This window comes from Salmo salar, chromosome 05 (genome assembly GCF_965601325.2).
Source record: "Salmo salar chromosome 05, fSalSal1, whole genome shotgun sequence".
In the NCBI taxonomy this organism is placed as follows: Eukaryota; Metazoa; Chordata; class Actinopteri; order Salmoniformes; family Salmonidae; genus Salmo; species Salmo salar.
In genome coordinates this window covers 49,879,576-49,935,276 of record NC_138295.1, presented here as the reverse complement: position 1 = coordinate 49,935,276, position 55,701 = coordinate 49,879,576, and the positions used below count along the sequence as shown (strand labels likewise).

Genomic DNA, 55,701 nt, shown 5'->3' with positions numbered 1-55,701 from the left:
CTATTCAAATGCTTTACAGTAGTCATAAAACCATAAAGCCAGTGTGTGACATGCCAGATATCAAACCACATCACTAATAAAACACACAACCCCTGTCTGTCTGTGTGTGTGTATATATATGTATATATACACACATTATATACACACATTATATATATATATATATATATACATATATACAGACAGACAGACAGACAGACAGACAGACAGACAGACAGACAGACAGACAGACAGACAGACAGACAGACAGACAGACAGACAGACAGACTGCATTCGAAAGTATTCAGACCCCTCCCCTTTTCCACATTTTAGAATATGCCTTATTGTAAAATGTATTAAATATTTATTTTTTTCCTCATCAATCTACAAACTTTACCCCATAATGACAAAGCAAAAACAGGTTTTTAGAATGTCAAATGTATTCAAAATGGCGCAGTGGTCTAAGGCACTGCATCTCAGTGTCATTACAGACATTACAGACACCCCGGTTTGATTCCAGGCTGTAGCACAACAGGTCGTGATTGGGAGTCCTATAGGGCGTCCGGGTTTGGCAAGTGTAGGCCGTCATTGTAAATAAGAATTTGTTCTTAACTGAATTGCCTAGTTAAATAAAAGGTGAAATAAAAAAGTATTCAGACCGTTTGCTATGAGACTTGAAATTACGGTGTGGGTCATGTTTCCATTGTTCATCCTTGAGATGTTGCTACAACTTGGAGTCCACCTGTGGTAAGGTCAATTGATTGGACATGATTTGGAAAAGCACACAAGTTTGGAACCAACAAGACTCTTCCTAGAGTTGGCCGGCCGGCCGGCCAAACTGAGCAAAAGGGAGAGAAGGGCCTTGGTCAGAGAGGTGGCCAAGAACCCGATGGTCACTCTGACAGAGCTCCAGAGTTCCTCTGTGGAGATGGGAGAACCTTCCAGAAGGACAACCATCTCTGCAGCACTCCACCAATCAGGCCTTTATGGTAGAGTGGCCAGACGGAAGGCACCAAATGGCACCTAAAGGACTCTCAGACCATGAGAAACAAGATTCTCTGGTCTGATGAAACCAAAATTGTAGGTGTCCACATCTGAAGGACACCTGGCAGCATCCTTACGGTAACGCATGGTGGTGGCAGCATCATGCTGTGGCAATGTTTTTCAGCAGCAGGAACTGGGAGACTAGTTAGGATCGAGGGAAAGATGAACGAAGCAAAGTACAGAGAGATCATTGATGAAAACCTGCTCCAGAGCGCTCAGGACCTCAGATGGGGCGAAGGTTCACCTTCCAACAGGACAACTACCCTAAGTACACAGCCAAGACAACGCAGGAGTGGCTTCGGGACAAGTCTCGGAATGTCCTTGTGTGGCCCAGCCAGAGCCTGGACTTGAACCCAATCTCTGGAGAGACCTGAAAATAGCTGTGCAGCGACGCTCCCCGTCCAACCTGACAGAGCTTGAGAGGATCTGCAGAGAAGAATGGGAGAAACTCCCCAAGTACAGATGTGCCAAGCTTGTAGCGTCATGCCCAACAAGACTCGAGGCTGTAATCACTGCAAAGGTGCTTCAACAAAGTAAAGGTTCTGAATACTTATGTAAATGTGATATTTCCTTTTTTTTTTATCTACAAAAATGTCTAAACCTGTTTTTGTTTTGTCATTATGGGGTATTGTGTGTAGATTGATGAGAGAAAAAAAACAATTTAATCCATTTTAGAATAAGGCTGTAACAATTTTTTTGGGGAAAAGTCAAGGGGTCTGAATACTTTCCGAATGCACTGTATATATATATACAGTGAACGCTGATGCAGTGTTCAGTGACATAGTCCACTCTCTGTATGAAATATACTGGATCTTGTGCTGTGACATCTTTGTGAGTCATCTTGTGACCCCCCCCTCTCACTCACTCACTCACTCACTCAGTCACTCACTCACTCACTCACTCACTCACTCACTCACTCACTCACTCACTCACTCACTCACTCACTGCATGTGTGACAGGAATACATATAGGAATTTGCTGACCCTTCTGGGGGACGGTGGTCAGGCGGAGATAATCAGCCTGGAGGAGGACTAACCCTTGACCCCAGGACCAGGCTACCATGCTGTTGACCTCAACACCACTGGGCTTGAAATTCATGTATTTACATGTACATAATGTATAGAAATTGTGCTGTTGGGGTTACAGATCATAATTTATGATCAAGTTTCCCATTGAAATATTTTCAAAAAGGTGTTATGAAATAAAGTAAATAATGTGATGAAATAAGAGAATGTGGAAGTGCATGTGTTGTATTTCAGTTTCCTAATTGTACAGGCATAGAACGAGGGAAGTGTGTGTGATGCATATAGATAAATGTATAATATTCTGTTCTAACTATTTCTATGGTGTGACAGTAACTACTGATAGTAGATAAATAGGATCTCTGTGTGCTAATGCACTCTTTTGTTGGCCCAACTTTACAGGCAGAACCACCTCCTTTCCTGACACTGTGTCCCTCATCAGATACAGCCAGAGAGTCCGAAAGATTACTTCTGCTCTTTCCATTCCCTTTTTCCTTTGCAATCAGGCTTCATTTCGTCAGTCATAATTTCACGCCTGGTCGAACTTGAGGTGTCATAAAGAAAATGCACACAAAAAAATACTTTCACATGACCCTCCCCTTTGTACTGTAGTTGTTTGTTGTTGCATACCCTCCCCCTCATAGAATTAACTCATAATAATGTTTACAACCACAAATAAAAAATAACCATAGCAACCATGTATTTATAAATGTGGATATTGGCTTTTTCCACTTCAGCATGCTTTTGTGGCACAGTTGATGCCACGCAAAGCTACGGGACAAAAGGTTGAGGGTTCACTGACCACCACGGACGAGCTCATTCTCCCTATCTGTTTTATTCCGTTACGATCAGAGCCGGCTGCAGACAATGATCAGCTAGGGGAAATCAGTTGTTTTTTTCTTACACCTTTTTCTCCAATTGGTAGTTAGTCTTGTCCCGTCACTCCAACTCCCAGTCACGGTCGGCTGTGACACATCCTGGGATCGAACCCGGGTCTGTTGTGACACCTCAAGCAATGCCTTAGACCGCTGCGCCATTCGGGAGGCCAGGAAATCTGATTAAAAATCTGATTCTATAAAATATATGCAACGAATGATCCACCAACAGGTTTCTGTGCCAATGTACCACACAATCAATAAGTGAAGCATACCGGCTTCAGGCGCTTCAATATCAAGGTTTGCTTTTTAAACACCACAGTCAAAGACTGTCAATCTCGACAAACAGAAAATAGGCCTACATCCCTCCTTAACTTATAGGTCTACCCAGTATCGAAAGCTTGGCTTGACAGTCTCTGAATGTCATTAAACTTTTGTGTTTTGTAATGTGTCTTTCCATTCATCAAATGGACACTGCACAGTTTGGATGCTGGAATTATATTTTGGACGAAAGTGTGCAGGTAGCCTACAGGAGACTTTTGAAGTAATCAGATTAAAACATTAAAATCAAATGTTATTAGTCACAAGCACCGAATACAACAGGTTACAGTGAACCTTACAGTGAAATGCTTACTTACGAGCCCCTTACCAACAATGCAGTTTAAAAAAATATGAGTAAGAATAATAAATAAAAGTAACAAGTAATTAAAAAGCAGTAGTAAAATAACAATAACGAGACTATACACGGGGGGTACAGAGTCAATCTGCGGGGGCACCGATTAGTTGAGGTAATATGTACATATAGGTAGAGTTAATAAAGTGACTATGCATAGATGATAACAACAGAGAGTAGCAGCGGTGTAAAAGAGGGGGGGATGCAAATAGTCTGGGTAGCCATTTTTTTATGAGATGTTCAGGAGTCTTATGGCTTGGGGTAGAAGCTGTTTAGAAGCCTCTTGGACCTAGACTTGGCGCTCCGGTACCGCTTGCCGTGCGGTAGCAGAGAGAACAGTATATGACTAGGGTGGCTGAAGTCTTTGATAATTTTTAGGGCCTTCCTCTGACACCGCCTGGTGTAGAGGTCCTGGATGGCAGGAAGATGGGCCCCAGTGATGTACTGGGCCGTACGCACTACCCTCTGTAGTGCCTTGCGGTCGGAGGCCGAGCAGTTGCCATACCAGGCAGTAATGCAAAACATTGTGACTGGTTGTGTGTTTATGCCAAATGTAAAAGGTAATTAATACATTTTAAAAGTAAAATGACAAATTATTTGGGCTATATTGAACCATTAGATTCTAGATGAGCGAAGAATAGCTGCTCAGATCGGAGAGGAGGCAGAGCATATGTTGAGCTTTCCTGATTAACTGGGCCTACTAAGAGTCACATTATTGTGGCCACATTATTATAGGACGACATGCGAGAATGATGATCCGCAACAAGACCGCGCACCTCAGTATCAGAAGTAGAAATACAGCCAGACAGTCCTGCTACGGTGCCTTTCTAGACCTTCTAAAATGTCCAGAGTAGACCCAGAACCCAGTCATTCAAATGACATTTTCACTGCAGCCTAGAGTAGAATTTTGTACTCACTTGAAAACAGGAATGCAATTATTCATTGCATTGTGGTGTTGTAGGCTAGTCTTGGTAGGATAATTGTATTGTCCCTAAAGATCAATAGGGGAGCTTTTTGAGCTGCGTGCCTCGTCTTTCATGCTCAGGGATTTACCTGGCCTATCCACTTCCTATCAGCTCTTCCTCTTTATGTGGATTCATATTAAATATTGGTGCAGCTTTGAATGAATATATGTGCCATGATTGCTAGTTAGCCTATTGAGTACCACAGTATGAGTCATAAAACCCAGGAAATGGTTCCAATCGTTTTTTTCACCATTCATTTTTTTCCATCTGGGATTTTAGAACTACTTCATATAAGCTCTTAGTTTCATGTAGGCTTACCCTGGCGTGACGTTTTTATAACCGCGCAAATCTCTCTCAGACAAGTCACTTTTATCAATAATTAGAATTGCACATTTTAAGTAAATTGAGGCGAATATATTGATAAAACTCACCTTGTCCGAGAGAGAATTACACGGCTATCAAAACCTCACAATTAATTAAATTTTTTTGTAAACTTCACGATGTGAAAAATGAATGGCGGAAAAAAACATTTCCGTGTTTTTATGGGTATGATGTGTCCACTGTGGCGGACTATTGCAGATCTGGACAAACGGTCCACCTACCACTATTGTCACTATAAATGGTGGCTAGAGGGCAGGATAGACAGACTGGTAGATATATCCCCCTCCTTCTACTTAAGGTGTCGAAAGCATGCCACAGGGATGCTGGCCCAGGTTGACTCCAATGCTTCCCACAGTTGTCAAGTTAGCTACATGGCGTTTGGGTGGGGGACCATTGTTCACTCAGCAGCGTTACAGTTCTTGACAAAACCGCTGCGCCTGGCACCTACCCTGTTCAAAGGCACTTAAATCTTTTGTCTTGCCCATTCACCCTATGAATCGCACACATACACAATCCTTCCTTGACCTGTCTCCTCCCCTTCATCTACACTGATTGAAGTGGTTTTAACATGTGACATTAATAAGGGATCATAGCTTTCACCTGGATTCACGTGGTCAGTCTGTCACGGAAAGAGCAGGTATCCTTAATGTTTTGTATACTTGTGGTATAGTTAAGCAATAAGGCCCAAGTGGGTGTGGTATATGGCCAATATACCACAGCTAAGGGCTGTTCTTACGCACGACGTAACGCGGAGTGCCAGGATACAGCCCTTAGCCGTGGTATATTGGCCATATACCACAAACCCCCGAGGTGCCGTATCGCTATTATAAACTGCTTTCCAACTAATTAGAGCAATGCAAATACATGTTTTGTCATACCCGTGGTATAGGGTCTGATATACCACGGCTGTCAGTCAAACAGCACTCAGGGCTCGAACCACCCAGTTTATAATAATAGTTAGTGCGTGGAAAAGCATATTGCATAAGGGAAGTACCAAAACACCTCGATATAGGGGATGTGTGTGCAAGCAGATGAGAAAATGTGCTAAGGATAGAATAAATGATATAGTAAATCCTGCAAAAGGGAGAATGTAAACCAGGGAAAAAGCGCCCTGTGCAAAAACAACCCTTCCAAAAGTAAAAAAATAAATAAATGCTCCCCTATTTCAGACTAACACAATACAGCGGATGAACGACTTGCTCGATTCAACTTATCACGAGCTTTATTGATACAGTACCTCTTTATTGTGTTTTTAAAGTCCTCTTTCTCTCACTGCTGGAGGCGTTACGGCGTTATTTCTTTGTCGAAGTAAAACAGGACATTTTGAAAATGGCATAAGACAGTGGCAACACATAGCTTAGGTTCTCCTACACACAGTATGTTGAGTATATGCACTGTATGACACGTGGTCAGACATTCACTGAACTGTTAAACAGTCTTAAATCCTGAGCTTGAATAGAAAAACATACGCTCAAGAAAGAGTAAGACGGGACCACAGTTTACACATGACAGGTTTCAATTGAAATGACCTTGGGTGAGTCCATTGGCTTCGTATTGGGTAGATGGGTTATGGTAAGTAGTAAGTACAGCTAGTTAGATTGCCAATAGCCCTATAGTGCATTAGTAAAGGAGGGAGCCATTTCACTCCGTAAAGAGCTCTGCTCCCCTTGAGTGCTCCAGCATTGCGATCTACGGTTCTGCATCCGTTTAACTAGAACAGCCCCTTTATTCAACCAGTCATCTGAGCAGGATTGGGGTCAATTCAGGATATATTACTCCAATCAATATCTATTATGCTCAATGCTTTTCAATGACCAAAATTGTCATCAGAATTTCTGTTTACTTCCTGAATTGACTGAATTGAAATGGAATTGACCCAAACCCTGCTGATCAGTCCATCATCACATGGTAGTTGGATAGGAATAGGGAACCTCCTCAAAGTCCTCTTGAGGACCCTCCTTTTTTCAATCAGGGCCATGTTTTTTTCAGTTCATGGGTGTTGTCAAGTCCTCAGGATGGGCAGTGACGGCTGCACTTGAAGTGGTTAGGTTGGGATCCTGAAACTGGGGAAGACGTGGGTAATCTTATCTGGGCGGCAATAGTGTGTGTGTGTGTGTGTGTGTGTTTGTGTGTGTGTATGCATTTTAGAGGAAGAGTGGGGCTGTTGTAAAGGAGCAGACCTTTGGTTGTATTATTTTGTGTTACATAATTGTATGTATGTCCATATGAGTTGTTTGCATGATGTATCTACGTAGACATTTTGCTGTAGTCTCTATTAGTGTGTTAGACAGCACCTATCCTGTGATGGGGCACTTGTAGAGTGTGTAGGTTGGGGCAGGTGAAGTATGGAGCAGGGAGGAAACACGTTGCTATTCCATTGGAGGCGAACGGTAGAGTTGGTCCATAGAACACTTCCTCCTTCCCCTCCGTGCTCACATCCAACACCTGGACAACAGGAAGTGAAATAAACATGTCATGCACATGGAATAATAGAACATTTGTATAAGATAACATTTGCTATGAATACCCGCTTTCCCCATAATGCATTATAACCTTATAAACTATGCGCAACATAGTTTAATAAAACATACACTTTTCAGGTTACTTAAACCTGTCAAGGTCACTCACCTGAATACACGCTAGGGGCTCATTGGTCCAAATAGAATATCCACCGACAACATAGATACGGTCATCATGGACTGCCACGCCAGATTCGTTCTGACCTGCAGAGGATAGAGAGGAGAGAGCGAAAACAATGATTCGCTGTGCCAAAGAGAGGCCAGATGACTCAATGTCATCTGAGACACAGGGTGCGTTGGGAAAGATCCCGAAAATAAGTCCCTCCATCTCCTCTCATGACTTCACCTTACTTGACAACTTCACAGGCAATCAAGGTCGGGAGGGGTGGAGAGTCACGGGAAAAAGGAGAACAGTGATCTTATCTAGTATGTGTGTGCGTGCGTGCGTGTACACATGTGCGCGTATGTATGTCTGCCTGCCTGTGTGTGCACGTGCATGCGTATGCATGAGCATGTGTGTATGCGCAACCCACCCACCCGTGAGTAGGCTGAAGGTGCAGCGGGTCCACTGGTCCATGTCTATGTCATAGGAGTCGATGTGGCGGACCAGGATGCGGTCGTTGTTGTAGTCCAGGTCATTTCCTCCCAGCACATACAGCTGCCTTCTCACCACGGCCATGACATGGTACACTCGCCTCTGTAGCATGGGACTGCGGGCCAGCCACTGGTTCTGTCAGAGAGAGAAAGGGTGAAAGAGAGAGGGGGGGAGTGAAAGAGACAGAGAGGGGCGAGAGGAGGGGGGGTGGAAGAGAGAGGGGTGAGGGCAACGAGTGAGAGAACGAGAAGGTGAGGAAAAAGGATGGTGAGAAGATGTTGAATAGATGGATTAATATTTTAGCGTATCCCTGCTTGGGTAATTGATGTATGTTCAGTGCTGGATAAATAATGTGACACCAGGGCTATGATTTTTCCTAATGATTTGGCCCCCCTTCCTGATAATATACTTCACTCTCTCCATTTTACACAGATGTATCCGACTATGCACATTTGACTAAGTGTGTCTATGGTTGTTTTGTATGTGTGTGTGTGGGGGGTGTGGGGGGGCGGACGTGACCATGTTTGTGTGCGTGAGCGCGCGTGTGTGTATGTGTGTGTGTGTGTGTGTGTGTGGTGTGTGTGTGTGTGGGGGGGGGGGGGGGGGTGTGCGTGCCTATGTCTGTATAAGCTGACGGGTGGCCATCTGTTGAGGGTAGTGTGGGTGGGGGGGTTGGTGTTCCTGGCAGGTGAATGTAGCTCCACGGTGAATACAAATGAGACTTTCTCTGTCTCCTGCTCTCTCTCTGTCTCCTGCTCTCTCTCTCTGCCTCCTGCTCTCTAAATTCAATTCTATTCTATTCAAGGGGCTTTATTGGCATGGGAAACATATGTTAACATTGCCAAAGCAAGTGAAGTAGATAATATACAAAAGTGAAATAAACAATAAAAATGAACAGTAAACATTACACTCACAGAAGTTCCAAAAGAATAAAGACATTTCAAATGTCATATGTATATATACAGTGTTGTAACGATGTGCAAATGGTTAAAGTACAAAAGGGAAAATAAATAAACATAAATATGGGTTGTATTTACAATGGTTTTTGTTCTACACTGGTTTCCCTTTTCTTGTGGCAACAGGTCACAAATCGTGCTGCTGTGATTGCACACTGGTATTTCACCCAGTAGATATGGGAGTTTATCAAAATTGGGTTTGTTTTCGAATTCTTTGTGGATCTGTGTAATCTCAAGGAAATATGTATCTCTAATATGGTCATACATTTGGCAGGAGGTTAGGAAGTGCAGCTCAGTTTCCATCTCATTTTGTGGGAAGTGTGCACATAGCCTGTCTTCTCTTGAGAGCCAGGTCTGCCTACGGCGGCCTTTCTCAAAAGCAAGGCTATGCTTACTGAGTCAGTACATTTGGGTCAGTCACAGTGGTCAGGTATTCTGCCACTGTGTACTCTCTATTTAGGGCCAAACAGCATTCTAGTTTGCTCAGTTTTTTTGTTAATTATTGTCAATGATTCAAGTAATTCTCTTTTTATATTCTGATGATTTGGTAGGGTCTAATTGTGTTGCTGTCCTGGGGCTCTGTGGGGTCTGTTTGTGTTTGTAAACAGAGCCCCAGTACCAGCTTGCTTAGAGGACTCTTCTCCAGGTTCATCTTTCTGTAGGTTATGGCTTTGTTATGGAAGGTTTGGGAATTGCTTCCTTTTAGGTGGTTGTAGAATTTAGCTGCTTTTTCCTGGATTTTGATAATAAGCGGGTATCTGCCTAATTTGGTGTTTGTCTCATTTTGTGAATTCTTGGTTGGTGAACAGACCCTAGAGCTCACAAACATAAAGGGCAATGGGTTCTATAACTGATTCAAGTATTTTTAGTCAGATCCTAATTGGTATGTCAAATTTTATGTTCCTTTTGATGGCCTAGAAGGCCCTTCTTGCTTTGTCTCTCAGATTGTTCACAGCTTTGTGGAAGTTACCTGTGGCGCTGATGTTTAGGCCAAGGTATGTATAGTTTTTTGGGTGCTCTAGGGCAACGGTGTCTAGATGGAATTTGTATTTGTGGTCCTGGCGACTGGACCTTTTTTGGAACACCATTATTTTTGGTCTTACTGAAATATACTGTCAGGGCCCAGGTCTGACAGAATCTGTGCAGAAGATCTAGGTGCTGCTGTAGGCCCTCCTTGTTTGGGGACAGAAGCACCAGATCATCAGCAAACTGTAGACATTTGACTTCAGATTCTAGTAGGATGCTGCAGACTGTTCTAGTGTCCTCGCCAATTTGTTGATATATATGTTGAAGAGGGTGGGGCTTAAGCTGCATCCCTGTCTCATCCCACGGCCCTGTGGGAAGAAATTTGTGTTTTTTGCCAATTTTAACCTCACACTTGTTGTTTGTGTACATGGATTTTATACTGTTGTATGTTTTTCCCCCAACACCACTTTCCATCAATTTGTATAGCAGACCCTCGTGCCAAATTTAAATCAACAAAAGCATTAGAAGACTTTGCCTTTGTTTTGGTTTGTTTGTTTGTCAATTAGGGTGTGCAGGGTGAATACATGATCTGTCGTACGATAATTTGATAAAAAGCCAATTTGACATTAGCTCAGTACATTGTTTTTACTGAGAAAATGTACGAGTCTGCTGTTAATGATAATGCAGAGGATTTTCCCAAGGTTGCTGTTGACGCATATCCTACAGTAATTATTGGGGTCAAATTTGTCTCCTACTTTTGTGGATTGGGGTGATCAGTCCTTGGTTCCAAATATTGTGGAATATGCCAGAGCTGAGGATGATGATAAAGAGTTTAAGTTTAGCCAATTGGAATTTGTTGTCTGTATATTTGATCATTTCATTGAGGATACCATCAACCCCACAGGACTTTTGGGGTTGGAGGGTTTTTATTTTGTCTTGTAGTTCATTCAAGATAATTGGATAATCCAGAGGGTTCTGGTAGTCTTTAATAGTTGATTCTAAGATTTGTATTTGTTCTTGTATATGTTTTTGTTCTTTGTTATAGAGCCAAAAAGATTGGAGAAGTGGTTTACCCATACATCTCAATTTTGGACAGATAACAACACAAATAATTATCTGTTTAGTGTTTTCTAATTTCTAAGAAGTGGTTAGAGTCTATGGATTCTTCAATTACATTGAGCTGATTTCTGATGTGTTGTTCCTTTTTCCATAGTGTATTTCTGCATTGTTTTAGTGATTCACCATATTGAAGGAGTAGACTCAGGTTTTCTATGTTTTTGGTTGGACAGGTTTCTCAATTTCTTAGGTTTCTGCATTCTTAATCAAACCATTTGTCATTGTTGTTCATTTTCTTCCGTTTTGTGTTTGACATTTTTAGATTTGATATGGAAGCTGAGTGGTCAAATATACTATTTAGATTTTCTACTGCCAACTTTACACCTTCACTATTACAGTGGAACGTTTCATCCAGGAAGTTGTCTAAAATGTATTGCATTTGTTGTTGCCGAATTGTATTTTGGTAGGTTTCCACACATCATTCCTTCCCATCTATAGCATTTCTTAATATTACTCAGTTCCTCTGGCTTTGATGCCTCATGATTGAGTATTACTCTGTTCAAGTAGACTGATTTTTCTGTGATCTGATAGGGGTGTCAGTGTGCTGACTGAACGCTCTGAAAGACTCTGGGTTGAGGTCAGTGATAAAGTAGTCTACAGTACTACTGCCAAGCGATAGAGAGTGCGCCAGAGACAGAGACTCCTATGGTAAGTACACCTATAGCTCATCTCTTGGCAGTAGTACTGTAGACTACTTTAATCACTGACCTCAACCCAGAGTTTCTCAGAGCATTCAGTCAACTCTCTGTCTCTCTCGCTCGCTCTCTCTCTCTCTGGCGCTCGCTCTCTCTCTCTCCCTCTCTCTCGCTCTCTCTCTCTATGGCGCTTGCTCTGTCTTTCTGGTGCTCGCTCTCTCTCTCTCTGGCGCTCGCCCTCTCTCTCTCTGGGGCTCACACTCTCTCTCTCTGGCGCTCACACTCTCTGTTTCTGGTGCTCACACTCACTCTGTCTCTGGTGCTCGCACTCCCTCTGTCTCTGGCGCACTCTCTCTGGCGCTCTCTCTCTGTCACTCTGTCTTTGGGGCTCTCTGTCTCTTTCGCATGCTCTCTGTCTCTGGCGCTCGCTCTCTGTCTCTGGCGCTCGCTCTCTGTCTCTGTCTCTGGCGCTCGCGCTCTCTCTCTCTCTCTGGCGCTCGCTCTCTCTCTCTCTCTAGCGCTCTCTCTCTCTCTCTCTCTCTCTGGCGCTCGCTCTCTCTCTCTCTCTCTCTGGCGCTCGCGCTCTCTCTCTCTCTCTCTGGCGCTCGCGCTCTCTCTCTCGCTCGCTCTCTCTCTCTCTCTCGCTCGCTCTCTCTCTCTCTGGCGCTCACTCTCTCTCTCTCTGGCGTTCACTTTCTCTCTACGGCGCTCGCTCTCTCTCTCTCTGGCGCTCGCTCTCTCTCTCTCTGGCGCTCGCTCTCTCTCTCTCTCTAGCGCTCTCTCTCTCTCTCTCTCTCTGGCGCTCGCTCTCTCTCTCTCTCTCTCTGGCGCTCGCGCTCTCTCTCTCTCTCTGGCGCTCGCGCTCTCTCTCTCGCTCGCTCTCTCTCTCTCTCTCTCTCGCTCGCTCTCTCTCTCTCTCTGGCGCTCACTCTCTCTCTCTCTGGCGTTCACTTTCTCTCTACGGCGCTCGCTCTCTCTCTCTCTGGCGCTCGCTCTCTCTCTCTCTGGCGCTCTCTCTCTCTCTGGCGCTCGCTCTCTCTCTGGCGCGTGCTCTCTCTCTCTGGCGCTCACTCTCTCTCTCTCTGGCGTTCACTTTCTCTCTACGGCGCTCGCTCTCTCTCTCTCTGGCGCTCTCTCTCTCTCTCTGGCGCTCGCTCTCTCTCTGGCGCGTGCTCTCTCTCTCTCTGGCGCGTGCTCTCTCTCTCTCTGGCGCGTGCTCTCTCTCTCTCTGGCGCGTGCTCTCTCTCTCTCTGGCGCGTGCTCTCTCTCTCTCTGGCGCGTGGTCTCTCTCTCTCTGGCGCTCGCTCTCTCTCTCTCTGGCGCTCGCTCTCTCTCTCTCTGGCGCTCGCTCTCTCTCTTTGGCGCTCGCTCTCTCTCTTTGGCGCTCGCTCTCTCTCTTTGGCGCTCGCTCTCCCTCTCTCTCTCTCTCTGGCGCTCACTTTCTCTCTCTCTCTGGCGCTCACTCTCTCTCTCTCTGTCTGTCTCGCTCTCACGCGCACGCACACTCTTTCTCTGTCTCGCTCGCGCGTGCACGCTCACTCTCGTGCACGCTCTCTGTCTGTCTCACTCACGCGTGCGCTCTCTCTCTGTCTGTCTCTCTCTCTCTCTCTCTCTCTGTCTGTCTCCCTCTCGCGCGTCCTCTCTCTGTCTGTCTGTCTGTCTCTCGCGCGCGCACTCTCTATCTCTGTCTGTCTCGCTCTCACGCGCGCTCTCTCTCTCTGTCTGTCTCTCTCTCTCTCTGGCGCTCGCTCTCTCTCTCTCTCTCTCTGGCGCTCGCTGTCTCTCTCTCTCTGGCGCTCGCTGTCTCTCTCTCTCTGGCTCTCGCTCGCTCGCTCTCTCTGGCTCTCGCTCTGGCGCGCGCTCTCTCTCTCGCTCTCTCACGCGCTCTCTCTCTCTCTCTGGCGCGCTCTCTCTCTCTCTCGCTCTCTCTGTCTCTCACGCGCCCTCTCTCTCTCTCTGTCTCTGGCGCGCGCTCTCTCTCTCTCTCTCTGTCTCGCACGCGCTCTTTCTCTCGCACGCGCTCTCTCTCTCTCTCGCTCTCTCTGTCTCTCACGCGCCCTCTCTCTCTCTCTGTCTCTGGCGCGCGCTCTCTCTCTCTCTCTGTCTCGCACCCGCTCTCTCTTTCTCTCTGTCTCGCGCAGAAGCTCTCTCTCTCTGTCTCCCTCTTGCGCGCGCTCTCTCTGTCTGTCTCTCGCTCTCTCACGCGCTCTCTCTCTGTCTGTCTCTCACTCTCTCACACGCTCTCTCTCTGTCTGTCTCACTCGCTCTCACGCACACTCTCTCTCTGTCTCGCTCTTGTGCACACTCTCTGTCTCACACGCACTCTCTCTCTGTCTCGCACGCACTCTCTCTCTGTCTCGCACGCACGCTCTCTCTGTCTCGCACGCGCTCTCTCTGTCTCGCACGCGCTCTCTCTGTCCGCCGCGCTCCCGCCACACGCGCTCTCTCTGTCTCGCACGCGCTCTCTCTGTCTCGCACGCGCTCTCTCTGTCTCGCACACGCTCTCTCTGTCTCGCACACGCTCTCTCTGTCTCGCACCCGCTCTCTCTGTCTCGCACCCGCTCTCTCTGTCTCGCACCCGCTCTCTCTGTCTCGCACCCGCTCTCTCTGTCTCGCACGTGCTCTCTCTCTCTGTCTCGCGCAGACGCTCTCTCTCTCTGTCTCGCGCAGACGCTCTCTCTCTCTGTCTCGCGCAGACGCTCTCTCTCTCTCTCTCTCTGTCTCCCTCTTGCGCGCGCTCTCTCTGTCTGTCTCTCGCTCTCGCACGCGCTCTCTGTCTGTCTCGCTCGCTCTTGCGCACACTCTCTCTGTCTCGCTCTCCCGCGCTCTCTCTCTCTCTGTCTCGCGCTCGCTCTCTCTGGCGCGCGCTCGCTCTCTCTGGCGCGCGCTCGCTCTCTCTGGCGCGCGCTCGCTCTCTCTGGCGCGCGCTCGCTCTCTCATGGGCTCTCTCTGTCTCTCATGCGCTCTCTCTGTCTCTCATGCGCTCTCTCTGTCTCTCATGCGCTCTCTCTCTCTCTCTGTTTCTCACGTGCTCTCTCTCTCCCTCTCGCACGAGCGCGCTCTCTCTCTCTCTCTCTCTCTCTCTCTCTCTCTCTCTCTCTCTCTCTCTCTCTGTGTCTGTCTCTCTCGCGCGCTCTCTCTCTCTCTGTCTGTCTCTCTGGCGCTCGCTCTCTCTCTCTCTCTCTGGCGCTCGCTCTCTCTGGCGTGCGCTCTCTCTCGCTCTCTCTGTCGCTCACGCTCTCTCACTCTCTCTGTCACTCACGCGCTCGCACGCTCTCTCTGACTCGCACGTGCTCTCTCTCTCGCTCTGTCTCGCACACGCTCTCTCTGTCTCTCACGCGCTCTCTCTCTCTCTGTCTCTCACGCTCTCTCTCTCTGTCTCTCACGCTCTCTCTCTCTGTCTCTCACGCTCTCTCTCTCTGTCTCTCACGCTCTCTCTCTCTCTGTCTCTCACGCTCTCTCTCTCTCTGTCTCTCACGCTCTCTCTCTCTGTCTCTCACGCTCTCTCTCTCTGTCTCTCACGCTCTCTCTCTCTGTCTCTCACGCTCTCTCTCTCTGTCTCTCACGCTCTCTCTCTCTCTGTCTCTCACGCTCTCTCTCTCTCTGTCTCTCACGCTCTCTCTCTCTGTCTCTCACGCTCTCTCTCTCTGTCTCTCACGCGTTCTCTCTCTGTCTCTCACGCGTTCTCTCTCTGTCTCTCACGCGTTCTCTCTCACGCGTTCTCTCTCTGTCTCTCTCACGCGTTCTCTCTCTGTGTCTCTCACGCTCTCTGTGTCTCTCACGCTCTCTCTCCGTGTCTCTTACGCTCTCTCTCTCTGTGTCTCTCACGCTCTCTCTCTCTGTGTCTCTCACGCTCTCTCTCTCTCTGTGTCTCTCACGCTCTCTCTCTCTGTGTCTCTCACGCTCTCTCTCTCTGTCTCTCTCGGTGCGCTCTCTGTCTCTGTCTCTCTCGGTGCGCTCTCTGTCTCTCTCTCACTCGCTCTGTCTCGCACGCTCTGTCTCTCGCACGCTCTGTCTCTCACGCGCGCTCTCTCTCTCTCTCACTGTCTCGCACGCGCTCTCTCTCTGTCTCACACGCGCTCTCTCTCACTCTCTGTCTCGCACGCGCCCCCACCCGCCGCACGCGCTCTCTCTCACTCTCTGTCCGCCGCGCCCCCACCCGCCGCCGCGCTCTCTCTCACTCTCTGTCCCGCACGCGCTCTCTCTCACGCTCTGTCTCGCACGCGCTCTCTCTCACTCTCTGTCTCGCACGCGCTCTCTCACTCTCTGTCTCTCACGCGCTCTCTGTCTCTCACGCGCGCTCTCTGTCTCTCACGCGCGCTCTCTCTCTTCGTCTCTCACGCGCTCTCCCTCTCTCACTCGCTCTCTCTCGCTGTGTCTCCCACGTGCTCTCTCTCTTCGTCTCTCTCGCACTCTCTCTCTCCGTCTCTCTCGCGCTCTCACTGTCTGTCTCTCTCGCACTCTCTCTCTCTGTCTCTCACCCGCTCTCTCTCTGTCTCTCACTTGCTCGCTCTCTCTGTCTGTCTGTCTCGCACTCTCTCTCTCTCTGTCTCTCACACGCTCTCACTCTCTCTGTCTCTCTCTCTGGCGCTCGCTCTCTCTGTCTCTCATGTGCTCTCTCTCTCTGTCTGTCTCTCTCACTCTCTCTGTCTCGCGCTCTCTCTCGCGCACACATCCTCCTATTGCAGTAAACAAGCGTATTACTCAGCTATCACATAAACAGAAACTGTTCTGAAACCATGGTTTTCATTGTTTTGATGGCTTTTCTGTTATTTCTCTGTACTAACAGTTGTTCAGTTACCTGTTCTGGGTCGTACACCATCAGTCTATTCTGGTACTGAGCTGTGTTTGTGACTCCACCTGTAACAGACAAGAGTATTACACACAGGTGGCGTGCATGTGTGTGTGTGTGTGTGTGTGTGTGTGTGTGTGTGTGTGTGTGTGTGTGTGTGTGTGTGTGTGTGTGTGTGTGTGTGTGTATGTGTGTGTGTTATGCTCTATTCTCCATCTGGGTGTGTGTGTACCTGAGACCCAGAGCAGGTCGTCAGCCACACTGCCTGCGTGGCAGGACAGCGAGCGGTCAAAGGACTGGACGAAAGTCCACTTGTTCCTCTTCGGACAGTAGCGTTCCACGGTGGGCAGCACCTGTCTCAGCTCGTTCCTCCCCCCCACCGCGTACAGGTACTGGCCCAGAGCCCCCAGGACAAAGTGTTCCCTGCATGCCTTCATGGAGGCTATCTCCGTCCAGCGGTTCCCCCGGGGGTCGTACCGACAGGCTGTCCTCACCGCACACGTCCTCCCCGTGGAATGCTCCACCTCACCACCCGCCACAAACAGGAAGTGGCCCATGACGGCCACGCAGTGGTGGCTGCGCCCAGCGGGCATTGGCGCCAGCTCGCTCCAATTGGAGCATCCGGCCACGCGCACGTTCTCCTGGGCGGCTGGGTTGAAGTAGCGCAGCTCCCGCACGCGGCTAACCTCGCGCTTGCGCCCGCCGGCGATGTAGAGGGTGAGAGACTGGAAGCGGGGCTTGGTGTGGGCGGTCTGGCGGAGGGGTTGGGCGAAGGTGGCACGGTGGTACTCTAGAGCCTCGTCCACTAGGGCGGCGGCGTTGGCACTGGACTGGACCAGCGGGTGGCACTGTGCCACGTGGTGCAGGGCGGCCACGTCCATAAGGCCATAACGAACGTGCTGTATCAGGTCCTCTGTGTACTGGTACCGACAGTCATGCTCTAACCAGCACACCACCAGCTAAAGAGGAGAGGGGGAAGAGGAAGACAGAGGGAAGCGATTCATACTTATTAGTATTCCAAATGCCTACAGAGCAGTGTTGCAAGATCAAGACGAGTGTGTTACCGTATACAAACACACTTATACAAACGAATACACACTTATACAAACGCACACACACACACAATAGTGTGTTGTGTGCAAGCATCATAAATATCCACCGGTACATTCCTTTGTTGAGGACCGGTAGAGGAGAGAAGCAGAGAGGGGATTTAATTGAACAGTGAGCGCAATCGGAGGCTGTTTAGCTGCGGCAGTGGCGCGTGAATGTGGGCGAGATGGCTGAAGATCACTGATACCATTATCGGGGAAACAAAGTGGCTTTTAACACAATCAGTACAGAGACAGGGAACTTATTACAGCAAAGCAAGATTACTGAGCTGGAGCGGTTCACTGTCAGCACCTCCTCCTGACTCGCAGGCACACTGGATACACACAGAAATCCTATTCAAACATTAAACTGGCTCGTATATGTGTTCAAACCATATTCTGTACAAACAGCAGAGCAAAAACACACATTTACATAGACACAGACATATTCACACATCAATTATATATGTTGTCCTGCTACTGTCAATGCCACTCCTTTTTGTCATTCTTCCTTAAATACATCCTAAAATTATGCCAACACAACAGTATTTACACCCCCTTGCCCCCTTCCACTCTCTGCTTTGTCCTCTTCTCGGTTTTGCTATCTACACCCCTCTCCTCCTCTCTCTCTCTCTCTTTCCCGCTCTCTCCCTCCTCCCACCTCTGAAGTGGCGGAGGGGTGTGTGCGCTCCGGGAAGGCTGACTGAAGGTCACGCTGGATCAGAGAACTTCCTCGGGGCAGAGAATAAATCAACTTCCCGTCTCTCCCCTCCTCCCCAAAGAGAGAGACAGAAAGAGAGAGGGAGAGAGCAGCCAGAGAAAGGCAAACACGTAAAGAAGGGGGGAAAAAACAAAGACCCAAGAAAATGTGATTTCCAGAGCGTGAGACTCGGAGAGAAGTCGGTGTGACTATGATTGACGGGCAAACTATATCGGCTGTGTATTGGCGCCCGCACGTTTTTTCGGGCGGATGCCCAAATTAACCTTCTCGGCAGAGTGAAGGAGGCCCAAAGCAGCCTAATCAGGGTCTGATTATGGCGGCATCGCCTGGCTAAAGGGTCAGGGTAATTTTGCCATCAGAGGCCTGATTGTTTTCAATCAGACGGGCGGCCGGAGTGACAGCTGGGGGATTGGGGCGCTGATGAAGCCGCGGTGGGCCTAATCAGAGAGGGGAGAGAAGGGAGAGGGGGGCCTGATTGGTGCAAATGAACAGTCAAAATGCATAGCCCCCCCCCCCCCTCCACACTTCACCCATCCCTCATACATATATACACTCACACACACACACACACACACACACACACACACACACACACACACACACACACACACACACACACCACACACACACACACACACACACACACACACATACACAGACATACACAGACATACACCTTCCTTTCCTATTCACTCCTATACATAAATATAAAGAGAGCATTTTGGTGCAGGCAAGGAAAATTGACCAGTTGTTGTTTTATGACACACTGTGTGTTGTAGTATATCAAAGTCTGTGTGGGTCTGGCTGTATGGAAGATCTGCATTTTATGGTGTGCATATAGTGTGTGTGTGTGCGCATACGTGCATATGTGCATGTGCCTGTATATGTGCATGCATTTACAAACATGTGTGCGTTCCTTCCATTGTGTGTGTGTGTGTGTGTGTGTGTGTGTGTGTGTGTGTGTGTGTGTGTGTGTGTGTGTGTGTGTGTGTGTGTGTGTGTGTATGTGTGTGAGGCTGTGAGGAGCCAGTGCGTTGTACCTGCCAGATCTCCTCCTCGTTGAGGGAGGTGAGGCGGTCGCTCATCAGCACCTCCCTGAGGAGGCGGTAGGGGAGCAGCAGCACCTCCTCCTGGCGGCTCTGCTGCAGCTCACACAGGTGTTCTACCAGGAAGCTGACAACAGCCTCCTCCAGAGCAGGGAGGTGGAACAGATCAGACACACGGTACAGGTCCAGGTAGTTAACACTGTTCAGCTCCTGTTGTGGACACATGGGCATAGGGTAAAGACTCATGAGGTAAATACATTTACATTGGAGTTATTTAGTAGCAGAGTTTCTCAACGCCACGACGTGTACCATCTCAGTGGAGTTGAGCAGCGGCGGCTGCGGGCGGACCGGGCCTCCCGACTACATCGAGTCACTGTCAGTCGACACTAAAAATATACAGTTGAAGTCGGAAGTTTACATTTAGGTTGGAGTTATTAAAACTCGTTTTTCAACCACTCCACAAATTTCTTGTTAATTATAGTTTTGGCAAGTCGGTTCGGACATCTACTTTGTGCATGACACAAGTAATTTTTCCAACAATTGTTTACAGATTATTTCACTTATAATTCACTGTATCACAATTCCAGTGGGTCAGAAGTTTACATACACTAAGTTGACTGTGCCTTTAAACAGCTTGGAAAATTACAGAAAATGATGTCATGGCTTTAGAAGCTTCTGATAGGCTAATTGACATAATTTGAGTTAATTGGAGGTGTACCTGTGGATGTATTTCAAGGTCTACCTTTAAACTCAGTGCATCTTTGCTTGACATCATGGGAAAAATCTAAAGAAATCAGCCAAAACCTCAGAAAACAAATTGTAGACCTCCACAAGTCTGGTTCATCCTTGGGAGAAATTTCCAAATGCCTGAAGCAACCATGGTCATCTGTACAAACAATAGTGCGCAAGTATAAACACCATGGGACCACGCAGCCATCATACCGCTCAGGAAGGAGACGTGTTCTGTCTCCTTCAGATGAACATACTTTGGTGCGAAAACTGCAAATCAATCCCAGAACAACAGCAAAGGACCTTGTGAAGATGCTGGAGGAAACAGGTAGAAAAGTATCTATATCCACAGTCAAACAAGTCCTATATCGACATAACCTGAAAGGCCGCTCAGCAAGGAAGAAGCCACTGCTCCAAAACCGGCATAAAAAGCCAGACTACGGTTTGCAACTGCACATGGGGACAAAGATCGTACTTTTTGGAGAAATGTCCTCTGGTCTGATGAAACAAAAATAGAACGGTTTTCCGTAATGACCATCATTATGTTTGGAGGAAAAAGGGGGAGGCTTGCAAGCCAAAGAACACCATCCCAACTGTGAAGCATGGGGGTGGAAGCATCATGTTGTGGGGGTGCTTTTCTGCAGGAGGTACTGGTGCACTTCACAAAATAGATGGCATCATGAGGACAGAAAATTATGTGGATATATTGAAGCAACATCTCAAGATATCAGTCAGGAAGTTAAAGCTTGGTCGCAAATGGGTCTTTCAAATGGACAATGACCCCAGGCATACTTCCAAAATTGTGGAAAAATGACTTAAAGACAACAAAGTCAAGGTATTGGAGTGGCCATCACAATGCCCTGACCTCAATCTCATAGAATATTTGTGGGCAGAACTGAAAAAGCGTGTGCAAGCAAGGAGGCCTACAAACCTGACTCAGTTACACGAGCTCTGTCAGGAGGAATGGGCCAAAATTCACCCAACTTAAAGTGGAAGCTTTTGGAAGGCTACCCGTAACGTTTGACCCAAGTTAAACAATTTAAAGGCAATGCTACCAAATACTAATTGAGTGTATGTAAACTTCTGATCCACTGGGAATGTGATGAAAGAAATAAAAGCTGAAATAAATCATTCTCTCTACTATTATTCTGACATTTCACATTCTTAAAATAAAGTGGTGTTCCAAACTGACCTAAGACAGGGCATTTTTACTTGGATTAAATGAAGAGGAATTGTGAAAAACTGCGTTTAAATGTATTTGGTTAAAGTGTATGTAAACTTCCGACTTCAACTGTACATGTCGTGGAGATGAGAAACCCAGCTAGTCATTTAGCAGACGCTCTTATTCATCTTAGGATAGCTAGGCGAGACAACAACATATCACAGCCGTGGGACTGTGATCTTCCCACAATTAAGTAGCAGGAAAAGACAAGTGTAGGTTTTTATTTATTTATACATGTTTTGGGGGGTGCCGTGGGATTTATTTAAGATACTGTTTGAGGAGGAAGTGTTTCAAAACATTTCAGAAGATAGGCAGGTACTCCGCTGTCCTGACGTTAGGTGGAAGTCTGTTCCACCGTTGGGGTGCCAGGACAGAGCAGAGCTTTGAGCAGGACCTGACCTCCTGTAGGGATGGGAGGGCCAAGAGACCAGAGGTGGCAGAACGGAGTGCTCGGTTGGGGTGTAGGGTTTGAGTTAATACATCCAGTAACACACACAGACATACCGTTAAATATCCCTCACATGCACGCACGCCCGCCCGCACACACACACACACACACACACACACACACACACACACACACACACACACACACACACACACACGGTTCCACATTTTCCTTGGGGTGTTTTTGAACTGCAGTTTATATATCACTGAATCTATTGAGATGAGACCACATTGTCATTCAAGTAGATCACAGAGTATGAGAGAGGGAACAGGAGAGGAGGCAAGAGAATAGAAAACGGAGATCGCGAGTGGAATAAGACTGCCATCTGCTGGCAGTAAGCAGAGCCATGTACAACCTACTGCATGGCTCTGTGAGTATTCAGCTCAAACAAAAACTAAACACACAGGAATAACCTGTTCAATATCGCCTTTCATACAGACAAAACACTTGTGAATCTATATTTTATGCTAACCTGGGCCTTTTCTCTGCATCTTCAGCTGTGCTCTAACTGCTATCTAATTGTATAATACGATGTTTACAGTGAGCATGTCTGTAGGGACAGTGCAGTGAAATCAATGGTGTGCAACAGTGTCCATTTCTCTCTCCACCAGCAGATGGTGTATAAGAGCACTGTTTACCATAACGTGATGTAACGGTTTGCCCATTGTCATGCTAATGTATCTTTCTGGTGGTGACAGGGGGGTTTAATGTGTGGTTTTGTGTGGTTAGGAGGTACCTTGAACAGAGTAGACCCTCCATATACACAATAAATTGCAGTGTGTGTGTGTGTGTGATACACATGTGTTTATTTGACTGTACTACTGTATATGACTGTTTGTGTGAGTACGTAATATATGTGTGTGTGTGTGTGTGTGTGTGTGTGTGTGTGTGTGTGTGTGTGTGTGTGTGTGTGTGTGTGTAGATGTCTGTCTTGACTCCTCACCTGGACGAGGTAGTGTGAGCAGAGACTGAGCAGCTCCAGCAGCTGAAGGTGACTTCCTGCCGACAGAACATCCTGAATCACCCCTGGCTCCAGTATTATCTGAGGAGAGGACCTGAGTAAGACCACTTCCTGTCCACCTCACACACTGCTCACCTCCCCAGACAGACAGGTTCCGTCCCAAATTGCATCATATTCCCTATATAGTGCCCATAGGGTTCTGGTCAAAAGTAGTGCACTATGTATTTGAATAGGGTGCCATTCTGGACGCACTCAATGACAGAAGCACTCAGGACCAGTGGTCACTTTATATACTGCTGCTGATTCATGTGTGTGGGTGTGTGACTGTGGTCTCAGGCCAGGCGTGTTTTTTTGTGCAATAGCATTTAAACTAATGTGCTTTCACTCATGTGTCACTGAAAGCCTTTGAGAGGCATTATTTACGCTATCTGTTATTCAATAGACTACATGTGTTGGTCCCACTTTATATTCAGTGTCTATAAAACATGAATTTAAAAAGGGCCATTACGTTGCAGTTTGCGTGTTATTAGACATCGTTATTCACACACAGTTATTCTTCTTACAACTGTGATACCTATCCCATTGAAATGTAATTGCCATGTAAATACATGATTTTATCAACATCAAATAAAAAGTCAGACTAATATTTTGAATGTGCGTGCGTGCGTCCTCTCAGTGTAGACTATATAGCAACAGCATGTCTGCTAACCTTTATGGCCCCTGACATGTGGCTGGTGGATTTCAGCTGTGTGGTTGTTTACTGAAATAAGCATATTGCTCACGTCTCATCATCTCATCTCAGAAAGAAACGGACTGGCAGCCGGCTGCTGACCTACATCGACACAACTCCCCCTGCTCATTTCCACTGTGGAAATGCAATTAGGAATAATTACGAGCTAGCCAGCCTCTCACTGCTGGGCCACAGGGCATAGGTCTCCTGATTCCTCACCGCAGAGAGAGCGAGAGAGAGAGGGAGAGAAAGATGGGGGAAGAGAGATAGGCGAGAGAGAGCGAGCGGGAGGAGAGAGAGAGAGAGGGGGGGTGAGGAGAGAGAGAGAGGGGGGGGGGGGGGGAATCACTGGCATACTGTTGGGTCAGGCTAGGTTAGATATCACATCCATGCATAGGTTGTAGCAGGTGTACTCAACCCCTACTTAAGAAGGTCCAGTCACACAAATGTACTAGATGGCAAAGGTCCGGATGGATATTGTCATTTATCAGCATAACAAACCGCCACATCGTGACTCATATGACCCCAAGCTGCTCACACCCCTCTTCTAGGCAGAGAGAAAACGTCTGCATTTTAAAGCAAATCTCCTGCAATTCTACACATTTTGTCATGTTTTATGTGCGTTCGTATGATACCTGAGTGACTCAACAAAATTAATGGGGGCCCCCTCGGGGACAAGTATCCAGACTGCAATCTGCCTGTTGAGTATGGCTGGGCTATAACTTTAATCAGCTAACGAAAAGCTGAAAACTGTCACTCTTAGTTAGTGTTAGCCTGGATATTTGTGAGATAAGTTTGTGTGTACAATTCAGTACCTGTGTGTGACTTGAGGACATGTGGTGGCTAGCTGTAGATGAAGGTGCTACTGTAGACTCACCTGTCCTGTGTAGGCGAAGTCTAGTGCATGTTTCAGTCCCACACTTGTCACTCCCTGAAGAGTCACCTCATCTGCCTCACTCTCCACCATGCACAGACTGAACATGGCCTGAGAACACACACACAGAGACAGAGAGAGAGACAGAGAGACACAGAGAGAGAGAGACAGAGACAGAGAGTGAGAGAGGAGACATAGGCACAGCAAACCTGATCTAGTCACACCACTCATCACTACAACCTCAGAGCAGAGGATACTCCTGGCCTTTTTTTCATTAGGACTGGTCTTTTTTGGGTGTTGTTCTAGTGTTGTTCTAGGTACATTGTGTTTCCATAGCTAACACAGTCTCTACTCTATAAAGGATTGGGACAACCACTTTTAATTCATTCAGAGTAATTGTGAACAATAAATGGGTCAGATCTTCTTGCCTTGTCTCTCAGATCGTTTACAGCTTTGTGGAAGTTACCTGTGGCGCTGATGTTTAGGCTGGGGTATGTATAGTTTTTTGTGTGCTCTAGGGCAATGGTGTCTAGATGGAATTTGTATTCGTGGTCCTGGGAACTGGACCTTTTTTGGAAGACCGTTATTATTTTTGTCTTACTGAGATTTGTCGTCAGGGCCCAGGTCTGACAGAATCTGTGCAAAAGATCTAGGTGCTGCTGTAGGCCCTCCTTGTTTGGGGACAGAAGCACCAGATCATCAGCAAACAGTAGACATTTGACTTCAGATTGTAGTAGGGTGAGGCCGGGTGGTGCAGACTGTTCTAGTGCCCTCACCAATTCGTTGATATATATGTTGAAGAGGGTAGGGCTTAAGCTGCATCCCTGTCTCATCTCCCGGCCCTGTGGAAAGAAATGTGTGTTTTTTGCCAATTTTAACCTCACACCTGCTGTTTGTGTACATGGATTTTATAATGTCATATGTTTTTCCCCCAACACCACTTTCCATCAATTTGTATAGCAGGCCCTCGTGACATATTGAGTCAAAAGCTTTTTTGAAATCAACAAAGCATGAGAAGACTTTGCCATTGTTTTGGTTTATTTGTTTGTCAATTAGGGTGTGCAGGGTGAATACGTGGTCTGTCCTACGGTAACTTGGTAAAAAGCCCATTTGAAATTTTCTCAGTACATTGTTTTGCATAAGAAATGAACGAGTCTGTTGTTAATGATAATGCAGAGGATTTTCCCAAGGTTGACGCATATCCTACGGAAGTTATCGGGGTCATATTTGTCTCCACTTTTGTGGATTGGGGTGATCAGTCCTTGGTTCCAAATATTGGGGAAGATGCCAGAGCTAAGGATGATGTTAGAGAGTTTAAATATAGCCAATTGGAATTTGTGGTCTGTATGTTTTATCATTTCATAAAGGATACCATCAACACCACAGGCCTTTTTGGGTTGGAGGGTTTGTATTTTGTCCTGAAGTTCATTCAAGATAATTGGATAATCCAGTGGGTTCTGGTAGTCTTTAATAGTTGATTCTAAGATGTGTATTTGTTCATGTATATGCTTTTGCTGTTTGTTCTTTGTTATAGAGCCAAAAAGATTGGAGAAGTGGTTTATCCATATATCGCCATTTTGGATATATAACTCTTTGTGTTGTTGTTTGTTTAGAGTTCTACAATTTTCCCAGAGGTGGTTAGATTTGATAGATTCTTCAATTACATTGAGCTGATTTCTGACGTGCTGTTCCTTCTTTTTCTGTAGTGTATTTCTGTATTGTTTTAGTGATTCACCATAGGGAAGGCATAGGCTGAGGTTTTCTGGGTCTCTATGTTTTGGTTGGATAGGTTTCTCAATTTCTTTTTAGGTTTTTGCATTCTTCATCAAACCATTTGTCATTGTTGTTAATTTTCTTAGGTTGTCTGCTTGACATTTTTAGATTTGATATGGAAGCTGAAAGGTCAAATATACTGTTTAGATTTTCTACTGCCAAGTTTACACCTTCACTATTACAGTAAAACAGTTTGTCTAGGAAATTGTCTAGAAGGGATTGAATTTGTTGTTGCCTAACTTTCCTTCCATCTATAGCATTTCTTAATATTATTCAGTTCATTTGGCTTTGATGCCTCATGATTGAGCAAAGCTCTGTTCAAGTAGAGTGTGATTTTGATATGATCTGATTGCGGTGTCAGTAGACTGACTGTGAAGGCGCTAAGAGACTCTGGGTTGAGGTCAGTGATAAAGTAGTCTACAGTACTACTGCCAAGAGATGAGCTATATGTGTACCTACCATAGGAGTCCCCTCGAAGCCTACCATTAACTATGTACATACCCAGCGTCCAACAAAGCTGCAGGAGTTATGACCCGTTTATGTTGGTTATGTTATCGTAGTTGTGTCTAGGGGGGAATATGGGGGAGGGAATGCTGTCACCTCCAGGTAGGTGTTTGTCCCCCTGTGTGTTGAGGGTGTAAGGTTCTTGTCCAGTTCTGGCATTTAGGTCACCACAGACTAGTTCATGTCCCTGGGCCTGAAAATGTTTTATCTCCCCCTCTAGGATGAGAAGCTGTCATCGTTAAAGTATGGGGATTCATTTGGGCGATATAAACTCAGCAAAAAGAGAAAAGTCCCTTTTTCAGGACCCTGTCTTTCAAAGATAATTCGTAAAAATCCAAACAACTTCACAGATCTTCATTGTAAAGGGTTTAAACACTGTTTCCCATGTTTATGCAATGAACCATAAACAATTAATGAGCATGCACCTGTGGAACGGTCGTTAAGACACTAACAGCTTACAGACAGTAGGCAATTAAGGTCACAGTTATGAAAACTTAGGACACTAAAGAGGCCTTTCTACTGACTCTGAAAAACACCAAAAGAAAGATGCCCAGGGTCCCTGCTCATCTGCGTGAACGTGCCTTAGGCATGCTGCAAGGACGCATGTGGCCAGGGCAATGAATTGCAATGTCCGTACTGTGAGATGCCTAAGACAGCGCTACAGGGAGACAGGACGGACAGCTGATCGTCCTCACAGTGGCAGACCATGTGTAACAACACCTGCACAGGATCGGTACATCCGAACATCACACCTGCGGGAAGGTACAGGATGGCAACAACAACTGCCCAAGTTACACCAGGAACATACAATCCCTCCATCAGTGCTCAGACTGTCCGCAATAGGCTGAGAGAGGCTGGACTGAGGGCTTGTAGGCCTGTTGAAAGGCAGGTCCTCACCAGACATCACCGGCAACAACGTCGCCTATGGGCACAAACCCACCGTCGCTGGACCAGACAGGAATGGCAAAAAGTGCTCTTCACTGACGAGTCGCAGGTTTGTCTCACCAGGGGTGATGGTCAGATTCGGATTTATCGTCGAAGGAATGAGCGTTATACCGCTGCCTGTACTCTGGAGCGGGATCGATTTGGAGGTGGAGGGTCTGTCATGGTCTGTGGCGGTGTGTCACAGCATTATCGGACTGAGCTTGTTGTCTTTGCAGGTAATCTCAATGCTGTGCGTTACAGGGAAGACATCCTCCTCCCTCATGTGGTACCCTTTCTGCAGGCTCATCCTGACATGACCCTCCAGCATGACAATGCCACCAGCCATACTGCTCGTTCTGTGCATGATTTCCTGCAAGACAGGAATGTCAATGTTCTGCCATGGCCTGCAAAGAGCTCGGATCTCAATCCCATTGAGCACGTCTGGGACCTGTTGGATCGGAGGGTGAGGGCTAGGGCTATTCACCCCCAGAAATGTCCGGGAACTTGCAGGTGCCTTGGTGGAAGAGTGGGGTAACATCTCACAGCAAGAACTGGCAAATCTGGTGCAGTCCATGAGGAGAAGATGCACTGCAGTGCTTAATGCAGCTGGTGGCCACACCAGATACTGACTTACTTTTTGACCCCCCCCCCCCCCCACCACCACCACCTTTGTTCAGGGACACATTATTCCACATGTTTGTGGAACTTGTTCAGTTTATGTCTCAGCTGTTGAATCTTGTTATATTCATACAAATATTTACACATGTTAAGTTTGCTGAAAATAAACACAGTTGACAGGGAGAGGACGTTTCTTTTTTTGCTGAGTTTAGGTAGCACGAGGAAATTTTTCTCTGTTGAGATCATTCCTTATTAATATCTAGCCAGATGTAAAATACCATGTTTCTTGTAGGATGACAATGTCTGTATTTCCAATTTATTTGATGAAGTCTGGGCTCCTGCTCTTTAGGCCAACAGCAGATGACCTCAGACCTTGTGTATTCCAGGATGTGATAGTAAAAGCTTTGTGTTCCATATTGTCTAGTGTTGTTTTCATGTGGTTTAGGCTCAGACCATTACAGCAGGTGTGAGCAGGGCATGTTGAGCATGCTGAGCATATGTGCGGCTTTAATACATCAGACTAAAAACAGTTGCATGCATTCGTGAATTGCGATGTATTTATTGTTTAGGCTAACTATTCAAAGCTTCCTTTGTTATTAATTTTAAAACTAAAATGCTTGATTGCATTTCAAAGCATGAATGTCTCGTATACTGTGTGATGGCATGAACAAATCAATGACTGATTGATTAATACAGTAGCCTATATATTGAAATATAGGCGTAAGTAAGTTAGGGTATTTAGTCTAGGACGCACTCTTAGGTCTACAGCTCGATGGTGGTTACACAAGGCTACTATATGATGATATTTCGACAAGTCCAGGCGACAACAGGGCTACACTGATCAATCGAGCCTGGTTCCCAAGTTTCTAAACCATCTTTGTTATGGTATCGCCTAAATATTTGAATTGAAGAAGTGTGATAATCCTTAGGATATTTTAGCGATCCCCAGTAGACGTCCTAAATGCCCCCCAGCCTTCAGATGTGAGCTAAACAGCGCACTTGCACTTGAGGTGCGTTTTAAGGCTATGGATGCAAAAGTGAACTTATCATTTCCAAACGTTTAAGTCGGTTGTATGCTGCTTTGCGATCTATTAACAGCATAATCATTACGATATTAAATAGGCGCTATATTTTTTACTGATGCATTATTCAATTCATACGCACAAAACATAGCATTCACTGTGAAAGTTGATACATGTAGGCCCTTCATATATAGGCTATGCACTTCGTTCAATTTATCGAATCAGTTATTGTTGACGCAAAAAAAAAGACAGATGTGGTGTTTTGCGCTTGTGCACATAATGTGCACATAATTACATTACCCGACCACCCCCAGTAAAACAAATCCCATACGAATAGGGCTTGAGGCAAGGGCTGTTTCTGCACTTCTGCTATTATGCACATAGCAACATAGGGAATAGTGCCAATTCTATGGAGCACTGAATATTATGTTTCAGAACCGCGGACAGCGACCATATCCAACACGGGAGAAAGCGCATGTTCTAAAATAATATTCGATTTATTAGTGTTGCACCATTTATAATATAACCACACACGTCTTAGAGTGATGGACTGTGCCATCCCTGTAGCCTCCAATGGAGTAGTCCACTGAGACATGCGCGAATCAGACAGGTGCATCATGAAAAAAAAAAGTGACTGCTAGACTAAATAAATCTCGGTCGACCAACAGCCTATTGACCAAACAACTAAATGCGGTCAGCCTAAGATTTTCACATATGGAATTGAGATTTTCACTTGGACAGATAGACAGCTAGGAGAACAAGAGACACAGACCAGGAGATGCGGCAGGTAGCCTAGCGGTTAAGAGTGTTGGACCGATAACGAAAAGTCGCTGGTTTGAATCCCTAACTTGAATAGATGAAAAATCTGTCCATGTTCCCTTGAGCAAGGCACTTAACCCTAATTGCTCCTGTAAGTGAAACGGCAAATGTGATTTAACATTAATCTATTAAAAACAGTTATCTAGTCATGAGGTTTGTGCAGTAGGCTATAGGCCCAAAACATTATCACTGCATATTGGCTTTGCTTGAATTGCCCGGCCAATGCATTGTTGTTCTTCTCAGACCATTGAAAAAAAATACAGTACGAGTCAAAAGTTTGGACACACCTACTTATTCAAGGGTTTCTTTGTTTTAACATTGCAGAATAATAGTGAAGAATTCAAAACTATCAAATAACACATATGGAATCATGTAGTAACCAAAAAAGTTTTAAACAAATCAAATTATATTTTATATTCTTCAAAGTAGTCACCGGTCTAATGTCTATTGCTCATGTTTCTTGGCCAAAGCAAGTCTCTTCTTGTTATTGGTTCCCTTTAGTCGTGGTTTCTTTGCAGCAATTTGACCATGAAAGCCTGATTCACACAGTCTCCTCTGAACAGTTGATGTTGAGATGTGTCTGTTAATTGAACTCCGTGAAGCATTTATTTGGTCTGCAATGTGAGGTGTAGTTAACTCTAATGAACTTATCCTCTGCAGCAAAGGTAACTCTGGGTCTTCCTTTCATGTGGTGGTCCTCATGAGAGCCAGTTTCATCATAGCGCAAGATGGTTGTTACAACTGCACTTGAAGAAACTTCAGTTCTTGGAATTTTCCGTGTTGACTGACCTTGTCATTTCATTGACTGACTGTCATTTCTATTTGCTTATTTGAGCTATTCTTGTCATAATATGGACTTGGTCTTTTACCAAATAGGGCTATCTTCTGTATACCACACTTGCCTTGTCACAACACAACTGATTGGCTGACTACCTTAGTGACTACCTCATGAAGCTGGTTTGCTTGATTACTGACTAATATACACTACATGACCAAAAGTATGTGGACACCTTGGTGGTCAGCACTCGGCGGGTTCCGTTCTGCGAGCTTGGGTGGCCTACCACTTCGCGGCTGAGCAGCTGTTGTGCCTAGACATTTCCATTTCACAATAACAGCCCTTACAGTTGACCGGGAAGGCTCAAGCAGGGCAGACATTTGACAAACTGACTTGTTGGATAGGTGGTCCTATGACGGTGCCAAGTTGAAAGTCACTGAGCTCTTCAGTAAGGCCATTCTATTGCAAATGTCTGTCTATGGAGATTGCATGGCTGCGTGCTCGATTTTAGACCTGTCGGCAACGGGGGTGGCTGAAATAGCCGAATCCACTCATTTGAAGGGGGGTCCACATACTTTTGTATATATAGTGTATGTGCAGATATACTGTGTTGATATACTGTGCATGCGGACTGTACTGTATATGTTCCATGTCCTCCGAAGGCAGATGTGCACATTACACTGACATTACATAATGGCACAGAAGATGGCGTCATACTGTAAGGCGGCCGTCTTTCGAGCTCTGACCCAACTTTGCTTCTTTTGGCGTTTATCTCGTAAACCTCAATTCCCACTCATCTGCCCTGGGCTAACCAAGACGAAACGCAGGCAAAGATTGCAGGAGAGGGGGAGTCCTGGCAAGATTAAGGTGAAGGGATAACCGGCCACCTCTTTCCCCCATTTTATTGGCCAGACACTTGATAATAAGATGGATGACATCCAAGCGTGAATTTGATATCAACAGGACTCTCATAACTGCAATATTCTCTGCTTTTCTGAAACATGGCTTTTGGAAAAGATACCCCCCCATGGCTCTCCAACTTGATGGATTCTCCATTCACCAAGCGAACCGGACATTGGATTCAGAGCAATCCTAGATGGGGAGGGGTATGACTCTTCATCAACAGCAAATGGTGTGCTGACTCTAGCCCAGTGGTAGTCTTGACCCATTGTTCACCCGTCTTGGAATACCTGATGGTCAAATGTCAATCCTTCTATCTCATGAGAGAGTTTTCAGCTGTTATCATGACTGCTGTATATATTCCACCTCAGGACAAGAAAAACGACAAGCTGGCACTTAAAACTATACAAGGCTATACATTTTTTTTTAAATGTAACCTTTATTTAACTAGGCAAGTCAGTTAAAAACAAATTCTTATTTACAATGACGGCCTACCGGGGAACAGTGGGTTAACTGCTTTGTTCAGGGGCAGAACGACAGAGTTTTACCTTATCAGCTCGGGGATTCAATCCAGCAACCTTTTAGTTACTGGCCCAACGCTCTAACCACTAGGCTACCCGCCGCCCCATAAACAAGCAGGAAACCATCAACCTGGAGGCAGCTTTTTTGGTTGCCGGTGATTTTAATTCTGCATCATTAAGACGCCTAATACCCAACTTCCATCAACACGTCTCCTTCACCACTAGGGGTGATAGTCCTAGATCACTGTTACTCTACTCACAGGCAAGCATACAAGGCCCTCCCTCATCCCCTGTTCGGCAATCAGATCATGACTCTATACTCCTGTCTACAAGCAGAAGCTCAAACAGGAAGTACCCGTGACGTGCTCTGTAGATAAATGGTCCTCTGAATCGGAGGCTATGCTACTGGACTGCTTGCTAGCGCTGACTGTACCAGGACTCCGCTGATAGCATCGACAAGCTAACCACCTCTGCGACCGGCTTTATTAGGAAATGCATCACCGATGTTGTCCCCACAGTGAAGGTTAGCTGCTTCCCCAATCAAAAGCCCTGGATTAATACCAAGGTTGCAGCTAAACTAAAAGGACAGTGCTACCACACACAGGTCTATCGCAGCCAACCCAGAGACTACGGCTGATGACAAGAAATCCTGCTACGACCTCCACAGAACCATCAAACAGGCAAAAGGCCAAAATAAAAACAAGGTGGAATCCTATTACACAGGCTCAGATGCCCGCCGCATGTGGCAGGGGTTACAGTTCATTACGGATTACAAAGGAAGAACCAGCCAAAATCTGCCCAACAATGCATCTTTACCAGACGAACTCAATGCATTTTATACATGCTTCGACAAAAACACCAAGCCGTGCATGACGGCTCCCGTCGACCCAAAGGACTGGGTGATCTCGCTCTCCGAGGCCGACGTGAGTTTTTTAATCAGGTCAACACTAGCAAGGCCGCAGGCCGGACAGTATTCCAGGACGTGTTCTCAGAGCATGCGCAGAACAGCTGGCAGGCATATTTACGGTCATTTTCAACCTCTCCTTGTCCCAGTTTGTAATCCCCACATCTCAAGCAGACCACCATTATTCCTGTTCCCAAAAACTTTTAGGCTAACTGCCACAAAGACTACCACCCAGTATCACAATCACCACCCGCAATAACATCTGCTAAAGACGTATGTGACCAATATAATTTGATTTAAGTACTTTGAAAGGCTGGTTATGGCACACTTCAACGCCATCATCGCAGACACCCCTAACACACTCAAATTAGCGTCTTTGGATCTGTTGGTCGGTATGCAATCTCAACTGCACTCCACACTGCCCTCACCCACCTAGATAAGAGGAATACCTACAGTTGAAGTCGGAAGCTTACATACACTTAGGTTGGAGTCATTAAAACTTGTTTTTCAACCACTCCACACATTTCTTGTTAACAAACTATAATTTTGGCATGTCGGTTAGAACATCTACTTTGTGCATGACACATGTATTTTTTCCAACAACTGTTTACAGACAGATTATTTCACTTATAATTCACTGTATCACAATTCCAGTGGGTCAGAAGTTCACATACACTATGTTGACTGTGCCTTTAAACAGCTTGGAAAATTCCAGAAAATGATGTCATGGCTTTAGAAGCTTCTGATAGGCTAATTGACATCATTTGAGTCAATTGGAGGTGGACCTGTGGATGTACTTCAAGGCCTACCTTCAAACTCAGTGCCTCTTTACTTGACATCATGGAAAAATCTAAAGAAATCAGCCAAGACCTCAAGAAATAAAATTGTAGACCTCCACTAGTTTGGTTCATCCTTGGGAGCAATTTCCAAACGCCTGAAAGTGCAAATCAATCCCAGAACAACAGCAAAGGACCTTGTTAAGATGCTGGAGGAAACAGGTACAAAAGTATCTATATCCACAGTCAAACGAGTCCTTATATCGACATAACCTGAAAGGCCGCTCAGCAAGGCAGAAGCCACTGCTCCAAAACCGCCATAAAAAAGCCAGACTACGGTTTGCAACTGCACATGGGGACAAAGATCATACTTTTTGGAGAAATGTCCTCTGGTCTGATGAAACAAAAATAGAACTGCTTCGCCATAATGACCATCGTTATGTTTGGAGGAAAAAGGGGGAGGCTTGCAAGCCGAAGAACACCATCCGAACCGTGAAGCACGTGGGTGGCAGAGCCAAAGCCCCATACTACCCACCACTGCGACCTCTATGCTCTCGTTGGCTGGCCCTCACAACATATCCGTCGCCAAACCCACTGGCTCCAGGTCATCTATAAGTATTTGCTAGGTAAAGCCCCGCCTTATCTCAGCTCACTGGTCACCATAGCAACACCCACCCATAGCACACGCTCCAACAGGTATATTGCACTGGTCATCCCCAAAGCCAACACATCCTTTGGCCGCCTTTCCTTCCAGTTCTCTGCTGCCAATGACTGGAACGAATTGCAAAAATCTCTGATGCAACTGCACATGGTCTTATATCTCCCTCTCTAACTTTAAGCATCAGCTGTCAGAGCAGCTTACCGATCACTGTACCTGTACACAGCCAATCTGTAAATAGCACACCCGACTTCCTCATCCCCATATTATTTCCTACCCTCTTGCTCTTTTGCACCCCAGTATCTCTACTTGCACATCATCATCTGCACATATATCACTCCAGTATTAATGCTAAATTGTAATTATTTTCACCTCTATGGCCTATTTATTGCCTACCTCCCTACTCTTCTACATTTGCACACACTGTAGATAGATCTTTCTATTTTTATTTTCTTTTGTGTTATTGACTGTGCGTTTGTTTATGTGTAACTCTGTGTCGTTGTTTTTGTCGCACTGCTTTGCTTTATCTTGGCCAGGTCGCAGTTGTAAATGAGAACTTGTTCTCAACTGGCCTACCTGGTTAAATAAAAGTGAAATAAAAATAAAGAAATAAAATCATATATATTCTGATGTCTAGTCACCTTACACCCTATACACATCTACTCCTAACCACTTCAGTATCCCTGCACATTGTATGGTATTGGCACTGACCCTGGAACTGACCCTGTATATAGCTTACTTACTTTCTCCTGTTCTTATTATTTCTATTTCTCGTGTGTTTTTGTTCTACTTTACTTTATTAGTAATAGTGATATTGATTATTGCATTGTTGGGAAAGAGCTTGCAAGAAAGGCATTTCACTGTACTCGTGCACGTGACAATACATCTTCAAACTACACTCTTAGAAAAAAAGGGTTCCAAAAGTTTTTTGGGGCTGTACCCATAGAAGAACCCTTTTTAGTTCTAGGTAGAACACTTTTTGATTCCAAGTAGAACTCTTTTGGGTTCCATGTAGAACCCTCTGTGGAAAGGGTTCTACAAGGAACCCAAACGGGTTCTACCTAGCAGCTAAAGGGTTCTTCAAAGGGTTCTCCCATGAGGACACCTGAATAACTATTTTTTTCTAAGAGTGTAGTGTCCTCCCCAGGTCCAAACTCACCCGGAAGTAATCGCTGCACGCCGCCAGCACCGCTTTATGGGCGTGGAACTTCTGATCGCCGGCGACCAAGGTGACATCACAGAGTAGGCCATCCTTCCTCTGCTGATTGAGGGCGGAGAGGACGGAGTCCTGGTGAGACTTGGACTGGCATAGCCTCTGGTCTGTTACCAGCTCCTGCCCACTGGGAGTGGGGGAGATAGGGAAAGGGAGAGACATCAGTTAAGGCTGGGGGAAAATCTCGGTCTCTCTTGTCTCTCGGCTCATCTCATTTTAGTCATTTAGCAGACGCTCTTATCCAGAGCGACTTACAGGAGCAATTAGGGTTATGTGCCTTGCTCAAGGTAACATGGACAGATTTTTCACCTATTCAAGTCAGGGATTCAAACCAGCAACTTTTCATTACCGGCCCAACACTCTTAACCGCTAGGCTACCTGCCGCATCTCCTGGTCTGTGTCTCTTGTTCTCCTAGCTGTCTATCTATCCATTTCATATTTGTTTGTTTATTAGTCCAGCTGTTTATTATTTATTAGTCTAGTCTGTTTATTATTAACTTGCTGTCAGTCCTTTTTTCTGCAGTTTGGTCTGTCACCTTAAGATAGTATGTGAACACAAGTCTGGTGTGTGTGTGTGTGTGTGTGTGTGTTTCGTGGTAAAGCACTGGAGCCCCCTGCTGGCCACCTCCAAGGCCCAGCAGCTGTAGTTCAACATTGTCACCGGGCTGCTCCTCCCTAACTCTCTGTCCGGGCTGGACAAGGCCCTGAGGAACAGCCTGTCCCTCTACCTGCAGTGTGTGTGGCCCTGACAGAGTAATACCCCATGAATGAGGGACAGGTCGCCACAGGCTGAGAGGCAGAGTCAGGATTATAATATGACAGGCGTGTGTGTGGAGGGGAGGGGTTGACTGCGAACACACCTGCCCAACATGCTGCCCCACCAAAGCTCAGATCAGCAATGCCAAACCAAGGTTGGTTGGAGGTTAGTTAACTGCAGTATATGTGGTGAGCTAACACTGCAGATTGCATTGCAAACTCTAAGAGCAAAATGAGTCACACCCGATTACAAAATGCTGGAAACATTAGTAGGGCTGTGTGTGTGATTCACTTGTGTGTGTGTGTGTGTGTGTGTGTGTGTGTGTGTGTGTGTGTGTGTGTGTGTGTGTGTGTGTGTGTGTGTGTGTGTGTGTGTGTGTGTGTGTGTGTGTGTGTGTGTGTGTGTGTGTGTGTGTGTGTGTGTGTGTGTGTGTGTGTGTGTGCACGGATTCACCAGCTTACAGATTTACCTGACACAAGGTTCAGATGGCATGCTCCCGGAGAAGGAGAGAAGATGTGGAACAGTATTCTGTGATTCCTTAGGGCTGCAGTTACTTCCTGCATTAGCCTGGAAAGAGAAACAGATAAGGCATATTTCAATTAATCCATTTGGATCAATTAACTGCTAACCCCTAATACAAAGCAGACTGAAAGTCCACTTGAAACTGCGAGGCACTTCAGGTTAAATGAATAGAATGAAGCAAAGGCACTTTGTGAATTAGCAATCAGCCAAGAAAGACCATGACCTGAGCTTCCTACTGACTCTCTGTGGTTAAGAATATTTTTTTAATAAAAAAAATATTTCACCTTTATTTAACCTAGCCAAGATAAAGCAAAGCAGTGCGACACAAAGAACAACACAGAGTTACACATGGAATAAAGAAGCGTACAGTCAATAACACAATAGAATAAAAGAAAGTCTATATACAGTGTGTGCAAATGGCTTGAGGAGGTAGGCAATAAATAGGCCATAGTAGCGAAGTAATTACAATTTAGCAGATTAACACTGGAGTGATAGATGAGCAGATGATGATGTACAAGTAGAGATACAGGTGTGCAAAAGAGCAGAAAAGTAAATAAAAACAATATGGGGATGAGGTAGGTAGATTGGGTGGGCTATTTACAGATGGACTATGTACAGCTGCAGCGATCGGTTAGCTGCTCAGATAGCTGATGTTTAAAGTTAGTGAGGGAAATATAAGTCTCCAGCTTCAGCGATTTTTGCAATTCGTTCCAGTCACTGGCATCAGAGAACTGGAAGGAAAGGCGGCCAAAGGAGGTGTTGGCTTTGGGGATGACCAGTGAGATATACCTGCTGGAGCGAGTGCTACGGGTGGGTGTTGTTATCGTGACCAGTGAGCTGAGATAAGGCGGAGCTTTACCTAGCATAGATTTATAGATGACCCGGAGCCAGTGAGTCTGGCGATGAATATTTAGCGAGGGCCAGCCGACTAGAGCATACAGGTCGCAGTGGTGGGTGGTATAAGGGGCTTTGGTAACGAAACGGATGGCACTGTGATAGACTGCATCCAGTTTGCTGAGTAGAGTATTGGAAGCTATTTTGTAGATGACATCGCCGAAGTCGAGGATTGGTAGGATAGTCAGTTTTACTAGGTTAAGTTTGGCGGCGTGAGTGAAGGAGGCTTTGTTGCGAAATAGAAAGCCATTTCTAGATTTGATTTTGTATTGGAGATGTTTAATATGAGTCTGGAAGGAGAGTTAACAGTCTAGCCAGACACCTAGGTATTTGTAGTTGTCCACATATTCTAGGTCAGAACCATCCAGGGTAGTGATGCTAGTCGGGCGGGTGCGGACAGCAATCATGCATTTTGTTTAACTAGCATTTAAGAGCAGTTGGAGGTCACGGAAGGAGTGTTGTATGGTGTTGAAGCTCGTTTGGAGGTTAACACAGTGTCCAAAGATCTAAACATGTGACTCTCATAGACACATAATAAACCATAGGCCTAGTTGAATTAATGAATTAAGTCTTTGCTAGGTAAAGCTCCGCCTTATCTCAGCTCACTGGTCACCATGGCAACACCCACCCGTAGCGCACGCTCCAGCAGGTATATTTCACTGGTCATCCCCAAAGCCAACACCTCATTTGGCCGACTTTCCTTCCAGTTCTCTGCTGCCAATGACTGGAACGAATTGCAAAAATCACTGAAGTTGGAGACATATCTCCCTCACTAACTTTAAGCATCAGCTGTCAGAGCAGCTTACCAACCGCTGCAGCTGTACATAGCCCATCTCTGTAAATAGCCCATCCAACCAACTACCTACCTCATCCCATATTGTTTTAGCTGTTTTAGTTTTTTTCTGCGCTTTTGAACACCAGTATTTCTAAGTGCACATCCCCATGTGCACATCTATCACTCCAGTGTTAATTGCTGAATTGTTATTACTTCGCCACTATGGCCTATTTATTGCCTTACCTCCTTACTTCATTTGCACACACTGTATACAGATTTTTCTATTGTGTTATTGCCTGTACGTTTGTTTATCCCATGTGTAACTCTGTGTTGTTGTTTTTGTCGCACTCCTTTGCTTTATCTTGGCCAGGTCGCAGTTGTCATTCTGTTGTCACTCTGTCAGAGCTCCAGAGTTCCTTTGTGGAGATGGGAGAACCTTCCATAAGGACGACTATCTCTGCAGCACTCAACCAATTAGGCCTTTATGGTAGAGTGGCCAGACGGAAGCCACTCCTCAGTCAAAAGGCACATGACAGCCCACTTGGAGTTACCAAAAGACACCTACAAGATTCTCTGGTCTGATGAAACCAAGATTGAGCTCTTTGGCCTGAATTCCAAGCATCACGTCTGGAGGAAACATGGCATCATCCCTACTGTGAAGCATGGTGGTGGCAGAATCATGCTGTGGGGATGTTTTTCAGCGGCAGGGACTGGGAAACTAGTCAGGGTCAAGGCAAAGATGAACGGAGCAAAGTACAGAGAGATCATTGATGAAAACCTGCTCCAGAGAACTCAGGACCTCAGACTGGAGCGAAGGTTCACCTTCCAACAGGACAACGACCCTAAGCACATAGCTAAGACAACGCAGGAGTGGCTTCGGGACAAGTCTCTGAATGTTCTTGAGTGGCCCAGCCAGAGCCTGGACTTAAACACGATCGAACATCTCTGGAGAGACCTGAAAATAGCTGTGCAGCAACACTGAACATCCAACCTGACAGAGCTTGAGAGGATCTGATGAGAAGAATGGGAGAAACTCCCCAAATACAGGTGTGCTAAGCTTGTCGTGTCATACCCAAGAAGATTTGAGGCTGTAATCTCTGTCAAAGGTGCTTTAACAAAGTACTGAGTAAAGGATCTGAATACTTATGTAAATGTGATATTTCATTATTATTATTTTTTTTATAAATTAGCAAACATTTGCTTTTGCTTTGTCATTATGGGGTATTGTGTGTAGATTGATGAGGGGGAAAAAACGATTTAATACATTTTAGAATACGGCTGTAATGTAACAAATGCTTTCCAAATGCAAGTAAATCTGTTTGAAGTGTATGCAAATACATTATAGAAGTGGTTAGGCATTTTGAACTCACAAATGTTTCTTAAAAAGACTAGAATATTAGTAGTCAATTTCTCAACAACCATGAACGACTATCATGCATGTTGTTGATGTTAGTTCTGTGTGTGCAGTTAAGGGCAAGGCGTGCTGCTTTGTTTTGCGCCAGCTGCAGCTTTGCTTGGTCTTCCTTTGCTGCACCTGACCGTATTACCGGATAGTACTTGTGGAAACTTACAAGGATTATCCACAGGTGTTTCGATGTTCATTGCCTTTACTTGCAAACTACAAATAAAGGGGTACAAACTGTAAAAAAACGGGAGAGCGATATACCCAACTCAACATTAGGTACCGTCCTGTTAATGCTGTGCCAACTCTGGGTGATGACATCACAGCAGGGTAAACACCAATGTCCATAATAACCACGCTCCCATGAATAGTAATACTACTATATTTCAGTTAAGTACACCACCTATTAAGTAGGAATTATTTATATAGTGTCCACACGATAACACTGCTCTCCCCTTAATTTCAATCCCACTGCGAGGAAAATACATTAAGTATACAAGTCAACAACAAGTGTTTCGTTTTCTTTACAATACTTTACAACTTGTGCTAGTGTTACTGCAACTGTAAACAAACAAAGATAAGACCTTTTTCTTTCAACTATGTCTGCTTTTCAAAAATTAACACCATGAGTCTCCTAGTCTCAACTATAGCGTCAGTCTGTCAGGAGACTTATTACAACGCTGTGACAGGAGCCTTGTGACTACGCTGTGATCTGCACAGTACTCCTGGTGTCCCACTAGACACAGGTGAGGAGTGTCCCAGTGGAGCTGGGTCTGAGGGCACAGGAGTGGGTCGAGTGTTTGTAAGAGTCCATCACCCTCTCCTGGAGGCACTGAATGCCCCTGTTCCTCAGAAACGGTTCCCTGTGGTGTTTGAACTTGTGCACTACACTCACTTTGGAGCAAAGCTCTGTAGCATTGGTGAAGATATGATCAATACAAGTGGATATAACAGATACAACTCTATTAAAATACACTCTAAATTGGTTGAGTGATAACCTGGGTCATGTTACAGGTATTAGTCACAGTTCCTCTTGAGCACTTGGTGGCCTATAGCAGCACCCTAAAAGAAGAGGCTTCAGATGAGGTAGGTGAACCTGCAACCACAGCATTTCTACTTAATTTGTCATGAGATCCTCTTTAAGCTTTACAGGAATGTGGCTCTGAATATATACAGTTGAAGTTGGAAGTTTACATACACTTAGTTTGGAGTCATTAAAACTCGTTTTTCAACCACTCCACAAATTTCTTGTTAACAAACTATAGTTTTGGCAAGTCGGTTAGGACAACTACTTTGTGCATGACACAAGTCATTTTTCCAACAATTGTTTACAGACAGATTATTTCACTTATAATTCACAATTCCAGTGGGCCAGAAGTGTACATACACTAAGTTGACTGTGCCTTTAAACAGCTTTGAAAATTCCAGAAAATGATGTCATGGCTTTAGAAGCTTCTGATAAGCTAATTGACATCATTGGAGTTAATTGAAAGTATACCTGTGGATGTATTTCAAGGCCTACCTTCAAACTCAGTGCCTCTTTGCTTGACATCATGGGAAAACCAAAAGAAAATCAGCCAAGACCTCATAAAAAAATTGTAGACCTCCACAAGTCTGGTTCATCCTTGGGAGCAATTTCCAAACGCCTGAAGGTACCACGTTCATCTGTACAAACAATAGTACGCAAGTAGAGATCGACCGATTATGATTTTTCAACGCCACTACCGATTATTGGAGGACCGAAAAAAGGCGATACCGATTATTGCCAGCCTAATCTCGGGAGTTGATAGGCTTGAAGTCATAAACAGCGCAATGCTTGAAGCACAGTGAAGAGCTGCTGGCAAATGCAGGAAAGTGCTGTTTGAATGAATGCTTACGAGCCAGCTGCTGCCTACCACCGCTCAGTCAGACTGCTCTATCAAATATCAAATCATAGACTCAATATGGACTTAATGACTTAATATGGTCAAATCCGGAAACTATTATTTCGAAAACAAAATGTTTATTCTTTCAGTGAAATACGGAACCGTTACGTATTTTATCTAACGGGTGGCATCCCTAAGTCTAAATATTGCTGTTGCATTACACAACCTTCATTGTTATGTCATAATTATGTACAATTCTGGCAAATTAATTACGGTCTTTGTTAGGAAGAAATGGTCTTCACACAGTTCGCAATGAGCTAGGCAGCCCAAACTGCTGCATATACCCTGACTCTGCTTGCACAGAATGCAAGAGAAGTGACACAATTTCCCTAGTTAAAAGAAATGCATGCTAGCAGGCAATATTAACTAAATATGCAGGTTTAAAAATATATACTTGTGTATTGATTTTAAGAAAGGCATTGATGTTTATGGTTAGGTACACATTGGTGCCACGACAGTGCTTTTTTTCGCGAATGTGCTTGTTAAATCATCACCCGTTGGCAAAGTAGGCTGTGATTCGATGATAAATGAACAGGCACCGCATCGATTATATGCAACGCATGACAAGCTAGATAAACTAGTAATATCATCAAACATGTGTAGTTAACTAGTGATTATGTTAAAATTGATTGTTTTTTATAAGATAAGTTTAATGCTAGCCAGCAACTTACCTTGGCTCCTTGCTGCACTCGCGTAACAGGTAGTCAGCCTGCCACGCAGTCTCCTCGTGGAGTAAATGTAATCGGCCATAATCGGTGTCCAAAAATGCCGATTGTTATGAAAACGTGGAAATCGGCCCTAATCAAATCGGCCATTCCGATTAATCGGTCGATCTCTATACACAAGTATAAACACCATGGGACCACGCAGCCGTCATACCACTCAGGAAGGAGACGCATTCTGTCTCCTAGAGATGAACGTACTTTGGTGCGAAAACTGCAAATCAATCCCAGAACAACAGCAAAGGACCTTGTGAAGATGCTGGAGGAAACAGGTACAAAAGTATCTATATCCACAGTAAAACGAGTCCTATATCGACATAACCTGAAAAGCCGCTCAGCAAGGAAGAAGCCACTGGTCCAAAACCGCCATAAAAAAGCCAGACTACAGTTTGCAACTGCGCATGGGGACAAAGATCATACTTTTTGGAGAAATGTCCTCTGGTCTGATGAAACAAAAATATAACTGTTTGGCTATAATGACCATCGTTATGTTTGGAGGAAAAAGGGGGAGGCTTGCAAGCCGAAGAACACCATCCCAACCATGAAGCATGGGGGTGGCAGCATCATGCTGCAGGAGGGACTGGTGCACTTCACAAAATAGATGGCATCATGAGGATGACAAATGATGTGGATATATTGAAGCAACATCTCAAGACATCAGTCAGAAAGTTAAAGCTTGGTCGCAAATGGGTCTTCCAAATGGACAGTGACCCCAAGCATACTTCCAAAGTTGTGGAAAAATGGCTTAAGGACAAGTCAAGTTATTGGAGTGGCCATCAAAGCCCTGACCTCAATCCTATAGAAAATTTGTGGGCAGAACTGAAAAAGTGTGTGTGAGCAAGGAGGCCTACAAACCTGACTCAATGACACCAGCTCTGTCAGGAGGAATGGACCAAAATTCACCCAACTTATTGTGGAAGCTTGTGGAAGGCTACCCAAAATGTTTGACTCAAGTTAAACAATTTAAAGGCAATGCTCCCAAATACTAATTGAGTGTATGTAAACTTCTGACCCACTGGGAATGTGATGAACGCAATAAAAGCTTAAATAAATCATGCTCTCTACTATTATTCTGACATTTCACATTCTTAAAATAAAGTGGTGATCCTAACTGACCTAAGACAGGGCATTTTTACTAGGATTCAATGTCAGGAATAGTGAAAAACTGAGTTTAAATGTATTTGGCTAAGGTGTATGTAAACTTCCGACTTCAACTGTACATCAACACCTCCCCCGTAGACATTCCTGTCTTTTTTATAGATGTTATATCCTTGTATTCCTACTGCTGTATCATCGATGGTGCTGTAAAAGTGAGTCAGAAATGTCTAACACTGAATATTAATATTATCTAAGATTAGCTGTGCTACGAATTTCATGAGCTTTGTTTGAGGCTACATACATCATCAGTGCGCGCAACAGAACAGTGTACTGTCTACACTCAGTTTGATGTTTTTATGAAATAGTTTTCTTTTAAATCATAGCTAAAGTTTTATTGCTACGGATTCCGTGACGCGGTTAGCCTTTAAGGCTGGTACTGCAAGTTTGTGTTCCGGATTCCTGTTAAGTAGCATTTAGCTGATAGCCATCAGGAAAACGAAGCAGGCTAACGCTAGCAGTGCTAGCCCACTGGTGTTTTTATCCACGGCTGGGTGTGAGATGATTTCCACACAATCACAAGATGAAGATAAGGCGTAACTGAAAACTGGGACAGGGATTTGTTTGCACTAAATGCACCACCATCAAGCAGCTTAGGGAAGAGATCCTCCGACTGCTCGCTAGGCTGCGAGAGAAGGATTGCCTGCTTTCTAAGTACACAACCTTGCTGTAGCCCAGGCAAACCGAATCTCACTTATAAATGTCTCCTATAGCAAAGCTGTCGATGAGTCGGGCGGAGTTGATCTGCCCCAATCCAACGGACAAATGTTAAGCTCAACTCCGCAGCCCATGGGAGACTAGACACTCGCAAGGTGTAGGAGATAGGGAAGGCAGTCTGACCACCCTTCATCTATCTGAGAAGATCAAATCCAGCTATCAAACATCTTTGGCCCACTTGAGACGGACCTACCAGCCCCGGGAGTCAGCACGGATCTTGGGAGTATACCACCAGCCGGTGGCCACCACAGTTCAGCAGGTCGCTGACTCAAGACAGAAGGGGCTTGGGCCATCTTCCACCTTCCTGGGGTTTCCAACGCCATCGGAATTTTGTGATTACGATCTTGTCTCATCGCTGCAACTCCCCAACGGGCTCGGGACAGGCGAAGATCGAGTGATGCATCCTCAGCAACATGACCCGCCAAACCGTGCTTCTTAACACCTGCTCGCTTATCCCAGAAGCCAGCTGCACCAATGTGTCGGAGGAAATACCGTTCAACAGACGACCGAAGTCAGCCTGCAGGTGTCCGGCCTGCCACAAGGAGTCGCTAGAGCACGATGTGCCAAGTAAAGCCCCCCCGGCCAAACCCTCGCTTAACCCGGGCGACGCTGGGCAAATTGTGCGCCGACCTATGGGACTCACGGTCACGGCCGGTAATGACACAGCCTGGGATCGAACCCCAGGCTATACTAACACCGATACAGTGTCTTAGACTGCTGCGCCACTCGGGAGGCCCATTCACGTAGGTTTTAATGACTTTCGCTTTAGGCGATCTGAGGAACTGAGGGTGGACTACATATATATATTTTATAACACCACACTAGCACAGGGCCATCTCCAGTGCTATCGGAGGGGTTCAGAACATTTCAGCCGACTCGTTGCTCTAAACGAGTACCTGAAGAAACTTTACAATGACAGGAATGTCTCCTTTTGTGACAACTTTGATTTGCTGTGGGAGCAATCAGCAGTTTTTAAAAAAGAGATGGGATTCATCCTAATCGCAGGGGTTCCAGGATTATTTCCAGTAACATCACAAACTGTTTTAGAGACTGACTGATAGGGTCTGGTAGTGCTCCAGTCCTCCCTGTCAGAATAAGCAACAGAGGACTTGGAAAGCATATCAACTCCTGTAGAAATGGCACTGTGGTTATTGTGAGTAACCTCATTTATGTTCCTCTAACGCCACTTTCTAGTGAGTTTATACAAATTGTCATATCCTACCATTCTGATCGATTGGAGACTGACAGAAAATGTGGCTGTAATTTTCATAATTTGGTTGTTATTCCATTGGTTACCTGCCCCAGAGTCCGAGTGGCCTACACTTATTGAATATGGAGCTTTTAAAATGTTAGAGCAATCACTTGTAAAACCTTTCTCGTGAATGACCTCATTACTGAGCGCAAAATTGATAGCCATGTTCTTGTGAGAAACATGCAGTCTTCAGACTGCAGTATCTCTCTTATTGAAGCCTCCCCGCCAGACTACAGCTTTTTATACTATCAGAAAAGGGAAAAGGGTGGGGGGACAGCCTCTATTTTTACTAATGCTCTCAGCTGTAAGGACATTTCATTTGGTGACTTTGAGTCTTTTGAGTATCATGCTATACTGTTTAAATGTCAGCCACCAGTGCTGGCTATAACCCTGTATAGGCCAGCAGAGTATTGCCCCACTTTCTTTACTGATTTCTCTGAACTAATGTCCTTGAGAACTATGATAAAATCGTTGTGTTTGGCGATTTTAATATTCACGTTGACAAAGAGACTGACTCCAAGGCCAATGAATTTATTAATCTTTTGAACTCTATGAACTTTATCCAACAAGTTATTGGGCCCACCGATAACCGCAGACATACTCTGGACCTGGTTATTACCAAAGGGCTTTCTATTGACATATCCTCTACAGTTGAAGTTGCTTTATCTGATCACCACTGTGCATTTCTCTTTTCTTTGTATTTTCACCCCTTTTTTTCTCCCCAATTTCGTGGTATCCAATCGGTAGTAGTTACAGTCTTGTCTCATCGCTGCAACTCCGTACGGACTCGGGAGAGGCGAAGGTCGAGAGACATGCGTCCTCCGAAACACAACCCAACCCGCACTGCTTCTTGACACAATGTCCATCCAACCCGAAAGCCAGCCGCACCAATGTGTCGGAGGAAACACCGTACACGCACCGCTAGCACTGCGATGCAGTGCCTTAGACCACTGCGCCACTCGGGATGCCTACTGTGCATTTTTTACTACCTTGTTGCCCATAGCCCAGGGTAATACTGAACGCATTATTAAGAAATGCTATCTTACCTCTGAAGTTGCTACAGATTTGGATTGAGTGTATGAACAATACATCATCACCTATTCTGCCTTCCTCTTGTGATAATTTAGTTGATAACTTTAATAGCAAATTAAGGGCAACCATTGATGCCATAGCTCCAGTAATGTTGAAAAAGGCCACATCGAAATGTAGAACCCCTTGGCTGAGTGAGGAAACAAATCAATTAAAGAGAAATTGCAAAAAGGCAGAGCGGAAGTGGAGAATGTCAAAGTTGCAAGTCCACTATGATATTCTGAGAGAGCAACTTGGCATATCTAACAAAGCAATTGGAAATGCCAGATGGGCTCAGTTTTCTAACTTGATCACTAATAATCAGAATAATTTGAGAGTGCACTTCTCGACCATAACTCCTACCCCTACAAACCTATGTGAACTTTCCTCCACATATAATGTGATAAGTTTGCAGCATAGTTCAGAGATAAGATAACAAACGTTAGGCTGGGAATCCAGACCTGATGAGAAGTTTGATGATATGTGCCCTAGCCTACCACGCAAAGGCACTATGGAGTTATTTTCCCTGGTTGACACAGACATGCCCAGGAAAGTGATATCACAGCTTATTAAGCCTTCTACTTGCCTTCTTGATCCTATCTCCACCACCTTCTTCAAAACAGTTTTTAATTGCATATCTGAAGAGGTACAAGCTATTGTTAATCCCTCCCTGTTCACAGGCACTTTCCCCACTGCACTAAAAACTGCTATGGTGAAACCCCTTCTGAAGAAAAAGTAATCTAGAATCTTCAGCTCCAACCTCCATCTCCAACCTTCCATTCTTCAAAATTCTGAAGAAATTGGTTTTCAAACAGCTAAATTATTTAAGTGCCAACTGTATTTAAAAATCCTATCTGGTTTTCATGCCCACCACAGCACAGACATCCTTAGTTAAAGTGGTAACTTATCCTAGAGCCAACACAAATGCCAAACAGCTCTCTGTCATTGGATTTAGGTGCTGTGTTCAACACTGTTAACCATGATGTCCTTCTGGACAGAATGCAGAGGTGGGTTGGCCTCTCTGGTCCAGTTTTAAATTGGTTTAGGACCTATTTAACAGGTCGAGAGTTTGTCACCCTTGGTGAACATAACTCTGAGCAAATATATACCACGTGGCGTTCCACAAGGTTCAATTTTGGATCCGGTACTGTTCAGTTTATATGTTACACCTTGGCAGCATGGCACTGATTTTCACTGCTACCCAGACAATACACAACTTTACATTTCTGTGTCACCAGAGCCATTTCTATCTCAGGCTGATACAGAGAGACTCATCCATGATTTTATTACAAGCAGGCTTGACTACTTTAATGCTCTCCTGTCTGGTCTACCCAAGAAAGCCATTGGTGAACTGCAAAACATACAGAATGCTGCACACATTACACCAGTTTCAAAGTCTCTGCACTGGCTGCACTAGCTTATATAAAACTGAGCTCATCATTATAATAGACTGTATTTCTAATAATTTTATTTCTCATAATAACAAATTCTATTTCAAATTTTATTGCAAATAATGTTCACCAGATGCCTTATCTGGTCGAGTTCAGCTGCAGCAGGGTGCTCTATTCTTCGTGACACTTCTGCTTAGATGTCTTGCTGGACCGTTGGTCTCTTCTGACTAAGGTGTTTTCCTGTTAGCATGGATGGGTAGTGAGGTAAGGGGGTGCTGTCCACTCTGGAAGGGGCCCGATGTTGTAGGGTGGAGCTGGCCTCTCTGGAAGGAGCCTGGTGGTTTAGGGTCGAGCTAGCCTCTATGGAAGGGGCCCGATGGTGCAGAGTGGTGTTGGCCGCTCTGGATGGGGCCGATGGTGTAGGATGGAGCTGGCCTCTGTGGATGTGGCCCGGTAGTGTAGAGTGGTGCTGATCTCTCTGGGTGGCTGATGGTCATGATCTTGGTGGATGTATGGCAGAGTTCCTCTTATTTTAGTTTTTGCTTTGTCCCAGAACAGTTTCATTCAGTTTCCTAGTAAAGACCTTGACACCTGTTTTTTTCAAGTGTACTAGGTCATACATCAGCTGGGGGTGAATATCAGTGGTGGTTCTTTAGGTAAACATTGTCCAAGAGAGCACAGCCTCTAAAGAGCTCAGCTTTGTTGCTCTGAATAATGTGGAAGGGCACATCTCCATGTGGCAACAGGGTGGACATACTGATTTTGGCTGCTACATGCTGCATTGCAGGAGCTACATGTCCTCTCACTGCCATCAAAATCATTGTTAAATCATGTTAAATGCAAGAGTCATGGATTTACATAGGCCTACAATACTATTTGGTCTGTAATGTGAAATCACATGTTAGATGATTTGTTGTGTGTGATCGATTACATTAAGGTAGGATACGCTATACATTTGTGATCATTTAATGATTATTTGAGTGCCTCAATTTTGGCCCACCTACATTTTTGCTGGCCCTGCCATCAATATTTCTGACTACACCACTGGTTCACCGAGTGACCTTCAGATGCATGGCCATAGGCACCAAGAGAACGAGAGAGAGAGAGAGGTGGGATACTACGTTACACATCTGTCCTGTCAAATTCCTGCCTTTTATGTTGCTCCAGTGAAAATGACACTTCTAGTTTTTCAAACTTTGGACAAGTAGCCTAGGCTAGATATGTTAACCTACTTTACTGTACCATATTTTATTGTCAAACATAGTGTCCATACATAACTCGCGAATTGAACGATGTTTGATGGTTAACATGATATGGCTATGTTTACACATGGATAACGTAGTCTACAATTTACATCGCATGAGAAGCACGCGCGGTAGATTAGACAGAAGCAGTCTGGTGGTGGTGAGTATATAAATCAGTGCGCTCGAGCCTGTTTCAGCCGAGGAGTCCGCAGGCCTTGGTCATTCACTATCACTTTTAAATTAAATCTCAGAGCTGTCAAAGGTTTCCTAGCAACAAGGCAGCGGATCTTTCAGCCGAGAAAAAAAAACAATACGGGGTATTTGGGATAAACCCCTGTCTCACCAAAGTGTCCTGACCGCATAAACCTAGTCTCCGACTTAACCCCCAAAAATATTGCCCGGTATAAATATGCCCTTCTCGCATTTAATAACCATCCAAACCATGTATGCAGTAATATTCTCCCGATGTTGCACACCAAACGAGCTACCCACCTCATATGACTATGACTGTTCTCTGGCCCTGTCCTCTCAGCGGTCCCGTTTTGTTGACAATCTGTTTTCTACCATTTGATATCCGTTTCATTTGTGGTGAGCAGTTGAAAGGAGTAATGAATACCAAGTTAGTCTGCGGTTTTACAGTCAGTTGTATTGGACAGTTGAGATGGTTACATTGTGTTAGCTAAATTGTCACATTCAAACCCCGCCTCTTGATATGGTCACATGCGGTCACATGGTCATGTGGTATACAGCGCCATCAAGTGATGGAATTGTTGTATGAGTACGTCTAGTAGGTTATGGGGCCTCTCGGTTATATTTTATTATATGTAGGCTAGTGCTAGTCTATGGGCCCAATCGAGAAATGGGTGGTATGATCCCAGTTTGTGCTCTTGATTTGATTCGATTTTTTATTTGATTTAAAATACATGAAAATGTTCAACTAGGCAGATACAGTTATCAACATTGCCGATGATTATATAGACAAAAAAAGTAAATACTTCAAATCAAATGTTATTTATCACATGCGGTGAATTCAACAGGTGTAGACCTTACCGAGAAATGCCTACTTACAAGCCCTTAACTCTATTTCTTAAACTGCATTGTTGGTTAAGAAAATATTTACTAAATAAACTAAAGTAAAAAAAATCTAACATTTCTTAGCAACCAGGCTAAGAAATGGGGCCTATCGAAATTGGTAAGTCTTTGAGTACAATACAACATTCACTGCAGTGAGTATTTGAATAGTAAGGCCTATGCTAATTACCAGTTTATTTTGTCTCCAAAATAATGTCAACCCATAAAATACTTATTTAGCCTAGAACTATGTGTTGGGAGAATGAGCTGACCGCCTGGCCTAGAGCTGGCCACCTGGCCAAACTGAGCAATCGGGGGGGAAGGGCCTTGGTCAGGGAAGTGACCAAGAACCTGATGGTCACTCTGACAGAGCTCCAAAGTTCCTCTGTGGAGATGGGAGAAACTTCCAGAAGGACAACCATCTCTTCAGCACTCCCCCAATCAGGCCTTTATGGTAGGCCTTTATGGTAGAGTGGCCAGACGGAAGCCACTCCTCAGTAAAAGGCACATGACAGCCCGCTTGGAGTTGCCAAAAGGCACCTAAAGGACTCTCAGACCATGAGAAACAAGATTCTCTGGTCTGATGAAACCAATATTGAACTCTTTGGCCTGAATGCCAAGCGTCACGTCCGGAGAAAACCTGGCACCACTCATCACTTGGCCAATACCATTCCTACGGTGAAGCATGGTGGTAGCAGCATCATGCTGTGGGGATGTTTTTCAACAGCAGGGCCAGAGAGACTAGTCAGGATCGAGGGAAAGATGAACAGAGCAAAGTACAGAAAGATCATTGATGAAAACCTGCTCCAGAGCACTCAGGACCTCAAACTGGGGCGAAGGTTCACCTTCCAACAGGACAACGACCCTAAGCACACAGCCAAGACAATGCAGGATTGACTTGAACCCGATCGAACATCTCTAGAGAGACCTGAAAATAGCTGTGCAGCGACGCTCCCCATCCAACCTGACAGAGCTTGAGAGGATCTGCAGAGAAGAATGGGAGAAACTTACCAAATACAGGTGTGCTAGGCTTGTAGCATCGTGCCCAAGAAGACTCGAGGCTGAAATCGCTGCCAAAGGTGCTTCAACAAAGTACTAAGTAAACTGAAAACAATACATTTGCAAAAATGTCTAAAACCTGTTTTTGCTTCGTCATTATGGGGTATTGTGTGTAGATTGATGAGGGAAAAAATTACAATTTAATCAATTTTAAAATAAGGCTGTAACGTAACAAAATGTGGAAAAAGTCAAGGGGTCTGAGTACTTTTAGAATGCACCGTAGCTAGGCTAGCTAGTTAGATTATTCATAGGTAAAAATAATGTTTTTCCCTGCAGTGGATCCTTGACTGCGTATGGACAGACCCCAGCCAATTTAAGTTAGTCTTTTGTATCATTTAGCTAGCTAGTTCCTGAACGTTAACCCTTTATTCTTCATCTTGTGTGGAATTGTTTTACTGACTCTCTGTCTCTGCATTATCCACAGGGTAACTGTCAACTTGTGAGTCTGTAAATGGACACAGTATAATGGCACAAGGCGAGACCCAAATGCAGACACAGGATGAAGATGGTAGAGCTCAGATATTTATTATAACAAAGGGAGTAGGTAGAGGCAGGTCGGGGACAGGCGAGAGTTCATAAACCAGGTCAGAGTCCAAAGGGTACCAGACAATAGGCAGTCTCGAGGTCAGGCCAGACAGGGGTCAAAAAACAGATCCGAGTCCAACAACCGTACAAGGGGAAAGGCAGGCTGGTAGTCAGAACAGGCAGAGTGGTCAGGCAGGCGGGTTCAGAGTCAGGACAGGCAAGGGTCGAAACCAGGAGGACTAGAAACAAACAGAGCCTGGGGAAAAATAGGAGCAAGGAAAAATGATGGTTGACTTGGAAAACAAGATGAACTGGCATAGAGAGACAGGAAACACAAGGATATATACACAGGGGATAATAAGCAACACCTGGAGGGGGTGGAGACAATCACAAGGACAGGTGAACCAGATCAGAGTGTGACACACAGGAGGTTAAGGAATTGAAAAATGTTATGTTTGGAGGGATGAGGCAAAAGGAAGTCTGACTGCACAACCGACTGGCAAGCATACTGCAAATTGAGAAATCATGTGACTAAACTGAATAAAAATAAGAAACTACACTACTGTATGAAACAAAGATAAATTACATAAAGAATGATAGTAAAAAGCTTTGGAGCATCTTCAATGAAATGTTGGGAAAAAAGGAAAACTCAGCTCCATCATTCATTGAATCAGATGGCTCATTCATCACAAAACCGACTGATATTAACTACTTTAATTATTTTTTAATTGGGAAGATAAGCAAACTTAGGCATGACATGCCAACAACAAATGCTGACACTAAACATCCAAGTATATCTGACCAAATTATGAAAGACAAGAATTGTAATTTTGAATTCTGTAAAGTGGGTGTGGAAGAGGTGAAAAAATGATTGTTGTCTATCAGCAATGACAAGCCACCGGGGTCTGACAACTTGGATGGAAAATTACAGACGATAATAGCGGACGATATTGCCACATCTTCAATTTAAGCCTACTAGAAAGTGTGTGCCCTCAGGCCTGGAGGGAAGCAAAAGTAATTCCGCTACCTAAGAATTGTAAAGCCCCCTTTACTGGCTCAAATAGCCGACCAATCATTGTGTTACCAACCCTTAGTAAACTTTTGGAAAAAATTGTGTTTGACCAGATACAGTGCTATTTTACAGTAAAGTAATTGACAACTGACTTTCAGCACGCTTATAGGAGAGGACATTCAACAAGCACAGCACTTACACAAATGACTGATGATTGGCTGAGAGAAATTGATAATAAAAAGATTGTGGGGGCTGTTTTGTGGGACTTCAGTGTGGCTTTTGACATTATTGATCATAGTCTGCTGCTGGAAAAACGTATGTGTAATGGCTTTACACCCTGTGCTATACACCCCAACTCACTGGTCACCATAGCAACACCCACCCGTAGCACGCTCCAGCAGGTATATTTCACTGGTCATCCCCAAAGCCAACACCTACTTTGGCCTCCTTTCCTTCCAGTTCTCTGCTGCCAATGACTGGAACAAATTGCAAAAATCACTAAAGTTGGAGACTTATATCTCCCTCTCTAACTTTAAGCATCAGCTGTCAGAGCAGCTTACCGATTGCTGCAGCTGTACACAGCCCATCTGTAAATTGCCCATCCAACCAACTACCTACCTCATCCCATATTTGTTTTAGTTTTTCTGCTCTTTTGCACACCAGTATTTCTACTTGCACATCCTCATCTGCACATCTATCACTCCAGTGTTAATTGCTAAATTGTAATTACTTCGCCACTATGGCCTATTTATTGCCTTACCTCCTTCCTTCATTTGCACACACTCTATACAGATTTTTCTATTGTGTTATTGACTGTACGTTTGTTTATCCCATGTGTAACTCTGTGTTGTTGTTTTTGTCGCACTGCCTTACTTTATCTTGGCCGGGTCACAGTTGTAAATGAGAACTTGTTCTCAAATTGCATACCTGGTTAAATAAAGGTGAAATAAATAAAACTTATATAAAAAAATATTGTGGATAAAAAATTACCTGTCTAACAGAACACAGATGGTGTTCTTTAATAGAAGCCTCTCCAACATAATCCAGGTAGAATTACGAATTCCCCAGGGCAGCTGTCTAGGCCCTTTACTTGTTTAAGACTTTTACTAAAGACATGCCACTGGGTTTGAGTAAAGCCAGTGTGTCTATGTATGCGGATGACTTGACACTATACACGTCAGCTACTACAGTGACGGAAATGACTGCAACACTTAACAAAGAGCTGCAGTTAGTTTAAGAATGGGGGCAAGGAATAAGTTAGTATTTCAAAAACGAAACTATTTGAAAAACTAAAAGCTGTCTAGGCCCCTTACTTACTCAAATCATTCAATAAACCCTCAACCTCAACTAAATCTTGTAATAAATGATGTGGAAATTGAGGAAGTTGAAGTGACTAAACTGCGTGGAGTAACACTGGATTGTAAACTGTCATTGTCACGCCCTGACCTGAGAGAGCCGTTTTTCTCTGTTTAGTTAGGTCAGGGTGTGATATGGGGTGGGCAATCTATGTATTTTGTTTCTATGTTTTGGCCAGGTATGGTTTCCAATCAGAGGCAGCTGTCTATCGTTGTCTCTGATTGGGAACCATACTTAGGCAGCCCTTTTTCCCTCCTTGAGTTGTGGGATTTTGTTTTGTGTAGCTGCCTTTGAGCAGCCCCAGAACGTCACGTTTCTTTCTGTTTTCACCTGTTTCTTGTTTTGTTCGGGTTCACAAATAAAGTATGTGGAATTACCGGCACACTGCGCCTTGGCTGATCTGTGACAAGGAGTTCGAAGAAAGCGATCGTGACAGTCATGGTCAAAACATACTGACACAACAGTAGCTAAGATGGGGAGAAGTGTGTCCATAATAATGCGCTGCTCAACCTTCTTAACAGCACTATCAGCAAGGAAGGTCCTACAGGCTCTAGTTTTGTCGCACCTGGACTACTGTTCAGTCGTGAGGTCAGGTGCCACAAATAGGGATTTAGGAAAATCGCAATTGTCTCAGAACAGGGCAGCACGGCTGGCCCTTGGATGTACACAGAGAGCAAACATTAATAATATGCATGTACATCTCTTCTGGCTCAGTGGAGGAGAGATTGACTTCATCACACTTGTATTTGTGAAAGGTATTGACATGTTGAAATCACCGAGCTGTCTGTTTAAATGACTAGCACAGAGCAGAGACACCCATGCATGCCCCACAAGATATGCCACCAGAGGTCTCTTCACTGTCCAGAACAGACTATAGGAGGCGCACAGTACTACATAGAGCCATGACTACATGGAACTCTATTCCACATCGAGTAACTGATACAAGCAGTAGAATCAGATAAAAAAGAGATAAAAATACACCTTATGGAACAGCAGGGACTGTGAAGCAACACAAACATAGGCACAGACATGCGTACACACACATGATAACATATGCACTATACATACACGTACACGTGGATTTTGTGTTATAGATACGTGGTAGTGGAG

General features: G+C 45.0%; 1 protein-coding gene across 1 annotated transcript; it reads right to left on the bottom strand.

Annotated features, from left to right (window-relative positions):
- Positions 1-6,139: 6,139 nt before the first annotated feature.
- On the bottom strand, positions 6,140-50,261 carry LOC106605029 (kelch-like protein 32). The gene is made up of 11 exons (XM_014200255.3): positions 50,061-50,261; positions 36,971-37,068; positions 35,691-35,871; positions 24,341-24,448; positions 22,716-22,814; positions 19,368-19,583; positions 16,751-17,477; positions 16,528-16,586; positions 7,996-8,188; positions 7,568-7,662; positions 6,140-7,384 (listed from the first exon to the last, which is right to left on the bottom strand). Exons 2-11 carry the CDS (start codon positions 36,991-36,993, stop codon positions 7,223-7,225), a joined length of 1,863 nt encoding a protein of 620 aa, XP_014055730.2. The 5' UTR covers positions 36,994-37,068; positions 50,061-50,261; the 3' UTR covers positions 6,140-7,222.
- Between the last annotated feature and the right edge of the window lie 5,440 nt (positions 50,262-55,701).

Excerpts from the sequence above, each read along its gene's own strand:
- LOC106605029 (XM_014200255.3), bottom strand. The coding sequence starts at position 36,993 with ATGCCATCTGAACCTTGTGTCAG. Across the intron at positions 17,478-19,367 it reads ACGAGGAGGAGATCTGGCAG|CTGGTGGTGTGCTGGTTAGA; the intron begins GTACAACGCACT and ends TCTCCTCTTTAG. Across the intron at positions 7,663-7,995 it reads CACCTTCAGCCTACTCACGG|GTCAGAACGAATCTGGCGTG; the intron begins GTGGGTGGGTTG and ends TATCCTCTGCAG.